A 70,840-nucleotide genomic window follows, 5' to 3' on the forward strand; every position below is an offset into this window, starting at 1 on the left:
TGATTTCCAGTTCGTGTCCCAGGAGAAAGTATTCGACAAAATTTGCACCTCTCCATACCTATTAGGGAAGCTGATGCGTTCCTTGAGCTCACCACCCCTCTGTTCATGCTTTGTGGTTGCATCATCATCATAAGCCTCAATACGCCCATTGCAGGACAAAGGCCTCTCCCATGTCACTCCAATTAACCCTGTCTATTGCCAGTTGCGGCCACCGCATCCCCGCAAACTTCTTAATCTCATCCTTCTTGCCTTCGCATTACATGCCCTGCCTAAGCCCATTTCTTCCTCTTGATTTCGACTAGGATGTCATTAACCTGCGTTCGTTCCCTCGCCCACTCCGCCCGCTTCCGATCTCTTAACGTTACACCTATCTTTTCATGGCTTGCTGCGTTGTCCTTAACTTAATCTGGACTATTTTCGTTAGCCTCCACGTTTCTACCCCACAGGGGAGTACCGGTAAGATACAGCTGGTGTATACTTTTCTCTTGAGGGATATTGGTAAACTGCCATTCATGATCGGAGAGAACTTGCCATATGCGCGCCACACCATTCTTATTCTAGTTATCTATCGCATGACTCGGAACAGCGGTAACTACCTGCCCTAAGTAGATGTATGCCCTTACGACTTCCAGCACCTCGCTAAAACTTGGTGAACTACTGTTTCCTGGCGGGACTGTTGAACATCACTTTGGTTTTCTGCATGTTAATCTTTAGACGCTCCGTTTTGCTCTGCCTGTCTAACTCATTGATCATTCTTTGCAGTTCACCTCCAGCGCAGTTCTTTGTGGTTGCGCCGCTAGCTAAAGTGGTATTTCTGACTGGCGCTGATTGCCATTCGTTGGTTTAATAGAGAAAAAGAATAACCAGAAAGAAAAGGCTGCGTTGTCTGGTGATCTTGATAATACACTACAGCGATGGTGTTGCAACTACCACTCATTCAACCGCTCAGGTTACTATAGATTTCTTATTTTATTCTCTCTCTTCTCTCTGTCACTCCTCTCTATCCTCCGTATACCATCATCTGATAATACGCCGCCACCATGTGACCTCTCCTCCGCTCCAACCTACGCTTCGCCCCTCTCCACTGTCGCCATCCTTCCTTGACATAGATGGCGCCCTATCACCGGCTGCGGCCGACGCGATAATCACCTTCATTGCAAGCACGACACTATCGCACAAGCTCTAGGCACTTACGCCTTTCCTTCCTCAACAAACACTAGCTCGCTAATAGGCGCATACAGGATTGTAAATGGTTGATGAGAGCACATGCGAGATCTCAGTCGTCGAACCATTTAATCATGGCTACACACAAGCTGCACAGACTCCACGACAGCCATCAGGGCTCTCAACAACGCGGACATACCGTCCAACCTTCAAGACAACGTTCACATCGCGATAGTAAACTTACGACCGCGCACTGCCATGCTTTGCTGCGCCCCTGGTCACGCTGGAATTGCGGGAAACAAGCTAGCCCACTAACTTGAACGTGGAATCACGCACCGGGTCCTGCCTGCCTCGTTCCTTCTTCCTTAGCGTTTCGAGCGCTGCTCTTTTATCATGCAAAAATACCAACTAGCCAAAGTTTCTAGTCTGCCTGCAAAACCCCTCACCTTTCCGCCGACATGGGAAGACGCCCATGTGCACAAACGCGACATCAACACCTATATACAATGACAACGTCAAAGCACTACTACCCTCTTCCCAACGGCGCTACCAGGACCATCAGTCCGCCTACTGCGCAAAATACTATACATCTTACTCCCGCCCAGTGTCACATCGCTCCTGGACCACCCAGCGGCAGCCTGCCCAAACAGCCCTGGGTCCATAAACCTTGAACATTGCTTGTCTCCAAACACATAATCTGGAGTCCCTTATAGCTTGAGTCATTTTGGGACGTTAAACCCCAAAAAACCAAACAATACCACCCCTCCCCCCTCCCTTTCATCATTTCTCATTCCCTCGGGAACTCTTAGTTGGCCTCGGACTACAGTTAAGCTCGCGTTTACACAAAGTAGCTGATTAGTGCCTTCTCTCTCTACCACATGACAAGCGGCACAGCTGTGGCGGCTGCGGGACGCATCGACCTTGGCGCCAGACAAAAAAAAAATATGTGTGGTTGCTCCTAATATTTACGAGATGCGTTCAGGAATGAGTACCATAAAACATTCCATACATTTGCTCTTTGACTTTTATGCCCATCTAGGTGACCTGCTGCAAGCCCGTGCATGACCTGAGTGAGATGCGAAGAGAAATGTCTCGATTCTTGTACTCTGTGGCTTTAATCTGTTCTATCACTGGCGGTACCAGCCGGGCGATGAAACCAGCGAAAACAGGTTTCAGACAGTTTTCTTTATATTTTAAAGCGTCAGCCGTTCGATAGTTCCTAGGTAGCACCGAACATTAAAATAATGCTATAAATGGTTATGTAGCTTACTTATTGGATAGAAACGTTATTTAAATGTGAAAAATAACAACGTTATATGATGTTAGTAAAGATTGGTTTACATTCGAAGTAAACATTGGGCTAATGCTGTCTTCTGCTGTCATGTAAAAAACTAACTAATAGAGCTTTACGTCGCGTAATGAACATTAGTTTAATGTTCAAAATAAACACTGGTCTAATACGGTGGTTTAAATGTTACTACAATGTTTAAGTCATAACCATGAAACACTATTACATTTTCATTTTAAGTATTGTGTCCCAGAACTTTTGCCGCTGTCCTTGCAGTAAAGATGATTGGCAATTATACCAGTACCCTGCTTACTACCCATTAACCACTATCACTCATGGTTCGAACAGTCGACTGACTCCATGGTAACCGTTCGGAGGCGAGTGAGCTGCATATGTGGTGTATTGTAAGACTCAAGTGTCGACCTCGTTTTTGGTCCTTGCAAAACGTAGATTAAGATGCGGGCCTGCATGCTCTTTTGTAAGGTTGGTTAATCATTTTTGAAAAAGTTCCATTAATGTTGTTTAAATGTTTAATTAAGGCGAAGACAAGGCTATTCCAATGTTTGTTTTTAACCTTTCAGAAACGTTGTTGTAACTTTTCGGTGCTACCTGGTTTATGTGGATATCACGTCGTTCACAAGAAATGACGTCATCAGTATTGTCATCCGCCTAGTGACTCATTAATTGTCATATGCCCCAATAATTATCACTCGTGTCATATGAGCATGGAGGAAAAAACATTTTACTATATTTTTACTTTTTATGACTGGCTTCAAGGCTGTCGTCGGGCGCTCGCTCCTGAGTTTTTTTGTTTTGTTTTTTTTCCACCATGCATATGAGCGACTAAACACTCACACATAGGCTTGATTCTTTTGCACATCTGCTACTCGCATGACTCGCTTCACAGGTCGCTCTGACTCGTACGTATCGCACTACGTCAACGCACCTCCAAGGATTATAGGCATTAAATTATTGGTTGCATACTGTCAGCTCTGTAATTTTACATAAAACGTTAACATACATGATTCACCACGTGGTATTCGTCTACTTCCGCTAAATAATTTATAAAGAAGTTCGTCTTTCATCTTTTTTTGGTTTCGGTTTCTTCATTTGAGTGATAGCTGAGTGATGGCTGAGGTGTGAAAAAAACAAACTTGGATATAATCGTCGCTTCGTTGTTTTAATTGACTACAAAGCTAAAATCGTCCTGCCTCAAAAGCCGGAATCATAACGAGTGAAGAAGCAGCGATTATTTTGCAGTTTTCTTACTGCCCGCTCCACATATTACGCCGCAGCCGTCGCTCGGCTGCTGAAACCGAAACAGGTGAGAGACGAAGTTTAAATATTAAATATTTATCGGTCGTAGGCAAGGAGATAGTTCTTTCCTTCGTGATGTCTTGCGCATCGATCATTACCACAGCAGACGAAAAAAATATGCAAAGTGTGCACTCCCTTCAGTTTTCTTCAATGCTTTTAACTTTCTAAAGAACACTGAGACAACTTCCGTGTTCGAGATGTGACATTCTGTGTCTAACTATGCTAAAAGCTGAAATTACAAAGAAAATTTTGCCGCGCTGAACAGCGCCATCGTAGTGTCCCCTTCTGCGAACAGACTTTGGTTATTTTTAATCACGGTTCGGGCAGCAACTGAAAATATGCCGCAGATAACTTCGATAGTCGGGTATACAAAAATCTCCGAACGAAGGGCAAAGAGAGGAGCGCCTCTCTTCCCCTACACGACACACAATCTGCTCAGCGTATTTGTTTAGCAGAAATCACAACCTCTGTTGGCCACTATGGGCACCACGTTTCTTTTGTTGTTTTTGCAACTTTTCCGTCAGTAGCACTTGCTATTGTGGGGAGTGTTGTGGTCGCTGTCGGCTCATTGATGTGTTTAAACGCTTTTGAACTCCAGCCGATTGAAGCGTGGTTGGAAGTTTAGTAGACATGTGATGTGTCCGTGATGAAGACTGAGTTCGGCTGGCACCTCGTCGTCGCATTTACGGAGCCGAGCTAGGCTCTTTGCTCAGCGGAGGACCGTGTCTGGCAAGATGTAAGCCTAGCTTTTCAAAGTTCAAAACGCACTTGCGTGTCATGCTGCGGTGATACCTTTCATTTAATTACTGCCGCCACAGCGTCAGGTCACTGCGTGACCCCTGCTTATTTACTATATCCGTACGTACTAGCCATGTGCGCTTCTGTAGCCTGTTGTGCGTCATGTGAGATGCCGCTTGGTGCTGTCGCGGTCCATTGCATATGCATAGTTCATTCAGCTGCTGGTATCGCATGAAACTCTGCCCTCACGATCATCTCGCCGGGAATTGCGGAACATTATCAAGGAATTTGAGCTTATCTCCGCCTTTGCGCCCTAGGTCACTCACAGCTCTTTGTTGACGGGTGTCGTTCGTCCTTTTCGTTGTCTTTATGCTGCTCATTACGCGCGGAAGGGGAGGTGGATAAATCTGTCCGGTAGTGGTCTACCCCGAGTTAATTTTTGGGGAAGCAGGATTCATGGAAGCTTTCGCTGATTCCGGTGTGCTTTGCTTTGTAGGCAGAGGCGAGCCATGGCGTTCGCTATGTGAGCGGCCGATGCCGATGCTATGGCTGACGGAGGCCGAGACTTTCCGCCGCCGAACCTCCCACCGAAGGCGTTCTCCGCGAATGTCGGAGGGCCGGGGACGTCGGCGATGTTTTCGCTAGCGGGTGAGTCGCTGTTCTCCGTACAAGCGATGTGTCGCGGTAGCAGCTGTAACAACAGGTGTGTTCAACAGCTACTTAGGTACTGCCGCTGGCATTGCCGGTGCCTCATTGTTCCCACTAGGTATTAATGTGTCATTCTTTCAAAGCGCGTACAAACACACTTGCGCGATGCGGCTCCTTCCTTTCCTTTTGTTTTGAAGCATGACAGTTCATCGGCAGTAGACTTTAAAGCATGATCACTGTTTGTAAATAGTCGCGCAAATAAACATCTGCATTGCACTAATTCCTTTGACGTCTGAAAAGCAAACTCGAAAGTAAAAAAACGAAGAAGAAAGCACTATAGACACATGCAAGGACATGCAAGGGCACTGATCGTCCATACATTTTCACTCTACACTAGCACAACTTAACACCTCTTTGCATAGTGAAGAAAAACCAGCGAGAGGAGTTTAGTGCCATTTGAACCAAAGAGAATCAGGGTAGCCATGAGCTGTCTACAGCTTGAAATTCTTGCTTTGCAATTGTACAAGCCTATGCTTGCTGGCTGAAATTGCTGCTTTAGGGGCTGGCAGGCTGGGAGACCTTGCCTTGCCTGCTGTTTGGTGATGGGCATCGGACACTAGCTAAGAGTCCTTTGTCTAGTTTGGCTGTTTGCAGTCCATCTGGTGACCACTAGCTGTTTACTGTGTGCATAAGTTATTTATGTTGCACTGAGTGTTGCTGTGCGCATGCAGTGTCAAAAGCTTTTGTGTGTGCTGCGTTTTATGTTAAGGGGGTTGCTGACCTTTGCAAACACTTTTAGTACACAGTGGATGCATGTGCATATGCTGACATGCTTTTCATCTCTATAGATATATTACTAAGATGGGCTTTCACCACAGAAATTCGGCTATGGCGATGTGCTCCTGACATTGGTGTTATATGCTCGTTTTGTTGGCATATTATATTGGCTCTATTGTGGTCACAATATGTGCTTTATAGTTTAAAGTGCCCATGGTACAGTTTTGTAAACACATTTTTGTACAGATGGAAGCAATATGAAAGGGGACACCTGGGCCTGTGGCTTTGCGAGTTGATTACATGCCTGTGGCCATTCTAAACATTGGAGGCACACCTTGTTGCAAGCACAGTGTGGCACGACTCCAGTTTTTAGAGCAGTACCTCTAGTTTTAAAACCGGCATGCACACAAAACTGAATACTTTCGTATGCATAGTGCCCCGCTGCGGTGGCTCAGTGGTTACGGCGCTCGGCCGCTGACCCGAAAGACGCAGGTTCGATCCCGACTGCAGCGGCTGAGTTTCAATGAAGGCGAAATTCTAGAGGCCCGTGTGCTGTGCGATGTCAGTGCACGTCAGATAACCCCAGGTGGTCGAAATTTCCGGAGCCCTTCACTGCGGGGTCCCTCATAGCCTGAGTTGCTTTGGGACGTTAAACCCCAATAAACCAAACCAAACCGTATGCATAGCTGTCATGCATAGCTGTCATACAGCTTCCTAAAGCAGACGACGTGAAAGCACAGCAGGACGTGCCTCTAATATTTTTTAAAGTCCCACATGCCCGATCGGCCCGCATTGGCATGGACTGACATATTCCCTTTCATATTGCTTGTACTTGTACTTTCAATTTGTCACTATCCCTGTGTTTTGGTTGTGTCTGGACAGCTGGTATTAGTAGCCTCAGCTTCACAAGTTTTGGGACTTGCATTAGCTCCGAGTTCTATGGGTGAAGAGGCTTTTGATGAATCGCGGGTAATAGCAAGTAGTTACACGAGCTCCAAAAAGGAAAAAAGGAAAAAAATAAAAATTGTGTCATGAGCCTCATTTGCCAGCAATCCTGCAAAAGGAGTTATTATAGTGAAGATTTTGGTTTGCAGGTTTCATTATTGTGAGGTTATTATGGTCACAACCGTTGTATGCCAGAGCCCAGAAAGTTGCCATAAGCAATGTTTTATGTTGACTGAAGAACCCTGTCATCACAAGTATAGAAGACAAGTATCGAAGTTTCTTGCATGGTTTGGTTTGGTGAAAGGTGTTTACCTGCTTTATTTAGTATGTCTGGATGCATGTGTATTCACACCAAAATTTTCTTTGCATTCCACGACAAAACCTCAGCTATAGACCACCGTACTTTCTATGATTGTAGTGACAAAATAAGCTTCAAGCCTCTAAGGAGCACTTTAAGATTGGGCTCTGATGGAGATATTACTAGCTGTTACAAAACCAGAAAAAAAAATTCAGCATTAATAAAGACTCACCATAATGAACATATAGGATTTCACTGCTTCAATTTGCTATCAGTCTGCAAGCTGCTGTGAGCAAGGACATTGCCTTGTTCATTTCTCTCTACGTATGTTATGGCATGCTCTCCCTTAGGGACTTTCAGTTGCCATGAAAGCAGTCTGTGTTAGCGGCCAAACTGATGTTGTTTTGACAGGTCTGCCAGCAAAAGAAGACAAAGCAAAAAGTGTATTAGGAGATAAATACTGTGCTGGCTTGCATTAGCATAGGGCCCACTGATGTGGCTTGAGCTCAGCAAGGACGTCACTGACTGTATTTTTTTTTAGAGCGCAGGGTGAGGCTGAGCCCTGCAGCATACTCGTCTAAAGGGCCAATCACTCAACAGGTTAACAACTGTCTTCAGTGCATAATGTCTTGCCTGTTGAGAAAAGCATGCACCAGGTGCAACTGGCGGTGGAGCAGCAAAAATGTGTAACTTTTGTTTGAGCGCCTGAAAACTGAAACTGTGCGCGAAAAACAGTGCTCTAATAAATTGTGTAAAACTTACTGGAGCCACATCTTCAATTCAGTCATTCCTAAGTCCTCCACACTGTTGTCAGAAAAAAATACTGTCAGGACCCGAAGATTTGTATCCGTGCTTCTGTAGTGTATGGGGGTCAGCTGCTTTACATTTACACTTTGAACAGAATGGAAAGCTGGGCTAGTTGTAGGTTGTTCATGGTGGAATTTGTGGGCGCAAACAAACAAAACACAGAGAAGATACCACAGAACAGGCGCCTTTTTCACAACTAATTTAATGTGAACGCAACAAACGTTTAAAAATGAAGAGATATCACAGGTAGGTACAGATAAAAACAGTTAAGATTGCATGTTATGACTAGACAAACTCAAAATTTACGTAGATAACCTATTTCCTTCGTAAGCGATACTGACGGCTTACTCGCGCAATTAACGTACGAGGCAATGTAGAAAGCTTCCATCACCTCCCTGGTTCTTTGTTCAGGGTGACGGACTAGAACCTGTGTTGCCTCGTGTGGTAATTGCGTGAGTAAGCTGTCAGTATCGCTTACGAAGAAGGAAATAGGTTATGTACGTAAATTTTGAGTTTGTCTAGTCATAACATGAAATCTTAACTGTTTTTTATCTGTACCTACCTGTGATATCTTTTAATTTTTAAGTGTTTGTTGCCTTCCCATAAACTAGTTGTGAAAAAGGTGCCTGTCATGTGGTATCCTCTCTGTGTTTTGTTTGTTCTTGTCCACAAATTCCATCATTTACACTTTGGCCTGTGATTCTTCTATGGATGCTGCCTATGCATTTCCTATATATTTCTCAAGCTCACGACATTAACGCAAGACATAACCAAAAGAGGCTAAGCTCAATAATGAATTTTGTGCTGTTTGGCAGTGTACTGGTGCTTGGGTTGGGGGCATATTAAAGTCCTAGTTAATATGCATAGTTTGCACGCAACTTATGCAACTACGAGAAGTATCGTAGAGTGGTAGCCAGCACTGGTTTGTGGCCGCAGTTGGAAAATATGCACACTGGTGCTACCACACTAGACGCTTCATGATTACGTATTGAGTCTCTGCATATAGGCAAGCAGTGAAGTGGAACTCAGGAAATCCTGGAAGCTCCAGGTGCATTATACGGACCATCATTATCTTTACAGTCTGCCGCGGTGGCTCAGTGGTTATGGCGCTCGGCTGCTGACCCGAAGGACACGGGTTCAGTTCCGGTTGTGGTGGTCGATTTCGATGGAGGCGAAACTCTAGAGGCCCATGTGCTGTGCGATATCAGTGGACGTTAAAGAATCCCAGGTGGTCGAAATTTCCGCGTGTGCGTGCGTGCGTGCGTGTGTGTGTGTGTGTGTGTCACCGCCTGTTACACTACACATCAATACCTCCAAAAGCAGAAGATTGGACAGCCATCGTCATAGCTGAGTTGATAGAGCATCAGATGTGAAATTTGGAGGTCATGGGTTCGGATCTCACCGGAGGCATGTGGTTTAGTTGTTTTTTCTTCAGCTTTTATATAATAAGCAATAACATAACTATGCTATTAATCTCTCATGGATCAACACCACAAATTAAAAAAAAATATCCCCTACGCTTCTTGGTTTCGGTGACTGTTGGCCTCCCTGTTTTTTCTTCCCTTGTCTGGTCAATATATACATGCACACACACACACCAGAGTAGGTTTCCCCCCACCCTGTGGGCAGAGGAGTAGCCTGTCACGAAGTAGGCTTAAGAGAGACTAAACAAACACACAATGGCTAAATGCAGGGAATGCCCACTATTAGTGCTAGTGCCCACTATAAGTGCCCTGTTGCAGTGGCAATAGCAGTGTGATCTTTGTGCAGTGCATTGTTGTTAATGCAACCCTATTCTCTTTTCTGATTCCAGGGCCACCTCCTTTGCCACCACGTAGAAGTGTCTTTTTTGGGAAATGCAACGGCGCTGCTGACCTCTCATCTGTACCTCCAGCGCCGTCGTCCACATCCACGTGGACTAGCTCTGATTACCTCAAGCTCATGCACCGTCAGGGCGGTGGAGAAGGGGACACCAAAACTAGCATTAAGTCGATAGAGGCCCTCTTCCTCGAAGGTGCAACCTCCAGAAGTACCACGTTGAGGCACCATTCGCTCACAACAGCCGGTGCACTCGTGTCTACCCAGCTTGCTTGTCAGCCATTCTTGCTCGGAGCTGCTGGTCAGTTTCCGGGCCGCCTTGGTCCAGTCCTGGGCACTGAGATGACCCACAGCAACTCGGCCCCCAACTTCAACAACCTGTCTTCCAGCTGCAACCCCTCTCCTATCCACACAGCGAGCAACGTCTCAACTGTGCTTGCTCGGACAGAGGTTGAAAAAAGCATGTTCAGCATGCTTCGAAAGAAACAGGACAACAACCTCATCGACTTGAGCGGAGATGCTGAACTAGCAAGGAAGCGCGAAAGCCTCAGGAAATCGGGCAATTCATTGGATGACTTGCTCGACCTGTTTGATCCGCTGCGAGAGAATGAGTTGGAAGACTTTCTACGTTCTGAGGAGCCTGTGACCAAAGAACCTTCAGAGGAGAAGAAAGCAGAAGCAGTGGAATCACCTCCCCAAATACCACCTAAGCAGGGAGGGCAGGTGCAAAAGCAGCCGCCAACTGTACCAGCGAGTAGAAGCCCCGTGGTTGCTGAAAAGCACGCCTCAGCACAGACTGCTCAATCTCAGAGTCAAGGACCAAGCATGAACCTGGGCACTTTGAAAGTGGTCCGCCATGACGTTTCACAAGGGGAGGAGATCGAGGCATTTTGGGCTAAGGCCAAACAACTGAGGTCAGAGTTCACGTATGACGATCATCACACTAATGCTGGCCTTGTGGTCAGCCCCACTTTGGAAAACAAGTGGGGGAAAAGCCTTAGCATAAAACTGGAGGTTACAACAAGTTTTTCAGAGAGACCGTTCTGCTTCACATGCGATGTGGGGACCAGCGTTGAGCATGTTATCAGCAATACAATATGCTCTTTGAAGGATGATTTAGCTGATATCGTGCTGGAAAGCTTCGTACTCAAAGTTAAGGGGCTCGCAGAATACCTTACCCCTGACTCTACACTCAAAGAGTACGAGTATGTTCACCAGTGCTGCAAGTTCATGAAGCCAGTTTGCCTTACTTTGATGGATGTTCGAGACCTCAAGAAACCATGGGCTCGAACCTTGAGAGACGACAGTGAGTTCTTTGAAGTAAAGGCTTCAAGCCTTCTCCCTCAGCCTTCTGGCCAGGTCTCTTATGATTCGGTCTCTATATTGCTAGAAACTTTCCTCAAAGAAGCCAAGAAAGTACAGTCCACAGCATTGGCTGGTTGCCTGCAACCAAACGGAGCTATCCAGGCAGTTAAGGCCATCTGTTCTACACTGTCAAGGATCGAGGTGGTGGAAGTTGTGCATGCTGTTGAAGGCTTGAAGCACATCTGTAGTCAGATGCCAGAGATAAACGGGTTTCATGACAGCTATGTTGAGGCAGACGAAACGCCATGCCCCACTTCTAGAAACTGTGACCGTGTGGCAGAGGTTGTCTTCTACTCCCTCTTGCAGCTGCAGTCCGCTCTGCGCACTCTTGTTAAAATCTATTGTCGCAGCTTTCGTGTCGACTTCATGTTGACGCCTTTGAATGAAGCCCAAGCACAAAATGAGGTACGGCCTGTAACAACTTTCCATGACACTTTTCTTGTGAATGTAGGCAGTGTTCATCAGCTGAAGCCACAGTGGGTTTCCGACTATGAACAGTTCATAATATCTTGCGAGCTCCGCTATGGCTCGCATATTTTATGCCAGGGAGAAACTCGCAGTGTCAAAGCAAGTCGCAACTTTTTTGAGCTCATTGTTTTTGATGAATGGCTGGAACTGAGCATATTTATGCGGAACCTTCCACGTGAAGCTGCTATATACTTTGCTCTTTTTGGTGTCAAGCCGTCAGCCGAGAACAGGCCACCAGAGACACCAGCGTCCGAACGTGTACTCTTAGCTTGGACTGGACAGGCGCTCTTTAACAGCCAACGTGAGCTACTTCAGGGGAGTCTTTTTCTCGGTTTCTGGTCACCAGAAGTAGATGAGAACAGTGGTCCCCCGCAGAGCAATGATGCGTTTTCATGTCCGGTCCTTCGTCTACAGTTTCCAGAGTTTGACTGCCGCGTAGTGTTTCCCGAGGTACCAAGGGACAGCATCACTACTTGCAAAGCGACCACTTATGCTCTTGACAGTGTAGTGATCCAAGAACTCTCCGACGTGCTCGAGAAGGACCCACTCACTGTGCCGAGCCCCGAAGAGAAAAAGTTTTTCTGGGACCACCGTCACTACATTCTTGAGGTTCCGCACCTCCTACCAAAAGTACTGCTGTCTGCCCATAGCTGGAGTTGGCCGTTTCTACCGGACCTTTACTTCCTTCTGACAGAGTGGCGTCCTGCTTCTCCCATCAACGCACTAACATTGTTGCTGCCTCTGTTTCCCGATTATGAAGTACGCAAGACGGCTGTCAAGTGGATCAAGAACATTGGCAGTGATGAGCTCTGCGATCACCTCCCACAGCTGATCCAGGCACTGCGTTATGAGACGTGGGAAGATGCACCCATTACGTGGTTCCTTCTGGAGCGCTCTTTGACTAGTGTTCGCGTGGCTCACCAGATGTTTTGGTTGCTCAGACAAAACATGGACAATCCACTCACACTGAAGCGAATGAAGCTTGTGATTCAAACATTGCTAGTCATTGTTGGCAGGTCTTTCAGAGACATAATAGAGAAACAAGAAGAGCACCTGAATCAGCTGTGCATCATTGCAGAAGGCATAAAAGATACCCGCGAATCCCTGCGCCTGGACAAGCTCTTGCAAGACATGGCACAAATCCACAGCATGATAGAAGACAACCCTTCCTGCCTGCCTCTGAACCCTGCGATGGAAGTGTGCGGTGTGGATGTCAAGTCTTGCTCCTACTTTACTTCCAATACATTGCCACTGAAAATTGTCTACAAGAGTGCAGAGCTAGGAGCGAAGCCCATTGAGGTAATTTACAAGGTAGGGGATGACCTTAGGCAGGACATGTTAACCCTCCAGATGATAAGGATCATGGACAAGTTCTGGCTGAAAGAAGGCCTAGACCTCAAGATCATTACCTTTAACTGTGTTGCTACTGGCAACAGGAAGGGCATGGTTGAAATGGTGACCGAAGCAGAGACACTTCGAAGGATCCAGACCGAACATGGACTCACCGGATCATTCAAGGACAGACCCATAGCAGAGTGGCTGCAGAGGCACAACACTTCTGAACTCGAGTACCAGCAAGCAGTGGAAAACTTCACCTTTTCTTGTGCAGGCTACTGTGTTGCCACTTACATTCTTGGCATCTGTGATCGGCACAACGACAACATCATGCTGAAGGCTTCTGGTCACATGTTTCACATTGACTTTGGAAAGTTCCTGGGTGACTCGCAGATGTTTGGCAACTTCAGGAGGGACAGGGCACCTTTCGTGCTCACCTCTGACATGGTATATGTCATCAACGGTGGCGAGAAACCCACCAAGAAATTCCAGCATTTCATCGACTTGTGCTGTGAAGCCTTCAATATCGTTCGCCGCAACAGCAACATTTTCATCACTCTCTTCGAGTTGATGGTCACTTCCGGCGTGCCAGGAGTCACAACAGATGCTGTCAACTTTGTCCAGAAGTCCTTGTTGTTGGGAAGCTCGGAAGGCGAAGCAACGGCTCACTTCACCAGGCTCATCGAGGAAAGCTTGCGCTCTCGATTCACTCAGCTCAACTTCTTCATCCACAACATAGCCCAGCTTCGGTTCACTGGGGACCACAATGATGGGTTGCTACTCTCTTTTGTCCCTCGAACCTTCACCAAGGACACAGACGGGAAAATTATCTCCCTCAAAGTGGTGTGCTACCGCAAGTGCTATGAGCCCGAGAAGCACTACACATACGTGGTCCGAGTCGGCCGGGAATGTCAGGCGGAACCCATGCACGTTGTCCGAACTTACCCCGAATTCCTGGAGTTGTACCAAAAGCTCGTCCGTATGTTTCCTTTGGCCAAGTTTTATCCACTGCCAAAGGGCTCACTTGTGGGCCGCAGCAACACGCGAGAAGTGGCACAGAAGAGAATGCAGGAGCTGGATGTGTTCCTCGCATCTTTAACCAAGATGGCCGAAGAGGTGTCCCACTGCAGCTTAATATACACCTTTTTCCACCCACTGCTTCGAGACCAAGAGGGCATGGCGGAAGACGAAAGTGAGATTGACCAAATGCGTCGGATCAGTCAGAGGGTCAACTTGTCGAGAGGCATCGTCGGCCGCATAAAGCTGTCCATTATGTACAAAGCTGGCTGCCTTTCCATCATGGTGATGCATGCAGAGAACCTGGCCTGTGAACGCAAGTCACTGCCAGACTGCTATATCAAGACCTACCTTCACCCGGACCCGGACAAAGTGACCAAGAGGAAGACCAAGGTGGTGTTCAAAAACAGTCACCCAACATTCATGGAGATGCTTGGGTACAACTTCCCACTCGGGTTAGTGGCACAACGGGTCTTGGAGGTGTCAGCTTGGGACCATGACAGAGTTCAGGAAAATGAGTTTCTGGGAGCTGCTATCATAGATCTGTCACGCATGGACCTTACAAGGGAGAGCACACATTGGTACCACCTGAATGCCGTGAGGTACAAGTGGCATTGATGCATCAGCGTTTCGCCTGGTGTTTTCTTCTTTCTTTTTTTTTTTCTTCTGTACAAATGTGGGATCACAGAACTGAGCGCAGTGTTGTATTTAGGTGTGTGTTAGGGCTTACGTGCTGTTTTCAAAATATTGAGAGGGCTACAGAACTATGTATTGCCCGATTGAGTCATGTTCAATCTTGGAGACAACCAGACATGTGGACAGAGCTGTGTACAGTAAAGGTAGGAAAACTTAATATAATCATTGATGCGCGCAGTAAGTGCTTCTTTTATGTAGCAGTCATTTTCTGTCTCACTGTTGTCTGCAAAGCATCTTTCCTATATGAATGTCACTGAGGTTCACTTTTTACACTTCACAAATCATTGCTGATATAACATCGTATGGTATTGCTTGTTGGTTTTCTGTGACCTGTTTGTGCTCATGTCTTGTGTGTTTTGCCAGGAGTGCTGTGGCTGATGTTCGAGGGGTATGGTGTTGTACTGAAGTCTATTTTTCTACGAAAGTCATCGGGTGACTTTTGACTTGCTCATTGAGCCATCTTTACATCTCCTATTAATACAGGGCTCTTCTTATTATAAAAGTATCCTTTGTCTTTTTTAGCCTTTGCTATTTACCACATAACTTTTGCCTTCTTTTCATTTGTAACATCCACTCACTAACATTTTATTTCTTAAAAGTTTGCTTGTTCTTTGGCAACTGTATTGTACAATTGAAATTTCATTCCTCCTTTCTCCCTTGTAGTATTAAAGCTGAATCCCAAATAAGCTATTTTTGCAGTTTAATGCTGCTTATTTTATTTTTATTTGGCAATGTATAAAAAACCGTGGAGACACTATTTTTGGTGTGTAGTCATCCAAATGTGTTTTGTGGCTTGTTTTTCAGTGTTCCCCCCACAAAGGGTGTATATGTGTCTACACAATAACTTCATGGATGGTTGCACTAGCGTTGCTCATTTTTCGTGTAAAGCAGGGCAGGCACGGAAGTTTTCACAAAACTCTGTTCTTTGAGTCAAGGGCTGCACTGTTGTACGCTAAGTTCAGCACTCTGTTTTGCATTTTGCAGAGACCGCTATGAATGGAGCCTTTCTAGTGTCAGTCCTAGTGCATCTTTTATACATGCATATGGTGGACTTTGCTACTTCTTAAAAGTGATTTTTACTCTCAGTGCTTTTGCAATGACTGCGCTGAGTACGAATATTATGTGCACATACAATTGAATTAGGTCTTGTCACAACCGTGTGCGATAATTAGCATATGTACTACACGGTGTGCGCATTCTCCTACAGCTATATTCATTGTGTCCACATCTAAGCTTTGCTTCCAGGATTTGCATCAGGTTATATTGCATGCAAGGCCATCAATTCCTGTGCGAAGATCCAAATTGCCACAGAACTGCATTATCTTTTCAGTTGTGGTTTTGCTGCATTATGAAATTCATGAGGCTTCCTGTCTTCAGGTGTCGTTTCTTGTTGCAGTATAAACTGTGCTGTACGATTAAACATTTTTGGTCGTAATCATGTACTAAGTGCCTTCATCTGCACTGCGGAGCCATTAAAAAAGTCAGGAACTCATGTTACTCAACATTGTTTCTGTACTCCAATCTGTGTTCCTATACTTTTTATAGTAAAATATGTCAATAAAATTTTTCTGCTACAAGCAGTACTTGCGCAGCCTGTTGCTACTCTTTGTCGTCGGTCAAGTTGTCAATTCAGCTCAGTTTGATGAACTCGCAACATGAAAGGCAAATACGACTGCTGAATTAAAATCAGTGTAGAGCTTGACATACGGCATGTCATTTGACAGGCCCAGAGAGGGAATTGCCCTCTATTTTATAATCGGAAGGGGGCTTGCTAATATCAGAGTTCGTTAACATGAAATGCATGTGGATGTGGGATGATGGCAGTGAACATAGTGGAGAGCTTTAAAAGCAAGGAAGGAGCGAAACCGAACAGAAGCTGCTTAGGCTGCCACCATTTGTAGGGGTTCTGAGTTAGGCAGGAGTAAATTGCATTGGATTCTTATCAGTCTGTCAATGCAGCAGATATACTGACGTCAGTGTTGCAGTTAGTACACAGCGCTTGCTAGCGACTAAATATTCGTGCTGGCAACAGATGGAGCTAGTAGTTGTTGCGTGTAAGCAGCACAGGTAATGTACCCCACGGCATTGACGCAAAGCGAGAGGGCATAAGATATTGTCGTAATCCTTCATTCTGCGCTTCCAAATGCTCGGTGGCAGCTCCAGACGCAGCGGATGCTTCAAGTGACCGCACACGAAAGTGAGAAGGCAGCCGTACCACTCACTAATGCCGTAAAAAAATGGCTGAACCCGGCTGCACGTCGGCAGGGGAGCAACACTAAGTGTTCTGCCCAGTTCGAAGAACAAGCGGGTGAAGTCGGCATGTCCAACGGCCAGAGGTCCTCGCAGGGTCGACAACTATAGCTAGCTCCATTTTTAAACGACCATTTTAGCGTGAACCTAGTTTTCCAAATCACATGCAGGTTAAGAAAAATAGCTCCCGTGAATTTGGTAGAATGTCGTGGTGAGGGGGGGGGGGGGGGGGGGGTATTATAGTGGTTATAGTGACGTTGTTTCATACTTGAAACCTAAAGTGCGCAGGCAACTCCGCCGGCGGGTTCCCTTTCTGAAGAGCAAGCGCTGTAATTTCTAAATTCGGCTTCCTGCACTTCTCAGTGCTGGATGCTGAAAAATCAGCTTATATTCTATTTTTCCTGTGCTGAGGACCTATACTGAGTTCTGTTGGGTGCCATGGAGCATGAGCTATATCTGCAGTACCTTCCTTTGCAGTGTCTGATGTTTCAGACGTTGGGTAATCAAGAGAGGAGAACTAAAGGGCTCGCCACGCGTGCTTCGCGAAATATTCCAAATATGTGACTTGCGAGATTAGCTGCAATTTTTTGTGTTTATTATTTCACATACCCCCAGTACAAGAAGAACATGCGGCCGCCGGCACCCAGAGAGACACAATGTTTTCTTTGTTAATTCACGTACTGCCCTCTTGCAGCACAGCACATAATCACGTACTGGAGCCGAGCAGGATGCTCTCGCCCTTCAGTTCCTGCGGACGACTACGAGGCCACGATCTCGGCCAAGGCCAAGACGGTACCAATATTTATACAGCTGTCGCTGTAACAAAACAAAAAACACTGCCTCTTCATCAGCCATGCTGTGTCCAGTGCACAAACAAATGCCTGTCCCATTGACAATCACTTAACCTTATTTTATGCTATCTGCCGTCACCGTCTCCCAGCAAACCACTTGCCAAACATATCCCCACACGTCTCTGTCGGTAACATTTTCCTAACGTTGCAACCCACTTTAGAACCGAGAAAATAACTATGCAGTTTCTCTGATATCCCCAAATGACATTTGAAATGCTTGTAACACCTGGCACCTAATCGCGGCTATTCAAAGAGCAGGTGTTCCGACGTCTGCGAATTTCAAAAAAAAAAAAGGGGGTCCTCCTGCGTGGTGCCATATTCCTCGCTGTACTGTTGTGCGTACCTGTGACCATTATGCAGGGGTAGACACCAAATTTTTGGTAGCGCGATTTTTTTTTTACCGGTGTTGACTGTCAGGGCATAAAAGGGAATGATATAGAACTAAATAAGACTTAAAAAGGTTTGGTTAGGTGATCGGGGTTTATCGTCCCAAAGCAACTTAGGCTGTGAGGGACGCCGTAGTGAAGGGCTCCGGAGATTTCGACCACCTGGGGTTCTTTAACGTGCACTGACATCGCACAGCACACGGGCCTCTATAGTAGGATACAGCTTAAAAAAAAAACAGCAGCTGCTAACACTGGGCCGCGGTTCGCGGCGTTCTGTATTACTCCGCTGGCCTATCCAAACAGTAAGCGAAATGAGCTTTTTAATGTTTGACTATATCAAACAATCCAGGTGTCAAAATTACAGAGCTGATAATCTTTTTCTTGTGGTAAACTTCTTATTTACGTGACAAGAAACGTTTAACCAGCGGACTACTTTTTCGTCGTGGAGGGATTCTGTGCGCGGAGGCTGAATGTGGGAGGAGCTTCACTGCAGACTTAAGTTGTATCTGACTATAGAATTTCGCCTCCATCGAAATTCAGCCGCCGCGGCCGGGATCGAACCCGCGTCTCTCGAGTCAGCAGCCGAACGCTGTAACCACTGAGCCACCGCGGCGGGGCAGACTTAAAGATTTTAAAAGAACCTCTAGAACCACCTACTCAAGAGAACTGCCTATGCCTTGCTGCCTTGCTATTCAGAACCGTGCAGCACGTTTCATTACCTCAAATTATGACAGATACTACAACATCACCAGGATTAAATCAACACTCAACCTTCTACCACTTGAGAACCGTCGAAAAATCTCACGATTTTGCCTTTTTCATAAATTATATTACAACTTTCCTTACCTCCGCGACTCATTACTAGGGCCCGGAAATTTAGGCACTAAAGAACCGCGAAATAGGCAGGCATCTAGGCTCTAAAAAATATTGAAATAGGCGCTATAAAGCAAAAATAGGCGCTTTGAATAATACTCTTTATTCATAAGTACAAGATTTGTAAGTCAAGCACGGAGCGTACTCAGTCCTCAACTGAATCAATAAAGTTCATTCTCAGGTTTTCGAACTCGAAGCTCATTCGGTATTCGTTAAGCATAGCTTTGTAATTTAAAAGGTTTCTTTTGACATCACATGAACTTAGTGGCGCGAACCTAAAGCATGAGAGTTGATAAACGCTTAGCCTTCAAGTGATGTGGCCTGACTGTCTCCGCGTAGAAAATCTCTGATTTCGGAAATTGTTTCTAGGCATCTATTTTTTTTCTATCAATTGTTGCATCTTCGTAGAAGCAGTAGCGCCCTTTCCTTCTAGTCCCCGAAGTGCTGCTGGTACCTCTGCCACTACCTTCAACGATTCATCTGTTGAGAGTCCAGCCTTTTCTAACTTTGTTATCCTTTCCATCAATATTGAGAAGTTTGCACTATGTATGTCACATCTCTTTCCATACTCGCCTCTTGCTACACTTCGAGACTTCGTTACACTGCGTTCAAGTTACAATTCGAGAAAAACATTCGCCGAGACCCGCGCCTTTTGTGCGTGCATCCGCGCGCGCCTTTCACCACACATAGACAGATGTCTCAAAATTGAAAAACGGTACCGAGGGCCGAAGTGCCGGATTTAGGCATTTATAGGCAAAAAGTGCGGTTAAATAGGTAGTATTTCCTAAAAAATGATAAAAAGCCAGGCAAGTGCAAAAATCCGCCGTTTAGGCATTTATAGGCATGTTTAGGCAAATGCCTAAATTTCCGGGCCCTACTCATTACTCCTACCTCCCATCAGAGCATCGCGTCGCCTCTTCAATTCCCTGAGTGTTCAGCGTTTACATGGTTCTACAATAGCCTTCAATAAATCATTTCTACCTACAGCAATAGAAAATTGGAACCAGTTACCAGACCACATTGTAAACAAGCGTGACGCTAGTAAATTTAGAGACGCACTAATCGAACATTACAGCAAATGAAAAAACAACCTCATGCTTTTATTTTACCATTTATTTTTCTTGTTACTATTCCCTCCTTTAGCCTATCCGCCACCATGTATTGATTAGAACTGCATCTTAATATTTCACAGTGTCTTCCAGTTCTTTTTTTTTGTTTGTTTTTCTTTTTTTTCTTGCATTGCATTGTGTTGTATTTTACTGTATTAACATTGTTATTCCCTTTACTTTGTATTTCAACTGTCCCCCCCCCCTTATGTAATGCCCTAAAAGGGCCTTTAAGGGTACAATGAATGAATGAATGAATGAATGAATGAATGAATGAATGAATGAATGAATGAATGAATGAATGCTCAGGTACGGGCCCTGCGTGACAGTGGGGCATGAAACTCCATGTATGCAGGGACGGCGTGCATATTATAGAGTTTGTGCCCCACTGTCGCGCAGGGCCCGTACCTGAGCGCAGGCAGTTCTCCTCTTGAGTGGGTGGTTCTAGAGGTTTGTCCTGTGCACGCAGTTGTGCTTGCGCATCTAAAAGTATCGGAGGAGGTGATCGGCTGACGACGTCGGCAGATCTGGCCAGGCTCAAAGGATTCAGCCGTTTTCATAAGGTTCTGTGGGTTCCTAGGGTTGTGCTGGCCCTGCCGGACCGTGGTGCAACTCGGCCCTGAATTTTTTCTGCGGGGCCTATGGGTCACTGCCCCCCCCCCCCCCCCCCCCTTCATATTCTGACGATATCTTCTGAACGTTTAGTTGGGTCCGGGTGCTGCCACTATGGGTTTGAACATGTTCGCGGACATTTGGGCGCAGTCCGCTGCGAAACAGTCTGATATGGGGAGTTCGCTGGGTGCACATCCATATATCCCATAGGTGTCTGTCACGTGTGAGTCAAACATTCCAACCAGGAAGTCCTTGTATGTATACTTCATTCTCTTCAAGTCACTCCTTGACGTGGACTTCCTTTTCTTCCGAGGTTTACATGCAAGCCTGGAATCTTCAGGTTGAAAACAATGCGCACGAAGTTGTATTTATGCATTAAAATGTCGGACTCACGCGATGTGAACCTCTCTCCTTGTTTTGTGAAGCCGCACAAAATGCGGGGCCGAGGGGAGCAACAAAATGAACACGTATGCAGTGCTACTGTCTTCACTCAAAATGCAGCGCTTGTTTGCTGTTAATAACCGTATTATTAAATGTTTATATTACTACATAAAATGTGTATTTGTTAAGAGCACGGCGGGCTGCAGCCATCCGTGCACCTCCGTGGTACTGCGGGCTTTCTCCAGTATATGCACAGAAAATTCAGAACAAAGCTGTCTTTTCAGAAAAACTGGTGTCTAGAATTTCTTTTGTAGTTGTAAAACTTTTTGATCGAAAACATTCGCGCACTTCAGCTGTTCAAGGTGTTATAATCAATGCATTTGATTCTATGAAGCACAAAAAAAAAATAAATTTCTCGTAGCACTATGGGCTACCGTCAGAAATACTGCCGCCAAAACAGGTGGCGGTGGCGCCATCTTCCGGTGTGAAACACGTTGTCTCGTGCTTAGTTTCAGGCTGCGCACAGCGAAAAGAGTGAAACGCATGTAACAAACGCGCATAGCTTTTGTGTACCGCGCAGTCGCAGAGCCATGCACTTTGGATGCCGGCCCCAGATGCGTTAAAATGGGGCTCGGCATGCGCACTTCCTTCGTAACCCACGACGCGATTTTATCGCGAGGCTCAGCAACAATAAGGGCAGAATCCATAATCGCATTAACCCTCCTTTTTTCTCTGCTCCGCGACCACAGGGTCAGATCAATGACTGTAAGCGGGCCGCCGGTTCAAAACCTGAATGCGCGGCAGCGTGAGCGTGTATGTGTGCACGCTGTGCCTATTGATTTGGCCGCAATCGCGCCCGCGGCCACGCCTTCGGCGAGACTGGAGGAACGTGGCAAAGTCTATCGAACGCTTTCGTTCGGAGCCGTTTCTCGGCCTAGGGAGCACGTACAACCGAGCGAGAACCTCGCGAGCGGAGGTCCACACTTCTTTCCCAGCGGAGGAATGGCTTACCCCGGCGGGCAGGCGGACTGGTTCTACGACGGTGTCGTCCGCCCCCGCAAGGGTATCCACGAAGTCTGGGCATCGCAGAGGTGAGGAAAGAACGACGCCGGACTAAGGACACTAGCGTTTAGGCTACACAGGGGGAATTTACTGTTTGGTTATGTGGTTATGGCTGAAGTCTGATAGCCCAATGGCCGAAAGTTAGTTTGAGCTCTTATGTAGATCGTCTGTCATCTTCACTCTCTGCCTCTCTCTCTTTCACTCTCCTTTCGTTTCCGTTAATTTCCTGACAATCAATCAATTAAGCAAGCAGTCGCTACGGAGTTGCAGGCCAGATGCTTGTATCGAAGGCCACCCTCTCCGACCTTACCTTAAACATTCTCTTCAAGTAAATAAGGGTTAGCGTTATGCACGTTAGTGTTAGTGTTCGTGTTTAACTTTTTGATGTGTCCCTTCCAACAAGAAAGCCCGGCCGCCTATGCAGACTATACGGCTTAAGCGCAGGGGTCAGGGTAATGACTGCGTTGACAGAAATGTACACATCGCTGTGTGCCCACATTCTATTTCTGAGGGCGAAGTCAGCCAGTGTTTCTATAGCGTGTAAGGAAGTTTGTAAGGAAGTTTATCTCAAGAACCATCGTTTACTGCCTGTCAGCGAAGCTGGTCGTTCTTCAGTCGTTCATGGCGACTCTGGGTCAATGTCCAGGAACAATTCTGTGTTCAGAGTGGCCACGGCGGCCATTTTTCTTGCGTCCGACCTTTGGCCTTAATAAACACATCTTCCACACAGCTTTGCGTGCAGCCACGTAGGCTACTTGTTGCCATGCATGCACCCATGTGTTGCTGTCTCCGATCAAAATTCCACGCGAGCTTGTTTGTCGTCGATAACTGCTCCGGGTTTAACTTTATAAAGATAAATTTTTATACTTTGCCGTATGTATATTATGTATATATTTAATGATGAACGCTTTGCCCAGACGAAGACAAGTCCCCTTGTCGAAACGTTGACTCAAGCAACCTGAGGTTTTCCCCTCCCTTGTTCATGTTGGGATAACCAGAGTAACTGATATTCAAAACGGGATTATCACTGTGCACGAAGTAAAAATGCCTATGACCAGCTGGGTTGGAGCTTGCAGCAAGTGTACTCATGGTAGTAGTTTTAGAACCACCTGTTCACAATATGACGAGTCAGTTGTGTCCATAGCTGAGAATATATCTAAGCTGCATTTTTACGCATAGTGATTAAATATATTTTGAGCTGTTTGCAGCCAGTAAAGAGAAATATATCTCAGTCGGTCGATACGAAACCTCATAAGTATCGCATAGTCAAATACGTGAAGTCTGTACATGTAGAAATTTCCTCAGCATTTTTTTTTATTATTGCTAGTTTTTCTTTTTTATTTTCAAGAGCGAAAGCTCTACTTCGCGACCAAAGCTGCAAAAGCCGGGCCATCGCTGAAGCCTTGACCTTGAATAAATTAATAGATATTGCCGCTACTGGGATTCGAACCCGCGGCGGCGCGAAGAGCTCAGCTTCGCTGGCCACTGACTGCACGAGAGCACTACGCTACCGCCGCAGCCGATCGGGACCCTCTCGCGCTGTGCATTGCACATTGACCTCTTCATCACCTTTCATCCGTGCGAACAGATCAGATCAGCGAAACAGCCAGGCTATAGACACATGCTTTAATTCGCACGTCTACTCGGATTTACTACCTTAATCCGTACGTTTTTTTTTCTGCTATGCATTTTTTTATTGCCTCGTTCCTCATTACTTTTAAGCCCTTTATGCCTTAGGTGGTGCGGTCAAGGCAATTTTTATTTTTTCCTGTCTGAGACATCTAACGAAACTCAGGCGATAACAGCTTTTGTTGTGGACGTTTCTCTAGCAGGTATTATCAAATTTGAGAATTAGCCACCACCTGCTGCTGATAGCATTAGCCGCCTACGCTCGCTATCGCTGTTTAGGCAAACAACAACGTCGCTGAAACACGGCGTGCATTTAAGGAAAGTCGAATTTGATTCCCGTATTTAAGCGGAAATTCTCTGGTGAAAATCTGCCCGACTGCACAGAGTTTATTTCTGATACGCACGGAAAACAGACAACATTTAAACTCTATTTTTAAGCGGCTGCTATCACTCCGCTACTATGCAAAAAAGCAAGCAATTCTAAACTGAACGCTTTTCGTCACTCAGGGGCATCACGCATATATGACGATGAAGCAAGTCAGATTCGAACATACTCTGGTTTGGTTTGGTTTATTGGGGTTTAACGTCCCGAAGCGGCTCAGGCTATGAGGGACGCCGTAGTGAAGGGCTCCGGAAATTTCGACCACCTGGGGTTCTTTAACGTGCACTGACATCGCACAGTACACGGGCCTCTAGAATTTCGCCTCCATCAAAATTCGGCCGCCGCGGCCGGGATCGAACCCGCGTCTTCCGGGCTAGCAGCCGAGCGCCGCGTAACCACTGAGCCACCGCGGCGGGCTCGAACATGCTCTGAAGACACCAGTCTCTTCTCTCTGTTACAGACTCACATCCACGTTCTTGCAGACCGAAAGAGGCTTTCTTTTTTAACTCCGTCCTTTATCGCTTCCTTTGGGGCGCGGTTCGGGTGTCCACCGAGATGTAAGACAGTTACTGCGCCATTTTCTTTCTTCAGAACCCAATTTCAAAAACCAGTTTCAATTTCTCCGAGTTCTGCCCCCAACACCGTTTTTAATTGCAAACAGCAAATGCCTTGCACATGGTTTTGCTGCGTGAGCAAGCGTGCAGCAGCATTCTTTACGATACATATTTCCCTTTTGTCTGTAACAGGAATCTCCCCACTTGGTAAAGTGACTGCATTCGCAGTCTACTTTCTAGCAGCGTTTAGTTAGGTTGGGTTATGGCAGAGCTATTTCCTCGCTGTTCACCCGGCAGGTTTTGTAAGTTCCCTGCAACAAATTATCAACGCAGTCGAAAAATTAAATAGTGATGTGAACAAAAGCTTAAAGCATAAAATGCAAAAGCATCTTCATCAGCGCAAATGCATGCACTGCAGGACAATGACCTTTCCCACTAATCTACTGTAAACCGTGTCCCACAAGCACAAAAGAGTGAGGACGTAAATTGCTGCTAAAAAGAATAGATATAGCTACTAAAACAGGTCCCGTCCATATATTTGTTTATTTATTCACTTAACTATGAGAAAAAAATTATCAGTGGACTTCGGATTAGTTGTGTACAACTAATGGTAAACAGAACAGTGAGCCGTGCATGATTAATCCACTTTACTTTTCACACTGCAGCAAACTTTCAGTTGCGCTCATTGGAACCGACGTCGGCATCTCTCAGATAGACTGACGGGGAAAATGGCTGGGTTGTTGCGATAGCCGGTCATTGCCTTCTGTATGTCTTCAGGTTTGTCACGAAACATTAAATGCCAAGCGTTGAAGGAGTTCCCATATATCAAACGCCATTAATATCGCCCGAAAATGTCGGGTTCTGGTTATCTCGGACCGTTAGTGTGTTCCAGGCAACACACATACATATATATTTTTTCTTTTTTGTGAAACAGGGACGGATACACTGCGTCATGTTTCGCAGCATATTTCATACCGTCTTAATTGAGCCGCTAGTGAAAGGATAGTATTTCAATAAGTTAGCGCACCCCAATTTGGGCCTTTGTTTACGAAGACGTTAGCTAGACTGAGTTATCATGCCAAAGCAATACAAAGAATGAATACGTGAAAAATTAAAAAAGGAAATTCCTATACCTTTTTCTTTTTCGTACTGCCGATAAATGCGCTTCCACTTTACGCACCCTCTGACCGATGCGGAATGGAGAGTAGCGAAATGAAGGTGGCCATTAACCTTGACAAGGGTGAAAAATTGTGTTCAGGAGCGAAGACGTCATTTTTTATCCTTGAGGTTGGTTGCCAACTGCCCCTAGCTTCGTTCCCTTCGCTTCATTTTATTTTTTATTAAAATAACTTTTTGTTAAACTAGTGGTAAGGCATGTTGGTATGTCGGATTTGATGTCCTAAAGCAGCAAATGAGCTATGAGAGACGCCATGATGGATGGTCATTAGCAAGAATTTGAGACAGCGCCCAGCTAGTGCCGCTAAGCCTAGCGGTCTTTTACTTTCCGTTCTGCAGCCACTCGATCATTCCTTTTCTTTCTTACGCCACGGATGATGTCAAAACTCTATTTTTGATTGTCTAAAGCCATGCGCCAGATGGTGGTAGCGAGGGGAACTAGAAGCGCTGTCCTGAATTCCTGGCAACGTTCGGGCTAACATTTAATGCATAACACAACACACGCATTTCGCCCCTATCGAAACGCGGTCGCTGTGGTTGGGATCCGATATCGCGTCTTCCGCTCCGTTGCAGAACGCCACAGCCACTTGGCTACAGCGGCGAGCTTTTTTATAACTAATTTCTGACTACTTGAGCTTGTTCGGACACAATACTGCCTGAAAAATATTCCATGTCTTCCCGTAAATATTAGTTGATTGTAGTAAAGCCGCTTGAAGGATACATTCAAAATCAGCCAATAAGTAAATTAAGAAATAAATACTTTCTACCTTGTGTTATAATTCATTAAGATATAGGTTATATAGAAGGAGGTCCCACAGTCATAAAATGCGACGAGACATCCTCGGGAAGCGCTCAGAAGTTTTCTAGAAGGGCGTCTGAACTTGTTTCGCTGCAGGCGTCTTTTTCGCAACTACTTTTTAACCACATCCCATCTTTTTCGCTGTACAACCGATTTTAATTGCAAGCAGTGTTAGCGCTATAGTGGGGCGTCTCTTCTTCTGATCTGAAAAAATAGCTCGGAGGGGCAGCGACATTGGTGTGTCAATGCAGCGATCCAGGTCTCTCTACTACGAGTGAAGCGTGAGCAGCCAATACAAGAAGCACTTTTCTGTATTCGCGGTTAGTCTCACACTGACCCTTCACACTAAACCTAGAGAGTCCTACCAGCTGCCATTCAATACGTCAAAGGCGTGACATTTCGGTACCGATAGGAGATTAGAGTTCCGTGACCTCTTGGTGAATAATTTTCTTTTCTTCTGTCGCTCTTAATTAGGTCTGCTTGGTCACAAGGGAAGAAGGAACCGTGCTTCTTCGGACAGCTACATATTGAGAGCTTGTCCCTTCCTGCTTTTCTTATCTCTCATTTATACTTTATACAGCTGTAAAAGCATAACAAATCGATGGTACTGCAAAATTAACAGAGCAAATGTCTAAAAGTATATATGGTGGCAAAACTTGCAGCAGTCAGATCCAGGCAGCACAGCAGCGCCGTCGGCGGCTGCTCCTGCGGTTCCGGTTGGCCGCGCGGCTGTGCCGACTCAAGGCGCAGGAAAAACAGCCCCTGGAGAAGCTGAAGGAGCTGTTCGCCGAGTCCACGACCGGCATCGACCGCCTGGTGGTCATCGAGAACCGCTGGCGCTTCTGGATCTTCTGCACCGTCTACGTCGTCTTCTTCGTCGTCACCGTCATCAGCATCGGTCTGTGCACTACTAGCCACCTGCGCTGTACCTCTGGGGGCTTGTCCTCGTACTCTGCTTGATATGTCTATAAATTATACGCGGGATCTAGTTTTACTGTTAAACCATTAGTAGTAGTAGTTGACGTGACTGGAGGATGGTAGCCACTTGGGAAGGAGGAGGTTTACCATGGAAAGAGTAGGGTAAAAGAAGGGTGGTTGCCATAGGAACCACCCGGGTGGGTATACAGTGGGAAGAGGAGGGCGTGTATGGCGGGAGAGGAGGAATGTAGTACGTTCCTTCTGCGACGGCTGCTGCGAAACGCGCCTCCTGGGCAGAGGCTCAGCGGTCGTGACGCTGTATGCCTGGAACGGCGGACCGGAGAGGAGTGCTGGATAGTCGAAGAAGAACGAGAATATATGTCTCTCTGAAATTCTCGTATTTCTCAAATATCGCGAAGTGAAATACCTCAGCAGCTGTCGCTGAATCTTGCGTTACAAAATGGTAGCAGTTCTGCTTGTGTTTTCTATCCTAAATGCTCCAATTCCCTTCTTCCTCGTATTCCAGCTTCCTCCGACTCGTCTGCTCCCCAAGGTCATTCCTGGAAGCAGTGCTTAACCTGCGTACTACCGCTTTGTGAGGCGCCGCTTATATTCTGCTGCAAAGTCTAACCCCCCCCCCCCCCCCCCCCTATCTTCTATCTTACTGCAGCATTTCACTAGTTCTTCTTGTGACGTTTGTCTTATTTGGTGGCCGCTTCACGAAGCAGGAAGTGCTGGGTTGTGAATTAGTAGTGCGGGTTCTAAGTTTCCCCTCAAAGCTCCTTCTAAAAACGTGAAAGTTAACGCAATCGTTTTATTTGCTTTGCGCAACATAATTCTCTGTCACAAGTGCTGACGCTTCGCTTTCTTTCTTTCTTTCTTTCTTTCTTTCTTTCTTTCTTTCTTTCTTTCTTTCTTTCTTTCTTTCTTTCTTTCTTTCTTTCTTTCTTTCTTTCTTTCTTTCTTTCTTTCTTTCTTTCTTTCTTTCTTTCTTTCTTTCTTTCTTTCTTTCTTCCTTCCTTCCTTTCTTTGTTTCTTTCTTTTTTTCTTTCTTTCTTTCTTTCTTTCTTTCTTTATTTCTTTCTCTCTCTCTCTCTTTCTTTCTTTCTTTCTTTCCTTCTTTTCTCTTTCTTCTTTCTTTCTTTCTTTCTCTCTCGCTTTCTTTCTCTATCTCTCTTTCTTCCTTCCTTCCTTCTTTCTTGGCTGCTGTTATTTCATCCTACCATCTCTTGTCCTCGGCCTACTCCTGAAGTAGGTACACTCTCTACCGAACCTTGTGCTGTACCTCTGCGTGCATCAGGTAAAGACAATGCGCACCCCAAGGCGCAGTTTTTGGGGCGCATTGTTTGGTGGATAAAAGTGGGGGAGGGGCAGGCGACAACCATGACAGGGATAGGTGGCGCACCACGACCCATTCATGCGCCTTTCTCTATGAAAGAGATCATTTCCGTGCCATGTAGCCATCACGGCCCGTAACCGCATTGATCACACTGTCCGGGGCATGACCACAGACAGAATGCTCACATTGGGCAGTACTCTCACCGGACAGACCGCAGGCGTGCATCACAATCATTGGTCAGGGATCCAATGAGGAGTCCGCGATATGAGTTTTGCGCTGGTTGTGTTACATCTGCATACTGCTAGCGCAGACGTAACACCAGATATACATGACTCGTATAATCGTGGCACAAAAAACGTGAAATCAATGTTTCCGTTTCTTCCGCTTGCTTACTTTCGTCTTGTAAGTGCAGGTGCTGCAGGGCCTCCCCCGGTGAGCTGTGTCGGCTCGTACTCGCACGCGTGATCATTCTGATGCACTTTCCTCTATTGTAGTAAGCGATGTACAAATTATCACAGTGTTAATACTTGCTGTTACCGGAAATACTCGAGCCTTGTACGTTTTGCGCTTAAAATTTTATTTGTCGGTGCACTGTTTTGCAGGAAAAACACTGCAGAATCACTTCGAGTACCGCGACATTGTGTCCATATCGATGACGGAGGGAAACAGCCTCCAGCTGCCCGCCGTCACGTTCTGCAACCTGAACCCGCTTAGAGCATCGGCCGTGTGCTCGCCTAACACGGTCGACCTGATAAACGGCACCGTAAGGAGCATCCTCTGCGATCAGACAGGCCCCATGGTAAGAAGTAGCCACATGTAATTGCGCTACAGATCGTAACGCATTTCTTTTGAAGTTGTTGCTACAGTTGAGAACGAATCGCAACATCATCTCCCCCCCCCCCCCCCCTTTTCCGTTGCAACCAGCGGATAAAAGCTATAAAACAAGAGACATATATACTGTCGCACAACCACAATTGTGCAATAGCCTGAAAGAAAATTTGTATTTTTTATTTTTTTGCTACCATCAACGCATTTGAAATCTAGGGCCATGTCAAGAAGGTTCTGTAATGGTACCACTGGAACTCTTATCAAGCCGTTCTTATTGTGTAAGGTCTGTAGCGTAAGTCCACATAGCAGTAGCTTTTTACAGCAGAAGGGAATACACTCAGGAGGTTGCGTTAAGTTATGCCGCCGTCCTCTGCAAGCCAGATATCCTGACACCGTTCCCTATCCTCTTTCTCTCTCCATTGTGTCAAAGTCGCCCCCCCCCCCCCCTGTAAGAGCCAAGACCGGGCCCTGGCCAATAAAACGTGCCACGGACTGTGACGTTGGGCTGACTCCTCAATCCATCTATTAATTTTTATGGCTAGGTTCAAAGCTGTCACGTGACGCTTCCTCGAATTTTTCTTCCTCCATGTTTTAACATGGCGTTGCTTGCTAGCTGTAATTTGCGACGTACGCAGAAACAAGAGAAAGGAATGCGCTTGCACGGTAAAATAATTAAGAGGAACGCAAAGCTATACAAAGCGGCGTAACTCGGTAACTCGGTACCAGCAACATTATGTATATGCGCCGGAAATATGATACCAACCTGCTTTTTACTTTTCAGAATAAGCGCATGAGCGTGTAAGAATTTAGCAGAGGCACAGCAAAGCTTGGGTTTCGGAGCTTTAAGGCTAGCGTTTGCTTGTTGTCTTGGTAGCGATAACAAAAATAAAACATTCGCAAACCTTGCGTTAGGTAAAAAAAAGGTCGTCATAGAACGGAAGTCTGCCACTTAATTTCTGCCGCGTTATTTGTTTAGCATTATATTGTACGGTCTTCGTCTTACACTGTATATGCCAAAACGCTTGTGCATTCCTTATCATGCTGCTATTCTTCTAAATAGCCTTGCGCTGATGGATACCTACCCGGAAAAGTTGTCGATACGAGCGCTACATACACATTTCCTTAGAGCCATGATTCTCTTGTATGATTGTGTTTTGTGCTTTGTGTTTCTTGGTGCCTTTTATTTTTTTATTGATGCTTTGTTTTTGCCGTAAAATGTCTTCTAACTTCTACTACCACTAATGTTACGTTTTCCAGAATTTTAAAAACTTAAAATTATTAAGCTGAACGTGTTTCAATCTGAGTGTGTTTGAAATTTTTATGTTTAAAACCTGATGTGTTTTAGAATTGTGTTTCGAATGTATTTCAAACTGCATGTGCTTTCATTTGAAGTGTTTTTGTTCTGTAGGGTGCAAATTTTAGGTCCGTGAGATGAAGTGTGAAATTGAATCCTGTATAATGTGTACTAGCACTACTGCCGAACTGTACATAGAGGGGGCCGGGCTTTGTCAAGCCGCAGTTAGGCGGCTTTTACCCGTCATCCCCTTTTCTCCTTTAGATAGAAAATAAAGACAGTTTGATTTGATTAATCTGCCTGTACACCCTGCCAGGACATCAACACAGTTCACAACTTCACGACGGAAGAGTTGTACCCTTTTCTTAACCAAGCCCGAAAAGGCAACAGCAGCCAGACGCTGCTCGCTCTGGGACACACCAAGCAAAGGATGGTCCTGAACTGCACCGTGAAAGGAGAGAGTTGCCTGGACGACAGGTGGGAAAGAGATCAGTGTGGCATTGGTCAAATACTGTTTCTTGTCCTTTGCGCCAGAGGGAGCTGCTTTCATTCCTTGTATGGGACACTGAGCACGAATTGAGGTTGACCTGTATCCATAGAGTACTGCATTCTAAACACAAAAAGACTGCACTGTATACGCGAATAAGCCTATATAAGGGCAAAAACGGAGTAAGGTGTTCTCAAGTGCACTGCCTTTAGGATGCCCAAGCTTAGGAGTAGATTTCGATCACTAAATATGAGGAATGCTTACTCTTGGCAACAGAGGTACATTCCTACTGCAAAGCATAGCAACTTGATGCAGTTAGCAATGGGAGGAGGCTTTTAAAAGCGGAGCCGGAGACCTTAAAGGTGCACTGAAGAGGAATCTGAACTCGTCTTTTTGCCGCGGGAACTAAATCTACACGTTCCGAGCATTCTTAGAAACTTCGATTTATTGCCCCGTGTGGCCGATTTCTGTAATTAAATCGAATTAAGGTCCGGCTCCCGCCTTTTTTTTTTTAATTCTCCCCCGTACGGTGGGCGGAGTCGACCAACGCGCGGAGTGCCTTTCGCCCAGTCCCGTGGCGGCTTGCCGCTCTGCCATCGGCGGAGTAATACGTAGTAATCCCTAGAAGCAAATAGTCCGCACGTATTTTTATTTCTGCGGGCTTATTTTGCGGCTATATTATCTGCGAATGAAACTATTTATTCACGGAAACCTAAAAAACAACATAAAGCGAGAGCACAGTCTCCACGGAGCTGGCTGAAAGGCACTCCACGCGTTGTCGACTCCGCCCACCGTACGGGGGAGAATTCAAAAATAAAGGTGGGAGCCGGACGTTAATTCGATTTAATTAGAGAAATCGGCCACACAGGGCAATAAGTCGAAGTTTCTAAGAATGCTCGGAACGTGCAGATCGAGTTCCCGCGGCAAAAAGGCGATTTAGATTCCTCTTCAGTGCACCTTTAAGGTTACCAAATGGAAGAGGTTGAAATCTAGGTTAAAATCTTAGTAACTGCCGGAACCATGCACGTTTTGAAGAGCAAATTCGTTTTCGTACCCAACCGAGAGTATCCCGTATTTTCAGTGATGAAAATCTACCCCACGATTTTGGCAGCATATTCAGCCCCTAAACGGGAGTGCGCTAAAGAGGGCTTACTCCCCTTTATCACCCCCGTGTTTGAAGTGTATACTGTCGCCAGATGCCCAGATTTCATAAGCTTGAAAAGACCACAAAATGAAATGCAGGTGTCGCCATCGCGTCGACACCAATTTTTGTGCGCGGATCACGGAGGCTAGGCTACGTCGCCATTCACTTCAAACCGGCGGCAACCAGTCCTATTCGGTGTGGCCGTCACGAGTTTCAATCGAGTGGCGGGAATATATTGAAATCCAATTTTCTCATCGATAGGTGCGCCTTTCGCTGTAGAACAAACGTAAACATACCCAGGAATATCGAGAGAATCAATTTTTACTTAGAACAGTAATTGGATGGAAATGTCCTCAGTGTCCTTTAAAGGGCCCCTGCCCACCCCCGGGCAGCAGACACTCCCTACCTCTCTTTGAGCGAGCCTCCTCTCCTTCTATTCCCTCCTCGAAATTCTTCTCTCCCGCTCCTCGTCGAGTAGGCTCCCCAAGGCAAAATCACCCCTTCGTTCTCCGACGTAAGCCGGAGGCGTGGTGTCTGTGGAGTGCGTCACAGGGTACGTCATGGCCCCGCCTTCAATAGAATTCTTTTCTTGGTTTTTGCTGCTGGGTCTGTTCGAGGGGAGGGGGGGGGGGGGCGCTGCGGGCGCGCACACTGAACGATCGAGAGGCGCGATCGGCTCGACCACCTAGACTTGTTAGCGAGCGCATCCTTTCATACATCTGTTTGTCATTCCCAGTTAGCGAGCCACCTTTTCATTTTTTTTAGGCCTCCCCACCGCTTCACGAGCGCAGGGGCGGAAGTCGGTTCTGTTTGAAACACACGGGGAAGTGCGGGCCCGGCAACCGCCCGTTTGCTTTTCTTCCTGTGTGTTTGTGTTCTGTGTGTTTGTGTCTTTTCTCCGCTCCGAAGCCCATGTCGTTCATTGGAGTCAAGGCGTACGCAAGATGTATGAAGGATAAGCGGTGTCTGTGCGGAGCGGTCAAGTGGGCGAGCGAGGGAAAGGCTCTGCTGCACTACTAATTAAAACCTTGTTTTGGGGGGCTTGCATAGAAGAAAAAAAAACTGAGAAGGGAGCGCGCACGCAGAACGTCTCGTGACGTGATCACGGCGGGGGGGCGAACCAACTCCCTCAGTTTTACTATTTTTTTACTTTTTATGGCTAGGGTTCAAGGCTGTCGCCGCATGCTCCCTCCGCAGTTTTTTTTTTGTTTGTTCCTTCATGCGGGTTTGTAGGCATGAGCCAGAACAGAAGGCGCTGCGGAAAGCGTTGTGCAGACGACGCGACGCCAAGGCTACGCCCAACCTTCTCCCGTCAGTCAGAACGATGCACCAATGGAGTGCCTTTAGCGAAAGTAACCCCCCATGACGTCAACGGGGTTCAGAGTAGTGGGGCGGGCCGTTTTTGTTGAAGGAAAGAACGAACGGGCTTTGATTTGAATTTTCGCAGCTTTTCGGGGCGCGCATGGCTCTAGTATTTTGCAGAGGTTATCTTCGATGCCTCATCTATGCAGTGGGCTTGTTTTTCAAAAATGTCCGGACCCTGGGCAGTGGCCCTTTAACTATCAGTCTCAACGTCGCGACATTCCGAATGTACTTTCCATGCTCATTTGCATATACACTTTGGTGTCAGCATTTCCTGCCAGTGAGAGCAACGATGAATACCCACGTTACACGTGCACCCGTCGATGTGCAGATATTCGCTGGATTCTTTCCGTATTGCGGCGGAAGTTAGAGCGACAAGGACAGCAAGAAAATGCATTGTAATTCTGAGCTTGCGATTTGCTGCTCCGGAAAAAAAAATCATGCAAAAGGAAACTGGAATGAGCTTTTTTAAAAAAAATCACGTATTACAACTGTGGCAGTCGCAACCAACTGAACTGCATTTACCGTCGACAAGTTTCTACGGTTGAAAAGGCAATGCGCAATGTTTAACGGCCATGCCAAACAATTTCTTGAAAAAGTTTTATCAAGCACGGACTCCTTTAGGAGTAGGTCGTTCCAGCTCACTCAAAATGAACCCAAGTGCGAACCGTCGCGAATTCGTGGCAAATTGATTTGCATAATTGTGATGGCACTAATAAATTTATGACACCCATATCAGAGTGACTGGGGATTCTCTTTAGGTTAACAGCGTCTGCATCGTAGTATGTCATTACGTTAGAGCTCTCGTAATAAGCTGCTGCCTCAGAGGTTCTCCATTATGCATTTAGTATAGTTTGCGAGGAGAAGAACCTGCCCGAGAAGGAAAGTGAACTGGAAAAACAGAACGACGTGTGGCTCTGCCGCAGTTTGCACACATTACTGGAGATATAATTGTATATCTTGTTACTTTTGATAAACGGTCTCGTTTTAATGAGGAAATTGACTGAGTTAATGTCGCGGTGCGATTCATGGACGGGGCAGTGTTCATTTGCTGTTCGTTTTTAATGAGACACAAAGCTACTGTACAGCGTTCGTTGAGGCGCAGAATGCACTTTATAGAGTTGTAGTGTTTGCTATTCACAACACTCGCGCTGGGAGACTCATCGACATAATTAGTACGCTTCATTTTCGGGTAAAACAAATATTTTCCAGTTTTTATGCCCCCTGGACGCGTTTGGGGGAAATTAGGCTTTTATTGATTTGTCTTCGCAAATTTTGCGCTATGTCAATCACTTACCGTGATAATACAGTCTTGGATTTGTGGGTAGTCACGCCAATACGGGCTGAAGGCAGTTATGTTGGATGCCTGCTTGTAACGCTCAGGGCCACATTCACTAGCACGACAGTCATTATGAATTCCACCGCATGTCCTGCTCGCATGAGTTCTCCTGAATTGACGGCACAGAGAAAACGTGCTATCAGTCATCTGTTGTTTGACTGCAAGCTTTTATTTGTGCTGCCGCTCAGCTGCGTTTCGAGCGTTCCCGGTTTTTATCTATAGTAGCGTGCGAACTGCGGGAACTTTCGAATAACAAATGCTCCATTCGATTAGGCTGGCCATCTCTGCTTTTATTTTTATTTTTTTTCTCCCTGTGTTTAGAAATAAGGAGCGTTTTTGAAAAAGTTGCAGTTTTTCTCATCATCTCGGGAACTCTATCGAAAGAGGAACGGTATTCAAACAGCATTCACATATAGCTGAACGACAGTTGGCTTAAACATGAAAGCATAATTATCTGGAGATAGGTTACACATCCTCGCTACAGGCTAAGGTCGGTTCGGGAGCGGAGTTTGGCCGCTATCTTGTCTTTGAGGAAATGAAGCGAAGATAAAAGTTCCCTTTGTGTTTTTTGTTCATCTAGTAAGTATAGCGTCGTCGTTATCACTCAACAGATACGTTGTTCGAGCGGCAGTGGAACAGTTCCGAGTTTAGTTATTCAATCGCCTTTGTAATTACTTTTGCTGCTGCTGCTTGTTCCGCCGTGCAAGTGCGCTTGGCTGATTTTCGTTGCTATGAAACCCCATGGCATCGCGCAACGTCGTGCTCTGTAAGCGCCGATAAGGCTATCATTACCGCGAATAAGTGTTTCGTACGTAAAGTTGTGAGAACAATTATTTCTAGCGTGCCAGTAAGGAAAAACAAATGTTATGCTTGAATTTCTGATTCTTGCTAATTTAGTTCTCCGCGCGCTGTGCCGTAGTCTGTTCAACTGAAGGCGGAAATATCCCATTTCTACTTGTCACCTGACATTGATGCAATAATTACCGCTCGATTGGCACTTAGCGGTTTGATGTGAAAAGAAATGTATCCGGCTGTTCGTATGTTGGATAAAGACACCTACTTGAGGTGTAAATAAGGCGATTCCGCTTTGTGCGTAATATTTCTACCAAATAACTCGACAACGTGGTACACATCACAAGACTGTGCAATACAACGTCCTGCTCCTTATTTGAAAATTATTTGAAAGTTGTTCGATTCTTGCTAGTATACAAATCGGAACCTTCGCTATTCGACTGTTATATTTGGTTCGATTCCAGAAGCTTCTTCTCGCAGACCGAAAATTTCAACCCGTGAAAGAAAAGGAAGAAAGCAGGGATTATGAAAACTCTCACTTAGTCTGATTACCACTCGGAAAATTAGGCGCAATTTTCGATGGCGTACGCAGAAAAAATAAAAAAAAATGCAGAAACGGGGGGGAAAGAATTCAGCGTCGTGCTGCTGTCCTGAAAAAAGCGCAGTGGGAACGGGGAGCTCTAAACTTTGTGAATTTTGTATTAACACAAGTTCAATGTTCGGAGCGGGACCACCGACAGCGAGCGTTTTTTTTTTTTTTTTAATATAAGTCACGCAGGGATAAAACCATTCGTTTCCTTGCCCTATACTGGAACGGTGCAGACATGTTTCTGATGTCATTTTGCGCCTCTCCAGTTCCGTCGGCCCTAACGGCATCAAGTTTCAGGCATAGCCAGAACATTGTAAAACTAAAACAAAAATTTAATTAAATTATAACTGCCACATTCGAGAACAGTTTTTGTCTAGCGTAACTGGTTTTCCCTTTCATCGCTGCCGGATGCTTCCTGCGACGTGGGTGCTGATGCATCGCGCGAGCAGTGCCATTCACCTGACCAGATATTGAAGCCGGAATGACCATCCGTAAAGAAACTGCAAAAAAAAAAAAAAGTTAGAACGCAATGAAAAGAACATGAAGAAAGATTGTTCCAAAATATGGGTTCAAATGTTTGTGCCGCAACGTGATGGCCAGACGCGCTGTAGACTGAGCACCACATACGTCCTCGACTATGTCAGTCTCACTCGTGCGCACCATGTGAAGGATTAAGCGACTTTGTTACATGATCATGGCCAGGCAGACCAGTTCCGACGAGATGAAAAACCCTGTCGTCACGTAAAGATGCCGTGCCATTGGTTATGTAAGCAATGACATCCACATAAACTACCACTGATCATTTAAGCATATTACCGGAGTGACACCCGCATCGTACGACTTGCCTGCGTCACCAGAGCTCAAGAGCATAGTGAGGAGGCTCAGTTTGAACATGTGGACAGCACCCAAATGAACATTGGAAAGCAGGAAAGGGCGGCGACTAACACTAACCAGGTCCAATATTCTGGGACAAAAATTTTGAATATTGAAAAACTGTGACATAATTTTATGGAAATATTAAAGGTAATGGTTCGTTGTTCTGATGTGTAACAAAATCTTTCTTCTAACGCGTTTCCATCGATCGCATCGAGCAGTTAAGATTGCCGTAGAAAACCAATGGGGAACGCTTTTGACGATAACAAAAACGCTAATAGCAAAAAAAATTTAAGACTGCCGTCGGGTGGTCAGCAGATTTATTGATTGCTGTACTCAAAAATTACATTATATCAAAACATAGCGTTCATAAACTGTTTCGCGCTCAAAAATGCTTTTGTCTAGGATTGTTGGGTGTGAATTTTAATTTTATTGGAATGAATGAATGAATGAATGAATGAATGAATGAATGAATGAATGAATGAATGAATGAATGAATGAATGAATGAATGAATGAATGAATGAAGACGGTTATTGGGCCCCAGTAGCTAGGCTGCGTCGGCAGTAGACCGGCAGGATCTCTCGAAAGTGCCTCTCCAAAGCGACCAACAGCGTGCACGTATGAGTGAGCACCTATGGGCCACGGCTGCCAACTCAGTAAGGGCTCGGCCCGCGGCAAGGCGGACACGAGCGAGACGGATGTGGACGACGCAACTGGGGAGAGCGATTAGCGGCAACGGAGCGCCGGCACAAGAACGAAACTCATCGAACCGCGGCGGAGAGGCGCCGGCTGGAGTCGTTTAGCGCCCCGGGACGAAGGAGAGATTGCGTCACGCGGCGACAGCCGAGGACGACGAAAGTGAAGCAACGCCGAGTGTCGATGGGCCAGCGAGTTAGACCTGAGGGCCGAGCGGCGCAGCTGGACATTTCTTGCGGAAAGATAGAGAAGGGCTTGTTCATTTATTCATTTCCGAAACCCCCAAGGTAAAATACGTTACTTAGGAGAGGGGTGAATAATAGTCACTGAAAAAAAAAAAAAATGAACATAAACCATCAAGGCGCGAAACAGTAGGACAAACGCAACAACGTGGTCAGTGTGTCAAGAACTGCAGCAAAATACAGCAACAAAAAAAAAAACGAAAATAACCTTCTAGGAAGGCTCGCTATACTGCGTTAGAGAAATCACTTTAAAAGAAAGATCGCTAATGTTTAGTGAGGACGTGGGTGGATTGTTCAACTTGCCGAAAGACCTGGGAAGAAAGGAGTGAACGCAGATGGGGGCAATGACAGTTTACTAGTATACTTGACGGTGGGGTTAGACAAAAACAGGGAAAGATGCGGTACGTGCACACAGCTTGAAGTGCACTTGCTTTCATGCACACAAATTCTTTTCGATTCACCGGGCCCCATACACAGAGACAGGGTAATAAAGACTCCATACATTGAACAACTGCTGAAATGGGTGTTTCGCAAATACTGTATCATGACATAACTTTGCTACGCCTGCAGACGATTTTAGAACCTGCTTCATGTTGCATGCAAATCTTTGAGTTATGTTGTAGTTATAAAGAGCCTTACTCGTAGCCATGGAGGTTGCTGTGACAGAGTGACGCACGACACAGTGGCGCAAAATCTTTTGATGTTGTTGTGGGGGCGGCGGTGGTGTAAATGTACTGGGGAGATTAGCCTCACAGTGGTATGTCGGCAATTGCTCCGCCTGAGTCACTGATTAAAAAGATTGTGTCTGTACCAATGTTCCACAAGGCCATTGTCCTTTAAAAACTTCAATGATGAATTGGCTTTCTTGATGACACCGTTGTTATTAGGTAAGGAAAGTGCTAAACCTTACGACCAACCACCTCTTTTTCATGGCAAAATTTTTTCGCCACCGGCTGGCTTCAACCTCTTCTGTGGAAGGGTATAACATCAAGAAAAAGTAATTGTCATCTTAACAGCTAGAGGTCAGTAGCGCACGGTTCTTGTTGCGGAAGGCCCTGAAAACACAAAAACTTTCGTGACCCCTCGATTCCGGTGCGACGTCGCACACTTATAGCGCAAAGTGGACCTTTGGACGTAAAAGGGCGTTCACCAAAATAGCCATTAGCACTGCAGCAGCGTAGTTCTGGCTCCGAAAACACAGAAATCGCGAAGGTCCAGGGATACAGTTGTGTACTTCGGCCTAATCTGGACCGCCTGGCGTCGTCTAACGGGCTTATAAAAGCCACCACCCTAAACTTTTACAGCCACAGCTGTTAGGTGCCTTTTACCTGTATTTCATGTCGGTGGTGTTGTAGTGCGTAACCGAAGGGTGGTTGCCATGGAAGGAGCACGGATATGGCACGCGTCGTCTGCGGCGGCTGCTGCGAAGCGCACCACAGCCGAGGAGCGCTTCAACGGGGGTGGAGAAGCGCGCCTGAAACGGCGAACTAGAGGAGTGCTAGTCGAAGAACGAGTAGGTGTGGAAAACAAAAAAAGGTCAATAATTATACATATATGCATGTCGTCGTCACACTCTTCGCCTCGATATGTCGCGAAATGAAAATAACACAACAGCTGTGGCAGAATCACCACGTTACGCAGGGGTAACCATCCTGTGGTATTTTGATGTCTCGCTTCAGTGAAATGACGCCTTTGGCGCCCACGGTCGAAATCAAAGCATTCAGTGCACCAGCAGCAGCACACTGTAGATACGAGTCATTGCGCGAGGATCAAGAGGATAGCTAATAGCACTCACAGCTGTCCTCTCGCTCGCAGCTGTTCTTTTTTTTTTGTTGAAAAAAAAGAGAGAGAGTAAAGATAGCAAGACAGCGACGTCTGCATCGAGAGGTGCATCTTTCGGAGAGTAGGCAAAATAATTTTTTTCAAGTGTGGAGGAGATATGCTACGCATACGGTCGTGCTGTTTGTCTGAAGGCAGCTACAAGTACGAGGAAAGAGGGGAATGAAACGCTTCTGCACTCTAAACACGAATGCGCCTTATATGGGATTAAAAAAGGGAGTAAGCTCTCCTCTATATACCCCCTCCTCTATATACACCCTTTTATAAAAGGGTGTGCGCTAGAGAAACTCCTTTTTTACTCCTTTCTGTTCAGAGTGTACGATGTTCTCACAACAAAGGCAGCTGCACTATTGTACTGACTACGATCTCGAAACTGCGCGGCAAATGTTCGCACCAGAATGTACACTGTTGAATGTTTTTCAACATACTTATTAGAAACAGTTCGTCTGTCGTAATGCCATACATTTTCTTGTTCCTTCGTTAGCCGAAAATGCCCCTGTTTTTGGAGCGGCCGAATGTTTAGACTTTTTGTGCTTTTGCTATCTGTCATGTCTTCCAACTTTCGCAGAATTTTTTCTTCACCAAAGCGCCTTGATTTTTGTGCTCTTACTTACAGCATGTACGAACCCAGTACGAGCCCCACCTTCGGCCTATGTTACTGCATATTCTGCTCAAACTTTAACGCCTCGAAGATCTCGTACCAAGCGAGCAACTTGCCTGTTGACGGTAAGCAAATCAAAAATTTTTTTATCACAATTATATTTCTGCTTTCAGCAGAACTGTTTGGCTAGTCCATAGCGGTGTAACAGAAACAATAAGTGTGGCAACATGCTGCGTGCATGTAAATTACACTGCCCACCCTTTGTGCCAGTGCCATGGCATCCACCTCGCTTTGTCCCCATTGGCAACGTTTATATCGACGGAATTGCGTCGATATTTGGTTATGTTATGCATTGCGACAAACATATGTCATTTATTTAATCACAGAAAAGGTCGTATTCTAGACACTCCTCGCCGTCTGCACGTCTTAGGAGTGCGTGTGATGATTGTTTTCCTCGTGATATGCATAATTAAATTAGGCCTTTATTCAGGAGGAATTGATACGCCTATAGTAACGCAAGTAAAATTGTGAGCGCGGTTCATAGCGAGGTGCACTATTGGGTACGGAAGATCACGAAGTGTCTGGGGTTAGTGTCAAGACGCTGTGACCGTCGACGGAGAAAACCGATAGGACATCCCTGCAGCCTTCTTGTCGTCTTTTGTTTTGTTGTTGTTTTCAGGTCTGACGCTCGTGCTCGACATCGAGAAGGACGAGTACCTGCGCTCGAGCAGCGAGATGGGCATGATCATAATGGTGCATAGACGGGGTGTGAGCCCCGACCCCAACGAGGATGGCATGTACCTGTCTCCCTACATGACCACCTACATAGGCATCGAGATGGTATGTCCATCTGTCAACTGCCATTTCACTGAACCGAAGGCTGGTCACTTGATGAGCACGTGTAGTCTATTGTGACTACAACGCCTACCCGGTGGTAATTAAGCCCCTTCTACTTGTAACCAACTCTGTACAAGAGGACACCGATGCTAGAACACAGCGTAAACACTCTAGTTTAAGAGCGTACGTTGTTGGGCTAGTCGGTCAATCATGGTGAATACAAGGGGGGTACTGCGCACAAAAAGACAAGGACAAGAAGATAACACAACAAGCGCAACAAGCGCAAACACTCTAGACCGGCGAGTTATCCCTTAAACCTCAGGTTGGTAAGGGTGGAAAATTCTGCAAGAAAAGTGCCGAGGATGTTGGCTGCATATTTTGCGTGGTACAAAATTTTACCGCACAGTCTACTTTTTAAGCGGGATGAAGTTCCGGCGTACACGTATTTTCAGGTCATATGTTTGCCTGCGCAACACATCTGGTTAAAAGTCACATCATTAGCTGATGACTTCCAAATGTGCTACCCCCCCCCCCCCTCACTTGATCTGCACCTTACTAATTTCTTCACGAAGATCACGGTTATCTGTTTTCAGCATTACGTGTCCTATTAAAGCCCATTTTCTCTTGATTTCCGCTAGGATGTGACAAAACTATCTGTCTCTAGACGTCATACTCATATCATTAACCTTTCCATGTATAGCTCACTCCGGTGTCCTTAATCCCAGTTCAAGCTTTTTGTTAGCCTCTAAGTTAAGGCCCCTTCGAGCAGCACTCACGGGATACATCAACTTCATATGTTTTCCTTCAGACCGCGGTCAGTAAGCTCCCGTTACGTGTAGGGCACCCACCATATTTAACGATGGCTTTGTAATAGCGTCATCACTTCTCTGTAAATTCTCCCCAGGCGTCATTCGCATAGCGTCTCATGCTTATCGGATCGCTAGTGTTTCCTCTAGAGCCGATTAAGCAGCATAGTTATAACGACCATGTCGGTCCTGTAGGCATAGCCCAAGTGGAACGCTTACGTGACAGAGGGAATTCTTTCTTGTAGCTACACAGCTTCAGAAATTTCTTACAAGCCACCTATAGCAGTTGGCTGACCAGTCGACAACCACGTGACGAGAACGCCTTCTATGCACCGATAAGTTCCTGCTCCTTCCCGGTCGCAGAGGATGATGGAACGTCTCCCGGCCCCCTACAAAGACCGCTGTGTCACGAAGTGGCCCGCGAAGTGGCAGGGCTACGTCGCCCCAGACCAGACGTACTTTCAGCAGGTCAGTTCCTCGCTTACGCAACTCGATAAACGGTCAGCAACCGTTGACCATGCGTTGTATACTGTTCGTTGCATACTGTTCTCCAGAAGGTAAATAAACAAAATTTGGGACATTTACGCGTTAGCTCCGCATTTAAGGGTTCGCGATAGCGTTATGGGACCCGGCAGCGGCTCCTGTTGTCCACGCGGACACGGACACTCTTTCCGTATTGTGTGAAATACCACACAACATACATATAAAGCCCCGCTTTAACAGAGTTGTGCGAACGTGTCTGCGGGGCCTCAGTGGCAATAATAAAAAAAAATTAAGGGGGCACTTTGGCTCTCTAAAGTGCTGCAAGGCGAAAGCGTTTCCTGGGCACTGTTTGTTTTTATTTACTTTTTATTTTTCATATTTTGTTTTTTATTTATTTTTTGCTCCTTTTCTTAATTTTATTGTTTTTATTTTTATTTCCACATATTATCTTTATTTTGTTTTTATTTTCGTTTATTTTCTTATTTTTATTTGTTATCTTTCTTTTCTAGACTTTACTCCTTTTATTTTATTTATGAAGCCCATGCACTCACTAGATGCGCCTTTATTCATTCTGGAACCCTGAGCCTTTTAAGCAGTGACGCCGAAAGGCGGACGAATCTGCCGACGCGTCTGCTAACGACAGTATGAGGCATTAAAGGCTTTCGCCTTTAAAAAAAAGCCTTCGTGGCCCCTGGGTAGCGTATTTGACTCGCAAGCTAAGGGTCAGGGGTTCGGCTATCGACTAATTACTAATTACCTCAATTTTATTTTCACCACAATTCATTTGCTTATTAGACTTATGTACATGTCCTAATGATGGTTGATATCATGCTGCGACCTTCTAATCACCGGCTTTCTAATATTTTGATCACTTTTAAAATCCGCCTCTTCACATGTGATTCGGTCACCTTTTCAACAAATCCGGATTTTTAGCTCACAACTACATCAAACGCCGGATTTCTTGCTGAACGGGACCGTTAAATCTCTCGTTTTACAACTATACCTGCAAACAACGTATCGACATTAAAGGTGGTATTAAATACTCTAATTTTTCTGACATGTTACGAAAAAAGTTTACGTAACCAATTTATTGTTTTTTAATCGCGTTAAACTAGCGCGTTTATTGTTCAGGTAACGCGAATTTATTTAGCTATATGTCCATCTCTTTATATTGATTCCACCAGGAATTTTCACTGAGTGTATGTAGTTAACCTCCCAATCTCAGAAATGGTTTGCCGGATATTAGGTTTTGTTAGGACCTCATACAGCGTATTTCGCTCTGATTGAAATAAGTTACTTTCAGTGAGCCATGCATGGGCTTTATGAGTCCACTATTCGTCGCGTTAGTGCATAGGCCGCAGCAACAAAAATAAAGAATTTAGCCTAGCTAGCGCATGTTGCCTATGAACGTCACAGTTACGTAAAAGTTAGGTGAAAGAGACGAAGAAAAACACGAGCCACAGCACAGGCAAACGCCAAGCCTAGTCAAGACAAATTATGGACATCAACAGGAGTCTCAGATTCGAACTTACCGCCCAGGTGTTCAGACTGTGTGATACTCGACCACACTTTCTGATTTCTTCGTCTTCCCGAAGCACGTACTAGAAAACCAGTGTGCATCAACGCTTATTCACCATTTTGCGGTGACATGGATGTTGGTATTAAAATTTAGAATTATTAAAAGCCATAGACTGTGGCTGCCTCTACCAGGACTGGTTGATATGACTGACTGATCGATCGATCGATCGATCGATCGATTGATTGATTGATTGATTGATTGATTGATTGATTGATTGATTGATTGATTGATTGATTGATTGATTGATTGATTGAAATTCACCTACGGATTGACTGATGAATTTCTTTGTTTCCTTTTCTAGATGTGCTTCTCGATATGCTCACAGGTTTTCATAATGAGCTCCTGCGGCTGCGTCAGCGAGGAGCTGCCGCAGCTGCGCAACGCGTCGAGTTCGCCGAACATGTGCAGGAGCGCCCAAACTAGTAGTAAGCGTCGCCACTAAAACGCTTACCATATTCGGTATACAAATGGCTACGCGCCCCATCTTCACGTACGTGAAAAAATCTGAAACGTTGCATTCCTTTAGTAAACCACGCGTTTTCCGCCTTTTCTCGCGATGAGACGACTATAACACGCTGTTACCGGCCCTTGAAATGTTAAAGCAAGATTAGATAGGGGAAGCAAAATACTCAAAGCTTTAGTTTCTCTATGAGAGACGCCGTAGTGGAGGGATCCGGAAATTTCGACCACCTTAGTCGCTTTGGGACGTTAAACCCCATAAACCAACCAACCTTATCTCGTACAATGTCAATAACGCTGGTTGTTCAATTTTTGTTTTCCATACTGGCAATGCAGCTGAATACAATGGCAGCATGTATGCACGTAGCCGCCTGTCACATAAAAAGCTGTTCACGGTTAATAGGTTATTACGTGTCAAGGCAGTACTCAGGACACCACGCACGTCGTAGGAGACGGCTCCGGATTCATTTACACAAGATGGGTTTGTTTACCTTGCACCAAGATTTCAGTACGCTGGCGTTCATGCGTTTCCGACTCAGTCGAAATGCGGCCGCTGTGGCTGCGGATCTGTCCCGCGACCTTGGATTCAGCGGCCGAACACCACTCACAGAGCTACTACGGAGTGAATATCAAAAGTAAATAAACTGTAAGTTTACCTTCCCGAAGCGACACATGGGCTATGAGGGACTAGTCCGAGGTGAGGGTCTCCGGATTAATTTAAACCGCCTAGGGCTCATCGTGCTTACATTGCAGAATACACGGACGTTTTTGTATTTCGCCTCCATCGAAATACGGCCGCCACTGCCGGGCTCGAACCCGCGACCTTGAGTTCAACAAGCCGAACGCCAGAGCCACTGAGCCACCGCGGTGGGTCGAAGATTAAAAGTGTTTGCCAGAGAAATCGCTTAATCATATCTTTCCTGATACCATATAATATTTCGCCGCTGTTTTATCGATGCATATCTTACAATGGAGAGATATTGTTCTCTTGCTGGAGTTCTGAGCACGGTGGAAGGTTACAATATATGGCTTCCCTCTTAAGAGGAAAAGCTCTTGGCTCGTTTCCCAGCGCCGTTTTTCCTCTTCGATATAATGGGAGCGCTAATGAAACCGGCTCAGCTGAAGTGCCATGTACTCTGCTTAATGTCAGCGACGCGAAGTGTAAGCGAGCTGCTGTCCGATTAATGCAGGGGTGGAGTTATAGGCCACTCTTACAGAGTGTGGTTGGAAAGGGAGGACGTGGGGGGGGGGGGGGGGGGCAGTCTTTTTCGCACCATGCATTTCTTGAAATCCTTGCGTCGTACATAGGGTTCAGCGTATTTTTCCTATGGAATATTTTTCGCCTGAAGGGGAGCGGATGTCTTAGCATTGTCGCTGTTGGTCTACAGTTTGTAGCCAACCAATAGGTTGGCTACTGTATTGTAGACAGCCAAAAGAAGAACTACGTTATGGTGGATACGGAACTGACATTTTATTTATCCTTTAAAAACACGAGCATTTGCCTGTTGAGTCAGAAAGTCTCCGTTTGAGCAGTCAATGTCAGACGCAACCTTTCTGGTCTTCATTTGTGTCTGCTGAACCGTAATGTACTTTATTCCATTTCCTGCCCTCGCGAACAGCTAGAGACTGCTCGGAAGCTATCCTAGCTGACACATCGTACAGAAGCCTCAAGAAATGCGACTGCCCTTTAAAGTGCAGGTGACGTCAGCAGCTTCACTTCTCAAGCCTCTTTCCCTTCTTCATGTTTGCCTGCCTCCTGAATGCCTAACCGGTTGTACGAAGTTGTTTTGCCGAAACTGGGTGCGCTTGAGGCTTTTTGTTTCTTTTTTCCTTCTTAGAATTGCATATATTAGGTGGTTTTTCTGATTAATCTTACTTTTTGTTCACCTAACCTACCTGTATAGTAGACAGAGACTGCAAAACTAAAACAAGTTACAACGTCCGAAGATCTTGGAACCAATCTTGTTACTAAAAAATTCACTGATTTGTAGTGAAAAATTAAATCACTGTCAACGTTCACATGAGCAGAGCCACCGGCTTCGAGGAAAGCTACAAAGCTTTTTGGCGTGGCTGTAGTTGAAGATAGTTACGTTTAATTGTTTCCAAAGTGATGTTTAACGTAATTATTCCGCCGAAGCAACCACATAACCCATTGGAAGATCTATTTCACTATACTCGAGTAGAAGTCTCTTATGAATATTGCCACGTATCATTGTAGTGTTTGTTCGTTCACGCTCAAGGCTGCAGGAAAGGGCTGTTATCATTTTTGTTCGTGACGCGAGAAGCGACCGGACTTATCTCGATTGTTCACAACCATGAACAGCTGCATCTACGTGTTTCTAGATTACTCTAGATGATCTCGACCTGTTATCTCGAAGTTTCCTTGCCGGCTTTAAATTGAACGATGCCGCGAGCAGCGGGCATTCGTAGTTCGACGATTGACGAGCACGCTTGTTGCTTACGCCGCCACCGAGTGAGTCAGTTCTTTTGCGGGCGCAAGTCAGCCCAAATAAAGAGCATCGTTTGCAAGTATTTCTGGTGTCTTCCTGACCGCTGGACTGCCGTCACTACAACGTGACAATATTGTTTATTACTTTCGTTTGACAATTCCTTTTTCATGATAACCAGTGTATGAAAGAAAATGCGCCCACTAGAAGCCCACTTAATCCAGCCACGAGACGTTCTACGCAAGTTTACATTCAGAACGGAGACCTCTGTTCACGTAAGCCTTTATCAAAGGTCTAGAGCCCAGTGGTGCTTTCTCCTAAGCCGAGTGATGGGGCTTGTATAGCATTAGTTGTATCCCTAACCTTCGGACGCGGGATCAGCACAGTTCGTCTTACCATCAATAGATGTGCAACGCTGGATATGCATAACGAACCACATGGCGTGGCGCAGAAGCAAATTCCCTGGGCTATAAACTACTGACAGAGAGGTACCTGTTCGTAGCACATGGGGACGTATATTGAAGGCGCAGGCTTCTTCGACCTTACTTTACCGCTGAGTTAATCTATGCTCTGTCACTGGGTGAAATATCCCGCGTTTGTGCCTTCGGTCAAACCCCTGTGTACCTAACCAAAATGACCGGCGTTGATAATTACTTTCTTCTGTTAGACCTAAAATTACTCTGAAAAATTTAGTTGCACGATCTTCTTTTCCCTGAAAACCACCTTCGGGTTTACATCCTATAGAACCGCCTACAATGGTGATGACGCTTGTGTCCAGCAATAAAATTACCCGAAAACTTGGACTGCTGGCACCATTTTTGTGGGCAGGGTTATTAAAACTGTCGGGGTGCCTGAAAGCGTGTGCTGCCACGCATGCCAACAGAACACACAAAAAAAGGTGGTAATTTTAACAGGAACACTTTGTGATGAGATCGTATTTGGAATTTCTTTTTACTTTCTTGAAATCGGGACTGCAGTGGGAAAGGAGGGGGAGGAATTCAGCTCGATTTTTTGATATTACAAAGGCCTCTCTCTTTGTGGAAAAAAGAGAATTGTTGGTCAGATCGTTCCTTCATTGAAATTTATTTAGAACACCGAGTATTATTTGCATCAAAGCTTTGCGAAATCAGTTTTCTTAATATGTAAACTGAACGGAATTTTCCTACAATCCGCACTTCCAGAGCGGTGATATGCTCACAAAGTGCTTCCATTTCTATTCTATCTTCGCATACACCTATGCTTTAAACGGGTGACCTCCTGCTGACCTCCCCCTGACACCTGACCTGTCTCTTTTCTGTTGTTCTTGCACAGTCAAGAAATTTACAAGACGTCGATCTCAAGAACGGGATGGGCTCAGCGGCTTGTAAGTCTCGTGTTTGTCAGATCATACGTCCACACAACAATAGAGATTGCGTGCACGGTTCAGCTCCATCTGAAGGCATTCACATGCCGCCCATATCATGTAGTCTCCAATCATGTGATTTATCTCACTGATTACGCACTGCAATCAGCAAGCTGGAAACGCGAGGGATCAGCTTCTCTTCCTACGCACGACGCATTAATTTCAACCGACTGCTAAAGTGTACTTTTTGTTATCCCCCCCCCCCTTTTTTTTCTTTGAAGAAGAAGAGGGGCGAGGGGGAGGCGGACTTCTCCAGAGCCGCTGCAAGCTTTCAGGTTGTGCGGGTTGCTATGGCGACGCGCTATGGGTTTGTGACGTGCGTCACCGTATTGCTCACTTGACTGCTGTCTGCACCTAACGCTACTACTTCCATTGCTCATGCGCCAGGCGCACGCAGCAACTCAGCGAGCAGTAAGGCGACGCCCAAACTGTGCTTGATGGGGCCAGGTAAAAGCGTAACGCAGTCCTGGAAGCAGTATGGCGATGCCCAGTTTGAGTCTGTAAACTCGTTGTCTACAAGCTGATCTGTTTACCGGAAGATATTTCTTGACATTCATGCTTGGACATCTACGGTATATTTTGTGTGAGCGCGATATTAAATCAATTTGGTTTGGTTTGGTTTATGGGGTTTAACGTCCCAAAGCGACTAAGGCTATGAGAGACGCCGTAGTGGAGGGCTCCGGAAATTTCGACCACCTGGGGTTCTTTAACGTGCACTGACATCGCACAGTACACGGGCCTCTAGAATTTCTCCTCCAAAGAAATTCCAGCCGCCGCGGCCGGGATCGAACCCGCGTCTTTCGGGACAGCAGCCGAGCACCATAACCGCTGAGCCACCGCGGCGGCCTAAATCAATTTCAATCAGAAACTGCAATTAAAATCTTGGTCTTTTTGCTGTCTGCATGGGTTCGCGATTACTTCCGTTACTGCGGTGTTATGGTTTGAGAAATGCTAGACAATAGCATATGTGACACGGTCTCTTCCATTATTTTTCAGCGGCCTGGATATCGTAAAGACAACATACAAAACAGGTAAGAAACATAAGACCTGGAATAAATGTAGGCCTAAATCATTATCCATACATGCCACAGTGATGTATTGCGTAATGCGTACAACGAAATGCATATGTAATGCGTACAACCGTTCCTTCTCTTGACCCATTGTTGCCAGGGCACTTGTCAAGGCCGTCATCTACTTCGAGTCGATAATCGTGGAGAAAATCACGCAAGTTCCGGAGCTCAGCGTAAGTCTACGGCACAGCAGACTGGGGTTGCGGCCGGGACTTGTCAATACCTCATTCTCTTCGCCTATTTGCGACAAAGGATGCAGTATTTCAGCATAGCGCGCTGAAATGCGTATTCCTTCAGGAGAAAAAGTGGTGCGTACCATTCCAGCTTCGGTCAGACTTCACTGCCATGAGGCTTTCAGCAGAACCTACAAGGGAGGTCACCACTTTTAATAGAAGGACGTTAGGATGCTCATTCGGGTCCTGTTTGGCAAACCGTGCAACAAGGAGATGTAAATACTTTTGCTCCCGCTGCAGTGCCATGGGTATATTCCCGCATAAAGGTTCGTGGCTTCCTCACAGCGCATGCGCTAAAGTATACGTTGATGGACGCACTGTACTTTACAGCGATCAGCATGACTTGCAACGCGTGTGCAGTGGCAATTTCATCACGCCAGCATGCGATCTGCTTCCTCTAGTCTCTGACGCACCTGACAGCAAAAAAAAAAAAAAAAGTGTTAGGCTATCCCAAATGTGCGTACGTGTCATCCCCTGAGCTTTCTGTCTCGCCTCCTACTTTCATCTGAAGTGGACTTAGGCGCTCCGATGATCGTGCTTGGTCTGGTCGACGTAGTTCCTTCTGACTTGCGTTACTGCCTTTTGAAGTACGTTAGTCGGTGGATCCGTCTCGTTGCAACGAAAAAAAAGAAAGGAAATATAAGAAACGTCGCCGTGTTGCAATAAGGAACAATCCAGCGAATGAAGCCGCACGCATCTTCTTCTTACGCAGCAGTGCGATCTAAAGAGCGAATCAATGAGAACTGCTGAACACGGTTTCAATCGGTATTTGCAACTCGAAATCGTCAGTAGGACGGGAGGATCTACGGACGTGCTTCTGTACCCCATAATGCATGCGTGCAGGAATGAAAGGCCGCCGTGCGCGATTGCCCTCACAATTGGGCCATTGCTGGGGAACTATGAGTCTCTGAAAAATCTTTACAAACCGTGAACTATAAACTAAGGCTTTCTTTGCGCTTCGCGCGGCATATAGCCTGATGTGTGCTTTAGCCTCCTTGGGTATAGTACCTGTCATTCCATCAACCCACCATTTCTTAGCCGTGAATAAAAAACATTGAACGAACTGCGCAACTCATTATGCGTGCTTCGTAAAGGGCGTCAGAGGAGCTTTGCGAACATTAGTAAACAATTGATAACATATCAGTCTGGGCTAGTTCGTTCATGAGTGGCCTCGACACAAGTGACCCGGCGCTGTGGTATATGTGGCTCTTAATGATTTTACTCATGGCTCTGGGGCCTAATAAATTATATCCCCTGTACTGAGATCAGGCACTAAAGGAAGTCGGTGCTCATTTGGGCGAAAATATTCCGGAAAGCGTTCCTATATTTGCAACGCACGAAAATATTTACGAGGCCGGGCATAAAGGTTGCAGCCTTACTACATATTTTATTTTCTTTAGCCGCGGCCAGCAGCAACAGCTGTGCAACAGTTCTCATCCGTTCGCTGCATTAGGGCTATAGCGCTGTGAATTGAGTGTACGGCTTCTATCGTTGGTGCTTTTCTCGCGGACCACTTGTTTTCTTAATACACCACTGGCCCGTTACCTCGTATTTGCCCCTTATCTTTCCGTTACAAGGAAACAGAGCCAGCTATTGAAGGGCTTGAAAGGCAGGGAGCAGACCGCGGCCACTGTGACAAATCAAAAGACGCCGCGTCAGCGCGTCGCACGTAAGAAGCGTCACAAGTCGTGCTAAGCGCGATAGTATAGTACATATACGTTTGTGTTTGGCACGGCATAAAAGTAACGCACGTTTTACCGAAATACACTGTGTACGTTTCCTACGTATAGCATTATGCGTATGCGCAACACTTCCTTATACCTTTACGGGGCTATTCCTTGGGCTTCACAACAACCGCTTGACAACTATTCGGGCACAAAAAAATGCATTATTCTGAATTTTGCTTTAAGCTTTTATTTTTGCATTTTGTCAATGCATGCGTTGTTCCTATAGGCTTTTCTGCGGTCCGCTCCAGTGTTTCCTTCGTCGGTAAGCGTCTGAAACTGAAAATTAACAGCAGCATCGAGCAACAGCAGATTTTTCGTGTATAATCACAAAGAGTATATGTGATGCTTGTAGAACCGCGAGTCGCTTGTTGCTGGCTGCTCCTGTGCTGTGTTGAGTGATGTTCCTTCGCCTCTGGCACTTCGCAGCGAATGTGCTGAAAGATAAAGTATTGCACGCTTAGGCTTCCGTGGATATCAGCAGTGCGACCGCGCTTCGAAGCGAGGGTCAAGAAAACGGAAGCAAGCATGCAATCCTTTATCTTCCATTTATCTCTCGGCGCCTCCACTTCGACAAAACGAGGTTATACGGAGGTCATTTGGTGTTTCCATCAGGCCGCTATGGCTCTTTACCTTTGCCATGGCTCACTCTAGGCAGGTGTGGTGTAGGCAAAAGTATAACGCTCTTGATTCGGCGCACTTATTAGTAAGCTAACTCTAAGGTTTCCAATCTCGAAAAAAAACCCCGCTGTCTGTGAGTCTGAAGCCAGTTAGATCTGCAGAAATAATATAGATATGGGCCGCGACTGCGCCGCGCCTGTGTTTCAAACCCGCGGGTTCGAAACACAGGCGCGGCGGCACGAGCGGACCAGCTTTGCTGGCCACTGCACGAGAGCACTACGTGATCGCCGTGTTTTTTTTCTGTATTGCGCCTGTTGCGGCAAGGACAGAAACACCCCAGCTATGTCGGTTGGTTTGACGCCAAAACTTCTGGACCTTCATTTTAACAAGAACATTCGTCAGAGAAACCTTGGTTCCTGAGGATGTCACGCAGCTTACATACATTCTCAAGAAAATAACTGAACACAGGGCTGACCGCCAAATCGCATGCAAGCCGAGAAGAAACAGCCCATATCCTTGAGCAATGGATCCAGAACATACTGTTCACGCAGTGCCCTCTTCAGGTGTGTTAGCGTTCCAAAAATTTAGAGTGCGTTGCCACAAAGGTCCCCATGCAATCATCGATTTCGCCTATATCTTCCCCTGAAGCCTGACCTTGAAACTCTAGCCCTGAACCGAAAGCGAAACAAAGCGCGATGTGCTAGCGCACATACATCGTATCTGGCCAAGTAAGCTAAATCGACTTTAATTTTTTACCTACCTCCGGTGTTTTCCTTACTTTCTCAGACGTTACGTTTTTGTCGCATAGAGAGGTGCACTGTTTAGACACTCTTAACGTGCCCTGGCATGTAAAAGCAGATGCTTTCAGCGAGGTTACTCCGCTTTCGGCGCAGTATATCTGACAAAGTGAGCTCGGCTCCGTTCATTGCAGAGAGAAAGCGAACAAATACTCTTGAAAGAGCCCCGCTTTGAGTTCTCCCATAAGTAAGAAAAGAATAAAACGAATAACCCACAATAAACGTTCAGTAGCAAGGAAGAAATTATGGCAAAAAGCTTCTGGCGCATATTCTTAACGACACCACGTTCGCATATTGATATTTCAAGGCTGTCTTATAGTAGCCCACAGAAAGTGCCTCTCGCCCCCAGTGTCCCAAATGATCAATTATTCAATACGCCCATTAAATCGCGTGCTCATATTCCGTTCCATTAGTACGCTGCTTCTAAGCGCGGGCTTTGCCTTCACCTTACCTTCCCTCGTACAAGCTTATATTTGTTTAATAGCTACTGAAACCACTGGATTATCTAGCCACCTATACAGTTTTTCACTCAGACTGATATCCGTTTCGCTGGGGACTCGGCTCAACGAACACGACTGTCTTAGATTACTCAGATTAAGTGCCTCGAATGACGGCGCTGTAGCTGGGTTGGAGTTTTTTACGTTATCTTTTTAAAATTCGGCGAGAGCGCAGTTCTGGTTGTTTTATTTTTTTTTTGCCAAGAATAATATTTTCTACGGGCGAATTCCTTTTTTCTTTTCGGAAATATGATGTGGTATTTCTGTACGGTCAAAAGTCACCTTATTTTGGTCTTTCTGTCAGCACGAGCAGTTGACTTACAAATAAACAACGCACATAGGTCGTACTTAATGGGTGTTTTCGTGCAATTTCAACAGAAAATTTTATCGCTAAGCCCCCCTCCCTTACACACACCCCCGGGTAGGTATAGAGCAGCAATGCCTCAAAACGCAACTCTGCGCTAATCCAACGACACCACCGTATACCACCACCCCCTGGCATCGTCATCATCATCACCACCAGCCTGACCAACGTTTTTAGAACCCTTTGAAAGGGATCTAAAAACGTTGAGCCTGACTACTCCCACTGCAGTGCAAAGGCCTCTCCCATGTGTCTCAAGTTAACCCTGTCCTTTGCCAGTTGCGGCCACCGTATTGCCGCAAATTTCTTAATCACATCCATCCACCTAACTCTCTGCCGTCCCCTGCTACGCTTGCTTTGTCTTGGAATCCACTCCGTTACCCTTAAAGGGCCACTGACCAGGGTCCGGACATTTTTGAAAAACAAGCCCACTGCATAGATGAGGCATCGAAGATAACCTCTGCAAAATACTAGAGCCATGCGCGCCCCGAAAAGCTGCGAAAATTCAAATCAAAGCCCGTTCGTTCTTTCCTTCCTTCAAAAACGGGCCCCGCCCACTACTCTGCACCCCGCTGACGTCAAGGGTGGCTACTTTCGCTAAAGGCACTCCATTGGTGCATCGTTCTGACTGACGGGAGAAGGTTGGGCGTAGCCTTGGCGTCGCGTCGTCTGCACAAGGCTTTCCGCAGCGCCTTCTGTTCTGGCTCATGCCTCCAAACCCGCATGAAGGAAAAAAAAAAAAAAAAAAACTGCGGAGGGAGCGTGCGGCGACAGCCTTGAACCCTTGCCATAAAAAGTAAAAAATAGTAAAACTGAGGGAGTTGGTTCGCCCCCCCCCCCCTCCCCCCCCCCCGCCGTGATCACGTCACGAGAAGCTCTGCGTGCGCGCTCCCTACTCAGTTTCTTTTCTTCTATGCGAGCCCCCCAAAACAAGGTTTTAATTAGTAGTGCAGCAGAGCCTTTCCCTCGCTCGTCCACTTGAGCGCTCCGCATAGACACCGCTTATCCTCCATGCATCTTGCGTACGCCCTGACTCCAATGAACGACATGGGCTTCGGAGCGGAGAAAAGACACAAACACACAGAACACAAACACACATGAAGAAAAGCAAACGGGCGGTTGCCGGGTCCGCACTTCGCCGTGTGTTTCGAACAGAAACGACTTCCGCCCATCCGCTCGTGAAACGGTGGGGAGGCCTAAAAAAAAAAATGAAAAGGTGGCTCGCTAACTGGGAATGACAAACAGATGTATGAAAGGGTGCGCTCGCTAACAAGTCTAGGTGGTCGAGCCGATCGCGCCTCTCGATCGTTCAGTGTGCGGAGAAAATGCGACGACGCTGTTTCAGCCCCAGCAGCAAAAACCAAGAAAAGAATTCTATTGAAGGCGGGGCCATGACGTAGCCCCGTGACGCACTCCACAGACACCACGCCTCCGGCTTACGTCGGAGAAGGAAGGGGTGATTTTGCCTTGCCGAGCCTACTCGACGAGGAGCGGGAGAGAAGAATTTCGAGGAGGGAATGGAAGGAGAGGAGGCTCGCTGAAAGAGAGGTAGAGAGTGTCTGCTGAGCTGGGGTGGTCCGTGGCCCTTTAAGGACCCACGCTTATCCTGCCTTCGCATTACATGTCTTGCTCAGGCCCATTTCGTCCTCTTGATTTCGACTAGGATGTCATTAACTCGCGTTTGTTCCTTGACTGACACTGCCCTCTTCCTGTCTCTTAACGCTCATTTTCCTTTCCGTGTAAAGTATTGTTATGCCAAATAAATGGGCAGCGTTTTTGACGATAAGAAAAACGTTAATAGCAAAAAAACATGCGAGCCTGCCGAAGGGAGACCTGTAGATATATTTATTCTTCTAGTGGAATCTTGCGCTATATGAAACAGTTGCGTTCATAAACAATTTCCCGTTGAAAGATTCGCTGGCTCAAAATGCTCTTAACGCCAGTCAAGAGCAGGGGCTTTTCGGTTAAGAAGCATAGGTGGGGGAGGATCACCGTGATGTGACTTACCCTTAAACAATTATTACTGTATATGTAAAACATGAGAGAGGAGAAGGAGAAAAGGATGGACTCAGCGCCTGCTTAAGCCTATGCCAGGACTATATATAGAAAAAGTGCCCCAAAGATAAATTAGATTATCTATATTTTCATGTCTGCCTACCTCTTCGCTCAATCGCCAAACACATCACTATTCCCGCCCTTTTCCGGCCGAAAACGATTCCAGCTACATCGCTGACCAGGACAGAGAACGTTTTTGCGTGCAGACAGCTCAGTGTTTCGAAACTCATTTAAGCAGATCGGAATTGATCCCACCGCTACCTCGCACTTTAAGGTGTTGCGCAGAAGCCTGGCGGCCCACAGTGCAACGTGACCCACATTATCTCGGGTAACGTTCGGGAAAGCACGCCATATGGATTGAGTGAGATTGGCGAAGGTATGGCGCACGGAGTAGCACGTACCACACTTGCACGTTAGTGCGTGCAGCCTACCTTCCAGCTCTGTCTTCGGCCAAGTTGCTCATACATCTAGCTGTCAGACGTAAGCTAAGTTAATTACTTGTAAAGCTCACAAAGCCGCAAAATGCGCAGATCTGACGCAGACAGCTTGACACCTAAGTGCGTTCGCACAATAACGGGAACACCAGGCTGGCATTACGTTGCCCATAACTAAGAGCTCTCGTGCCACCATTGATCATTAGTGGGATCCACTTAGAGCATGACGTGCGTTTGTTGTTATTTTTTGGTCCAGCTAAAAAAAAGATCGGTGTCAGTCATGGTTGGCAATCCAATAACCTTGTACGGAACGTACAAAAGCAGACCGCGAATTCCTCATTAAGAGCTGAATACATAATGTGCGAATTCTTGTGCACTTGAAGCAGTTTATATATGTCATCGTAATGAGTTGGTAATAGTAACATTACGCCCTCACTGTCTTGTGAAGCGCATTCATTGCTAACCGTCCGCATCTACGTAACACGCATATGTCTCCATACAACCACTTCCGACGCAGGACGCAACCACGCTGAGCAACGTCGGTGGATTCATGGGAATGTACCTGGGCCTCTCGTTCCTGGTCATCTTCGAGATCCTGGAGATATTCGTGCGGTGGTTCATCTACCTCTATCGCAGGCGCCGCGCCTCGGTCGTGCCGCAGCAGGAACACCTAGAGCCAGCGCCATCTACATGGCAGAGGCACATTGACAAGGCCGTCGAGGCCTCCCGAGGCTCCGGCCGCCACGGTTGGCTCGGGCAGCAACAGCAGCGGTCCTGCTGGGAGATCATGAAGGACCCTCGAGCGAGCGGCGCCGGACTCGTGGCCGTCAAGAGGCATCCCGGTCCGCCGCAATACGGCTACTTCGACTCTTCCGACTGGAAGAGCGCAGCCGAAGAGGTCCTTGGACCGTTCAACCCGACATTCCTGCACCGAGGCCTCCGGCCTCGGGCGTTCTACTAACGATCTATGGTCTAGCGCGTCCCCACTCGCAGAGCTCTTTGATATCGTACTGATCATACCACTCGTGAAAATTTACATGGAACCCTCGTATGAAAATACGGCTGTCTGATTGGTCAAAAACTTTGAGGTTTTGGATGGATGAATGGAATACAGGTGCGCCCCCTTGAAACAGGGTAAAGGCAGTTGCCACCAGGTTCGTTTTTTATAATTTAGTTAGCTGACTACCATGCCATCTTGCGGTGTTAGATGAACTGCTCGGCGCCGCTCAAAAACATAGTGATGGTGAGGAAAGGAAAGTGCAGGGCGCTATCAAAAAGCTTCTGATCTCCTCTAAAGCTGCTCAGGGCCACTGTCTTCTGCGAGCGGGCTGGTTAACATCGCACCAGTTCTTCCTCACTTACTAGGAATTCTGCTGTCTTGGCAGCATGACGATGGACTTTGTGTTACCTCTTTTTGTTGGGGAAGCAACACCACGCTAGGTGTGAGCGACTTCGCGGAGCCCAAGAGAGCCCCAACAGCGCATGCGCGAGTGACGTCAGAGCAGCGCGGAGCCGCCGCTGAGTCCTTCGCTGCGCGGGAGGTGCGTCGCCGCTGCGCCAGCAGCGCATTCTTCAGGAGGAGTGACGTTACACGGCGCACAGCTGCGGCGCTGGGGCACCGCCGTCACCTCCGCTACGCGGGTGACTCAGAGGTGCCGCCGCCGCTGCTGCGATTGCCGCGCCGTTGCTTCCGCAATTCTACTCGGCATGGCCATTAGTCAAACCACAGTCAATTTTTTTAGCGGCCAGATTTTGGTTGGTGTTTCGAAATTCTAATTACTAAAGAACTCTGCTGCTCTCGCTCCGGTTGGCACAAAGATGGTTCTACACTTGCGGAATAGCTGAAAAGCCAGCCTGCACACGCGGATACTGGTGGTCATGCACAAACCACTGGGCACTAAGCCTAATTGAGCCAAAAAAGGCTGTGGAACAGGCGCTAGGCTAGGCAAAACGCGAGAACATATGCACAGTTCGACGTATGGCGTTGTCCGTGGGCTTTGGTTTTGACAATTTAGGGTTTCCCAAAATGGCCACTTTTGCAATGCCTGGCATTGACGGGACACTAACGCAAAGCCTGGTGACAAAAAAAAACAAACTAATTGTACTGGAGGCGGATGGCAGCCCTTCTGAATATTCCTTATGAAGAACACCACTGTTGCCGAAAACAACAATGTAAAGTTAGTGCTTGCATAACTGATCAGTGCATGGTGCACTTGGGTGTCTACCGCTCAAACCATTTCAAGGCTGAGAACGTTGCAACATCCTACACAAAGGATGTTTGTTGTTGTCATATGAATACGAAACTCTTGGACATTGTCTCGTACTGCGCTGCCAAATCAGCCATTGCGTTGCGATGTCATTTTTTTTAGCATGTTCTTAATGTTCATGTGTCATGCCTGAAATCAATGATGGCTCGCCCTTGTGAGCTTGAACCAATCAGGATGCAAATTTACGTGACGTATGTGACAAATTATCGCTGAGCAAATGACTGGAGTGCAACTGTGGACTGGTAATTCATTTCTCCCTCGCCTTACAAACAGTGTCTCGATTTTGATCCAGCTGAGGACATGTTCTGCAGGGTGCAAAAGGCTCTATGAATGACGCCTTCATTGTTGTGGTCAATCGTAAGCAAAAAGCACCAGTGAAAAACCATACATTATCTGTGAGGTCCAATTCAGAGCCTCTTGACTTTCAATAAACTGTTTTTGTGAAAGCTGAAGTCCAGTCATGTATGTACCACTCTCTGCAGCATGCATGATTGGGCAACGTGCATTTCCCCACAAACATTCTCACTTATTTGTGTGTCTCTCACTGATTTGTGTGTCAGAGACTTGAACATGTTGGTACCGCCACGCCCGTGACCGCACGTTGTGCCATCGTGTTCTTATGTATGTTATGTAGCTGTCTGCCTTGATAGAACAAGAATGGAAACAAGAATAACAATTGTCTCATTATGCGTTGCGAAGAGATGAGATAAACGAAAGTGTTGGTTTGGTTTTTCGAGGTTTAACGTCCAAAGTGCCTCAGGCTATGAGGGATGCCGCAGTGCAGGGCTGAGAGGCACCCCCTGTATGCTGCAAAAATCGTAAGAAATTATCGCCTTTCTTGGCAAACTAATACATTGTCAATTACTAGTCATTAACCACTGCGTGCCCCATTGAATGAAGCCTGCAGCGAAGTTGAATAAATGAACATTACAGTTTCCCCAGAGGCGCCACCATTTTAAACATGCTCTTCTGCTCTATATATAATGCTCTTACCGCTGCCTCCACTTCTAACCCATGTGAAACTACTGTCATTGTTCAGCTTTCCATTGTGCTCGCGATGTCTTCCGCCGAGGCCATGCTATCCATTCAGCAGTACAAGGCGATACTGTGCATGAAATGACTGATGCACTCTGAACGCTGTCAATGCGACCACTGCACCAGCCGCCAAACGACCTGTAGCCGCGGTGTCACCGGGGCATATCACAGGGCGGCTTGTTGAGAGGGAAAACTTTCAGAGGAGAGAATAGCAACCTTGTATGTCGTTGAAGCTCTCCGCTGCATAGCGCTGTGGAAATGAATCGAGAAGTTATCGTTGGTATCCCATGAATATCGCATGCATATCAGAGGTCAGATTTCCAAGGCACCGTGAGGCAATTTAGACGGGTTAATAAGGTATCGGAAGGTACTGCTGCAGGATGGCGCACATATCATGGAAGCGTATGTCCAGTATCACCAGTACAAACAATCCAAAGTGTTTTTCCCGACTGCACTGCGCACCTCCACTCCACTGTTCTGCACTTCTGCACAGATTTTTTTATCTCTGGAGTGTGTATATTGAACCCACACGAGAACTTGTGAATCGCTTCACCAGTGTAAGTAGCACAAAATGAAGTAGAAGACATCTTTAGTGCAACTATATAAGAGGAAACAAACGACTCAAAAACGTCTGGAGAAAACCAATTGCCAGCTCTCAGATGTCCTAAATTGCTCATATAGCTAGTCTAACACCGGGTCAAAAAGTGATGCAGAATCCATTTTTTAGACGGCGTCAAAAAATGTCTAGACGTCTGCAATACGACTTCCTGGCACTTATGTTGTGCCCATGAAGTTTGCTGGTTTTGTTCAGTGAATGAGTACCGTTGTCTAATTCCTACATCAAACTTGCACTGCATGTTGCCCCAATAAACCTGCTTGCAGGGAAACGGTGGCCACAGCTGGCAAAGGAAGGGTTAATTGGAGAGACACGAGAGAGGTCTTTGTCCTGCAGTGGGCGTATAGACTGGCTGATCGACGCTGCAAGCTTGATATTGGTGCCAAATGCTCCTTGTCAAGGTACAAGAAAAGCAATATGAAAGCCATACTCTCCATTATGTCCAATAAAACAGCACATACAAGGAAAAGATAAAATTGCAGATGTACCTTGTGTATCAGTCGAGGTGGCCAGCGAACAAATGCTCTTTATTGATGAACGTACAGTGCTTTTATAGCCGCAAGGGGTGTGGCAACCAAGGCGCATATCTAATCTAGGCGAGCACGAACATGGTTGCGACGTAGCACTCTGTTGTCCTCGGTAACTACGCGATAAGACCTCGGTGCAACTGCTCCGGTAACTTGAGCTCGGTGATTCCATGTCTTTTCCTGTACTCTCACGACATCGCCAGTATTGAGAGGTGGTAACGTTCTGCCCCGAGTGTCTGCCTGGGCTCGCTTGAATACTGGTATGCTTGGCTGCTGCCTGAAGTCTGGGAGCAGAGTGCGAAGCCTCCTGCCCTGCAAGAGTTCACCAGGGGAGCGGCCATCTTCGAGTGGAGTGGATCTGTAGTTGAGCAACCCGAGCCAGAAGTCTTCTTTTGTCTCTTCCGTTTTCTTTAGGATTCTTTTCACAATCTCAACCCCCTTCTCAGCGAGTCCATTCGATCGCGGGAACTCGGGGCTCGACGTGACGTGGCTGAAGTCGTACCTGGATGCAAAGAGAGCAAATTCATAAGACGAAAACTGCGGCCCATTGTCCGTGTGGACTTCCATTGGAATGCCGTATCTTGAAAAGATGGCGCTCAACTTCTCAATTATGGCACTGGATGTTGTACGAGTCAGCTTCTCCACTTCCGGGAAGTTCGAATGGGCGTCAAAAACCGACAGGTACGAGCTCCCTCCATACTGAAAAATGTCGACGCCTACGCGGTACCATGCATGGGCCGGTGTAGGTCTGATCATAAAAATTAAGGTTATTTCTAAACATAAATACCCCCAAAAGCAGAAGAATTGACAGCCGTCGCCGTAGCTCAGCGGTAGAGCACCGGACGCGTAATTCGGAGGTCGTGGGTTCGGATCCCACCGGCGGCATGTGGTTGTTTTTTCTTCTGCTTTTCTAATCAATTACCTTTAAGCGATACATATTCAGTAATATTCTAAATCGAACAACAGCACAAAATAAATAAATTAATTGAAGATCCCTCGTGTCCCTTGGTTTCTGTGGTTGTTGGCTTCTCTCATATAGTTATAACGAGCCCCTCATCCCCCCTCTCTTGTTTGCTTATATATATATATATATATATATATATATATATATATATATATGAGCATCATGCACGCCATGCTACCTAGCACAGACCGATCGTGGCAGCGTGCTGTGCGGCGTCGGAGTAAGCCCTGCATTTGAAACAGTTGCCGAAAAAAACTGATCTAACTTCAGGCCAATCACTCGAAAACTATTCAACAACTTGGGAACGGATTCGTTTCGAACGATTTTGAAAGGGCTCTGAAAGGAGCTCTCAATAAAGTTGCGGTATGCCTGAAATGTTAGAGAACGCCACTTCACGAACATACAACATTAAAAAAACTCATTTGTTAGAAGCTGCAGTTATCTGTCGTCAAAATTCGAATTTCAACGCCTTTGCACCTCTCTTTCTTTTTTCGCCCCTTTTTTCACACTGAAAGGTCAGTGCTCCTCTGCCAGCTCTACCCACCCCCATTGCCGCTGCTGACGAGGGTGGGAATTCCCCACGGGGCAGAGCTTCCGGAGCCAAAGGAGCGGCGCTGCTGACTGGCCGCGATCATGGCTGCTGGGTATTGTCTGAAAGAAACACACCAATAGCTATCTCTCAGCCGACATACGTAAACGCAAGACATGGAGGAGCGTGGAAGTTTCAAAAAGTCGCTGGGAAGGGCTCGCCAACATTCGCGTGCGATTGTGGGTTCTTTGTACTTGTAGAAGTGTATTATTTGGCTCAGGTCTTCATGACAATACAATGTAGTGTTGCAGAGAGTTTATATACTTCCCTGAGAAAATGTTTCAGGGCCCCTTTAACATGCATCGCTTGATTCGTTAAGCGGCTCGACTAGAAGGGTATTCGATTCGCTAGTAGAAAATTTCTGATATTTACCCACTCCTAAATAAGAGAAAAACGTTCCAGGATGTGTGTCCAATATGTTTCGCATCATGACGTGCAACCTATGGCCGTGCCTTGTTGTAAGAAAAAGTAGCTGACGCTTTCAATTCACCTCTGGTCGAATGCAGCGTAAACATAGGTGCATTCTTATCCTATCCGTAAGGCGAGAAGACATCGGTGTGTCAAACCAATTATCTGATTTAAGGGCGTTTAACGTCCCAAATCGATTCAGGCTATGAAGGACGCCGTAGTGAAGGGCTCTTGAAATTTTGACCACCAGGGGTTCTTTAACGTGCACTGACATCGCATACTACATAAGACTCAGGAATTTCGTCTGCAACGAATTTCGGCCGGCACTGCTGGGATCGAACCCGTGTCTTTCGGGTCAGCAGCCGAGCGTCATAAACTCTGAGCCAGAACAGCGGCTCGAACCAATTATCGTAGCAAGTGCGATAGTGCATTCCGTATCTCGACCATATAAGTAGGACCTTTTTAGACCTCTTGAAAACGTCTGATTTGGTTGAAGATCTTTATATCCCCTATATCTCCTGCAAAGATGCTTTAAATACGTCATTTGCTACTTGGGGAAGCAGTTTCTCCGAAACACAGTAACTGCCGTAATATTATAGCATTACGCTTATTTTACTTCTTACTTCATTAGCTATTAAGCAAGAAATTTTACATATGAAAGCTATGCTGAAGCTCATTCTTTCAACCAAAAAAGTCCAAGAAATACATGGTTCAAATGGGATACCCCCTTCAAGAGCGACCCATAAATCTGCACCTGGATAGTAGACAGGAAGAGTCTTAGTGAGGAGCTCAAGGCCAGCACTAGAGAGCACACGGAAAGCACCATTATAGGGGTCTCCTACGAATGAGAAGACGCGCATTACTCTTTAAGAAATTAGCTCCACTTTTGTCTGACTCTGTATTGTTGACTGTAATGCAGGAAGTTCATTTACTGCAAACTTAACGGTTGCAACTAACGAAATCCCAGCCAGCCACAGGTTCGTTATTTTTTATTTTTTTCCTCCATTCTTTGAGATATTCACTGCGGCCTCACCCACGAGGCTCCTGAGCTGCGAGGAAAAGCCAACCTCTTGACGAGCCAAAGCGATCGCCAGGCAAGAAAGGGTGCACTACAGATACGGATGGAAAACGGCGTGGTCTGTTAAGAATAAAGAGAAGGCAGCGAGAGGGCTGTGGGGAAAATGGAAGGAGAAAAAAAAGGAGGCGGAAGAGCAAAGAAATGTGCAGCACGGAACACGCAGCAAGGAAAGAAGCGCTGGCATGGCGGCAGCTGTTGCGAGAGAAGTCGCATGCGCTTAAGTGTCGGAGTTTCCAGTTTAATATCGCAGATTCTTCATTCTCAGTTGGGGAAACTTAAAACTTTACAATGAAGAAAACTAGGTGCCTTAAAATTGGCTATGTTGCTTAGCACAGCATCATAGTGAAAAACCACCAGTAGCAAAGAACAATCTTCTCAACATTACTCATGATTACGAGACAAGTAGGGAACTTTGACCCAAACTGGTTTTGCCTAAGCACCGTTTGCATAGTTTATTTTGGGCTAAGCAGTTGAATGCACTGACAACTATTGTACGGCTAGCCGTTGCAGCAGATCTGTCATGTACCTCTACGCCACGAGAGCATTCCGCTGTCTGTATCTAGTTACTGGCAAGCCCTTACCTCCAATAAATGAGTGCACACAGTAGCTCAAAGCACCCGTACGTTTACTGTAAGCACATACACTTGCTCAAGTCGTGTAAGACGAAAGTGTAAAAAAATGTCAACCCATCAAAACTCTTTGCATGGGTAAAGAGCAACATACTGCAATGGCAAACACCTACAGTCAAAAACGTAGTATATTCAATAAAAAATGGGCAAGGCACATATTGGCATTTTCAATACTCAGGCAAAAAGCAATGTGACTTCTGGGCAAACTAGTACCTAATTTGCACTCCAAGTTCCGACATGGGTGGCCCTTAGTACCAAGGGTGGCACTTGGTGCCAACGAGGAGGAGGAGGAGGAGGAAAAACTTTATTTCCTCAATGAGGGAGGGGGATAGAAAGGGGAGACCCCTGAATATCCTAACAGACTCACAAGAAGCGTGTCGAAACTACACAAAAGGAAGGGTAGGCAAAACGACACTCAGGATCCTCAGCGAGGGGACACCCTCGGGGAGGAGAGAGAAACATAACATAATTTGGATACCAGGCCACGCGGGGGTCTGGGGCAGCGAAAGGGCAGACGAACTAGCTCGAGGGCTTACTATCCGAGCTGGGGGGTCACAAGCCCCGGAGGAGCTCTGGACTAGCCTAGGGGCTGGGTACTCTGAAACACTAAGTTTATACAGGGGCTAAGATACAAATACCCCCCACCACACAAAGAGCTAAGCAAGGAAGAAGCCGCAAAATGGCGGAAGCTACAGACAGGCTCCTTCCCCAACTTATATATACTAAGCAAGATGTTCCCGACACAATACCGTGCCACATGCCCTTGGTGCGAAGCGAGGCCAACACTATACCACATAACATGGGAATGTGACAGAAACATATCATTCCACAAACACGACACACCAAGTGCGGAGCAATGGGAGAGCCGGCTCACCAGCTGCGAGCTAGAGGCCCAAAGGGCACTCATAGCACACGCAAGCGAGGTGGCCAGACTCAGTGGAGCCCTGGACTAGGAGACCACCCAAGGCTAAGGAGGCAACCTCAAGACTTGAAGACGACCTCCACCGCAAGCTAAATCTTAGAAATCAATAAAGTTTCTACTCACTCACTCACTATTTCCTCAAAAGCACGTGTACATGGTTCCGTGCTAGATGGCCATCAATCCTCGACTGACGGTGACCTGGGCGGGCCGGGTCTGGGCTAGCCAACACGGTCTCTCACTATTCAAGAGAAGCAAGCTTTAATACTTTCCGAGTGGCATCGGTAGGCTTTCTCCAAAATAGAATGAAGTATGCTCTTTACACTTACGGCGGCCCTAATAAAAGGTGCAGCATTTCAGATGAAGGAATGACGGCACAATCTCTGGTTAGGGAGACCAAATTAAAGTCAGCAAGGTCAATGTGGTTTACTTGCATCGTGATGACACGACATTGCTACTACTGCTCCTCCCACAAAATTCAGCTTCCTTGGCTCAGCAATGCCATAGAAAATACTGTAGTTTTATTTACCTTAAAAAACAATGTAACTGCATGTTTAAAACATAGTAGTAAAAATGAAAGCCATTACCAAAAGCTACATCCATGTGAAACTTCAGTGCAAACAAGGCAGTGGTTTAGCCACGAGAAGCAATAATTTGTGTCCCCAGATTGAAAGAGCACTTGTTAAGACGAGATATATAAAACAGCACAGAAAAAAGTAGTTTGTAAAGTTCAACCTGCAAAAGTGTTTTTGTTGCGTAAACGCCACGCAGCAACCAAAGGCCAGCCACACTCAATGTTCTTATGGTACAAGGTCTTTTTCGAGTTGAGGTCTCGCAGAATGACTGTCAAGTGCACAGGTGATGTCACATTCTGTAAGTCACTCATGACCACGACAGCGCTAGAGTGACGCAACAAACTGCCACCAGAAAACTGTGCTACTTGCAAGTCTACGTGTATGTCGGGCGTGCAAGGTACAACAGCTGCAACTACCACCATGCTGTTGCAGAAAACTTCTTTCTCGCAAGAATATGCGATACGTAGGGTGTGCTCTCCGTCACCAATTGGAAATTCCTCATTGGGTGGCAGACTGCTGATGAACCGCCAGAGCTCGTTGTTTTGGTCGTATACTTCGCTGTCCAAAATTGGGTCGCTAAGGGAAAGGTCACGAGCAATGTCATACTTGACCACCGGCACTTGCATACTGGCAAGCTCGTGCCTTTCAAAATCCTTCAAGCTCTGGCGAATCACCTCGTGAACACTGGCAGACTTGCCGACATGCTTGATCAGGTGCTCCATAAAAAGGCCGTTGTGATGACCGGCCACTTCGACGGCAGAAGTGCTGGGAGACGTTGCGTAGACGACAATCGTGTTTCTCCGAACATGCTGCACTTCGATTCCGTCGGTGCGAGATGGTGCTACTGTCGGCGCATTTGATTGCTCCCTGGCGTCTCTGCACGCATCCAGCATGATAAGGTTCAGGCTACAAGGCGCAGCCCTTATTTCTTTCACAATCTCCTGGAAACACACGCACTCATCTGCAGCGGCGTTGTCATCGCAGTCGACTGGCTGAAAATAGTCCCGACCTGGTGCTTCCTTAAATCCGTGCCCCGCGTAGTAGAACACGCTATACGAGCCAGCTTTCAGGAACTGACGGAAGATGTTCAAGGCGTCCAGAATGTCCTTTTTACGCAAGTTCTTGAATGCAATAATGCGAAAGTTGAGCGCTGCAAGCGCCTTGGCCAAGCTCTCCGCGTCATTTTCGGTTAGAGGCAATGTTTCGTCGTGCGGATAACTAGAATTGCTGATGAGCAGGGCGACCTTGTCGGTCGCGGAAAGGGGGGCTAATTCTTTAGAAGCACTGTCGTGGGTGGTCACACGCTTCACGATGACTTTACAAGGATTAGAGAATGCTTTCGAACCCCGTATGTTCCAGGCACAGCAGGTGTAGCTTCCCGAGTGTTCAGGAGTCAAGCGGCGAATCTCTAGAACAGGACCCGTGCAAGCCGAATGCTTGCCACTGAGCGGCTGGCCGTTGAGGAACCACAGATAATTTGGCGGAGGAAAAGACGAAGCACGACACGACAGCCGGAGCACCGCGTCAGCACTAGCTTCCAATTTTAGCCGCGGCTGCGGATGTTCCTGAATGACAACCGGCTCATCAGGCTTGAGAAGAAGCAATGCGTCGAATGCATTGACAAGTTCTAGCCACTTTATAAGATCAGCGACTGACACAAAACTGCTTTGCAAAGCAAGGACGAGGTCGTCAGGCGACGCTGGCGAGAACGTTGCGCTGAGGTAGTCTTCCGGAATAACTGATCGCAGGCTTCTCCACAGTTCGTTGGAACTTAACGCTCGTATCAGTTGGTACGTTAAAGGCCTGTTCAACGACAGCACGTGACTCAGCAGAGATGACATAGTTTACAATACCATCAACACACGCATTTCTTAACTGATTCACCTGTGTCCACGAAATGTACTCGGAAAGCGGATCGGGACCGGAAAAACAAAACAACGCGACCACGCCTTGTCTTGTTTATTGGCCTGGCTCGAGTTGGTTTCTAACACCAAATAGCGTTGAGGGCTTTAATTGCGGAAAATTGGGTGTAATCTTCCTTATTTTGTACATTACAATATAAAAAGTTGTTAAAAAATAAATTGTGCGGTTCACTTTTCAGAAGCACGTTACGAAGAGCACTTTTTACTGTTTGAAAGGTATTTCTCTCTGACGTCCTGTCAATGACCAACGACACTATTCGCGGGAAAGCATTGTAGGTTTCGTTTGGTGGCGGGGTTTAGGCGCCTTGGTGACTTCGAGTTAGCAGAATGTCCGGCGGCGTTGTTGGAGACTTTCTCGACTCAGGGGATCGAGATGATTTTTCGAAAGATCACAAGGAAGTGTTTCTTGACGAACTCGGGGTCTTTGGAGTGGAGGAAATCTCTCCGAGTTGTCTGTCGAAAAGTGAGTGTGCGGCATCGTGGCCCTTGTTGAGTCAATTTTTTTACCCCGCAAACTATTGAGTACGTTTTGTATGTATGGTGCCGTTTGTTTATTTCATACATTTCGCCTTCGCAGTGAGCGAGTTCTGCTTGGTATACCAAGCCGCCCCGGAGACAATCGCGTCGTCATGGATTGCTTTCAGCATTAAAAAAGGCATCCACGTCGGTGACATTACTGTGCCCCTGCTCGAGCAAATGGAACAGGAGGTAGACAAATTTTAGTGACTATTTGGCACCTTTACTACTTGGGTAGTTAAGCAGTGTTGGTCGTTGTGTACGATTATACATTTTTTTTTTTTTTTGCACTGCAAATTAGGTATTGGCCAAGGACAGCTCAAAGTCCTCTGCTAAGACACCCGTTTCGAAGAAGACAGCACCAAGGATATTTTCAGTGAACGCAAGCAAGTATGTATCTTTGTAATTGTAACCATACATGCCCGTGAAATCGGTTGAACATTTTAGTACAATGAAACCAACCAACATACGCTAACCGTAGCGATTGAGCGTGTAAATAGTATGGTATCCAATCAATCATGTGCACTTATTCGGAGTGATGAGCGAACGTACTACGCGAAAGCTACGGGAAACTATCCCAGTTTTCTTAAGTTAGCTGTTGCAGCTCGACTGTAATTAACTCTGGCCTTGTGGCCGTTTCCTTCAGCTGGATATTTCGATGGTGGTCAAAGGGGCAAAATAAATGCATCAGTATGCGTATAAAAGTGCGTATACAACTTGAATGTACCCTGATCCCTAGCCCAAGTCCAGCCTACCTGTTGCTGGCTGCTTTGCCATCCTCAGGCCCTCTGTACATGTGATGAAGCAGCTGGTCTGGCCACAACAGCATCTAGAGGACTAGAAGGAATCAAGAGAAATTTCTCTCATGTGCTTTGGGGTTATGTTCACAGCATGATATGCTGTATGTCCTCTGTAAACACCCCAGAGAATAACTTCCTAGGCATATCATACATCATTTTAAAATGCCAATGAAACATCCGCACAAGCATTTGTAAGAGATTGTCCGTTAATAGACATTCACTTGAATTTTGTGGTATGATCAGAATGTTACTTTGCGCACATTGCTAATAGGGCAACAGGTGACTTTCTGTGAGCATTCACTATACAAATTATACAGGCTTGCTGTGCCATCACAAGGATACAATTCAACTCAACTGCATGTGGCTTGTAAGTAGGGCAGAAAATGCATCAAAGAACCCCTTGAATGAGTCTTGGAAAGCGCATCCCGCAGAAGCACATGTTACTATCTAATACATTTGCATAATGTTCGTGCAAAGACAGCAGGGTGAATTATTATGGTTTTCCTTATAAATGGTATTGCCAACACGCCGCCGTGATGGCTCAGGGGATATGACGCTCAGCTGCTGATCCCAAAGACGGGGGTTCGATCCCGGTCGCGGCGGTCGAATTTTAATGGAGGCGAAATTCCAGAGGCCCGTGTACTGTGCGATGTCAGTGCACGTAAAACAACCCCATGTGGTTGAAATTTCCGGCGGCTTTCACTACGGCATCCCTGATAGCCTGAGTCGCTTTGGGACATTAAACCCTCAGAAACTGTCTGTATTGCCTACATGATGCGCTCACTTGGATTTCTTGTTTTCTGCTGTTACAGGTTCATAACTGAATCAAGTAATTTTGATCAACAGGCCAAGCACCACTGGTACTAACTGGAGGGCCTCATGTGTGGGATATATAAGCTTGGCAATAGTCGCTGTTATGTGGATACGAAATTGGCGTGTAGATATTGCACAGCTTCTACTTCATGGTGTCACTGTGGCTTAGTGTGTTGCATATGTTGGTCGTTTGACTTGATTGCTACACGAAAACTTTATACTACTCAAGCCATTCTATTGGGCTAACTATCTCCATTTCTGTCACCAGTTTTTTAAAAAATATTTTGCTTC

The 70,840-nt window shown here is 46.3% G+C and overlaps 4 protein-coding genes and 1 long non-coding RNA gene across 7 annotated transcripts in view; 3 read left to right on the plus strand and 2 right to left on the minus strand.

The window, feature by feature from the left end:
* Positions 1 to 4,270: 4,270 nt before the first annotated feature.
* Positions 4,271 to 16,261, plus strand: LOC149371626 (phosphatidylinositol 4-phosphate 3-kinase C2 domain-containing subunit alpha-like). 2 transcript variants are annotated; one of them, XM_089565879.1, is made up of 3 exons: positions 4,271 to 4,505; positions 5,004 to 5,155; positions 9,796 to 16,261. In XM_089565879.1, the coding sequence occupies exons 2-3, from the start codon at positions 5,053 to 5,055 to the stop codon at positions 14,601 to 14,603; spliced, it is 4,911 nt and encodes a 1,636-aa protein (XP_089422005.1). In that variant the 5' UTR covers positions 4,271 to 4,505; positions 5,004 to 5,052; the 3' UTR covers positions 14,604 to 16,261. The 2 variants fall into 2 exon arrangements, with proteins under 2 accessions (XP_089422005.1, XP_089422006.1); XM_089565880.1 differs by lacking the exon at positions 5,004 to 5,155.
* Positions 16,262 to 21,795: 5,534 nt separating this feature from the next.
* On the plus strand, positions 21,796 to 57,973 carry LOC149371627 (acid-sensing ion channel 1C-like). The gene is made up of 13 exons (XM_089585209.1): positions 21,796 to 22,231; positions 27,405 to 27,640; positions 29,602 to 29,798; positions 31,438 to 31,598; positions 41,102 to 41,211; positions 41,766 to 41,926; positions 43,093 to 43,197; positions 45,093 to 45,216; positions 46,870 to 46,948; positions 49,009 to 49,060; positions 50,096 to 50,130; positions 50,270 to 50,342; positions 57,409 to 57,973. Exons 1-13 carry the CDS (start codon positions 21,900 to 21,902, stop codon positions 57,850 to 57,852), a joined length of 2,109 nt encoding a protein of 702 aa, XP_089441335.1. The 5' UTR covers positions 21,796 to 21,899; the 3' UTR covers positions 57,853 to 57,973.
* Positions 57,974 to 64,983: 7,010 nt separating this feature from the next.
* LOC149371628 (mucosa-associated lymphoid tissue lymphoma translocation protein 1 homolog) lies at positions 64,984 to 68,441 on the minus strand. The gene has a single exon (XM_089565881.1). It carries the CDS (start codon positions 68,337 to 68,339, stop codon positions 66,654 to 66,656), a length of 1,686 nt encoding a protein of 561 aa, XP_089422007.1. The 5' UTR covers positions 68,340 to 68,441; the 3' UTR covers positions 64,984 to 66,653.
* Positions 64,984 to 68,443, minus strand: LOC149371629 (uncharacterized). The gene is made up of 2 exons (XR_016286903.1): positions 68,383 to 68,443; positions 64,984 to 66,164 (listed from the first exon to the last, which is right to left on the minus strand). It is a non-coding gene; the product is annotated as an uncharacterized LOC149371629 (long non-coding RNA).
* A 209-nt stretch (positions 68,444 to 68,652) lies between these two features.
* Positions 68,653 to 70,840, plus strand: part of PolA2 (DNA polymerase alpha subunit B) — a 20,670-nt gene continuing 18,482 nt past the window's right edge. For both annotated transcript variants that reach the window (XM_089565882.1, XM_089565883.1), the window contains exons 1-3: positions 68,653 to 68,883; positions 68,998 to 69,128; positions 69,238 to 69,326. In XM_089565882.1, coding sequence (XP_089422008.1) covers positions 68,748 to 68,883; positions 68,998 to 69,128; positions 69,238 to 69,326 — 356 coding nt within the window. In that variant the 5' untranslated portion in view covers positions 68,653 to 68,747. The remainder of the gene's footprint in view (positions 68,884 to 68,997; positions 69,129 to 69,237; positions 69,327 to 70,840) is intronic.

The sequence above is a fragment of the Amblyomma mixtum genome, chromosome 1 (assembly GCF_055824585.1).
Source record: "Amblyomma mixtum isolate Tamu chromosome 1, ASM5582458v1, whole genome shotgun sequence".
NCBI classification, from domain to species: Eukaryota; Metazoa; Arthropoda; class Arachnida; order Ixodida; family Ixodidae; genus Amblyomma; species Amblyomma mixtum.

Excerpts from the sequence above, each read along its gene's own strand:
- LOC149371628 (XM_089565881.1), bottom strand. The coding sequence starts at position 68,339 with ATGTCATCTCTGCTGAGTCACGTGCTGTCGTTGAACAGGCCTTTAACG.
- LOC149371627 (XM_089585209.1), top strand. The coding sequence starts at position 21,900 with ATGACTGTAAGCGGGCCGCCGGTTCAAAACCTGAATGCGCGGCAGCGT. Across the intron at positions 27,641-29,601 it reads CGTCACCGTCATCAGCATCG|GAAAAACACTGCAGAATCAC; the intron begins GTCTGTGCACTA and ends ACTGTTTTGCAG. Across the intron at positions 50,343-57,408 it reads CGCAAGTTCCGGAGCTCAGC|GACGCAACCACGCTGAGCAA; the intron begins GTAAGTCTACGG and ends CTTCCGACGCAG.
- LOC149371626 (XM_089565879.1), top strand. The coding sequence starts at position 5,053 with ATGGCTGACGGAGGCCGAGACTTTCCGCCGCCGAACCTCCCACCGAAG. Across the intron at positions 5,156-9,795 it reads GGCGATGTTTTCGCTAGCGG|GGCCACCTCCTTTGCCACCA; the intron begins GTGAGTCGCTGT and ends TTCTGATTCCAG.